The 72089-nt window shown below is 41.8% G+C and overlaps 2 protein-coding genes and 2 pseudogenes across 2 annotated transcripts; 3 read left to right on the plus strand and 1 right to left on the minus strand.

The window, feature by feature from the left end:
* On the plus strand, positions 10640-11449 carry Gm18058 (predicted gene, 18058; annotated as a pseudogene).
* On the minus strand, positions 12988-14011 carry Gm6176 (predicted gene 6176). Its single transcript, XM_017312483.1, has one exon. It carries the CDS (start codon positions 14009-14011, stop codon positions 13106-13108), a length of 906 nt encoding a protein of 301 aa, XP_017167972.1. The 3' UTR covers positions 12988-13105.
* Positions 22949-23462, plus strand: Gm18465 (predicted gene, 18465; annotated as a pseudogene).
* On the plus strand, positions 59374-60267 carry Vmn1r139 (vomeronasal 1 receptor 139). Its single transcript, NM_001166748.1, has one exon. It carries the CDS (start codon positions 59374-59376, stop codon positions 60265-60267), a length of 894 nt encoding a protein of 297 aa, NP_001160220.1.
* The last annotated feature ends 11822 nt before the right edge of the window (positions 60268-72089 follow it).

The following is a 72089-nucleotide window of genomic DNA, read 5'->3' on the forward strand; positions in this document are numbered from 1 at the left end:
ATCATGAGTTATGATTTTAGATCCTAATCTTGCTTTTTGGGTGTGTTGGGGTATCTAGGACTTGCCGTGGTGGGCGTACTGAGTTCTGATGATACCCAGTGTTCTTGGTTTCTGTTAGTAAGATTCTTTTGTTTGCCTTTCACCATGTGGTAATCTCTGGTGTTAGATGTTCTAGCTGTCTCTGGCTTGATATTCCTGTGATTCTTTAGCCTCTGTCAGCACTCCTGGGAAACTCTCTCCTGCATCCCAGTGGTCAGATCACTCTCTGTAGGTAAGCTCTCCTCTTGCAGGGAAGGTTCACAAAAGTCTGGAGCTCAGATCCACCTCCTGAGTCCCGGGGTCAGAGCCCTCCCTAGAGGCAGACTCTCCTCTGGCAGGAAAGGTGTCCAGGGTTCTGGTTCTCAGCTCTGTCTCCTGGCTGAGGATGAAGGCAGAAGGGACCCTGTCCAGGAAGCTCTATTACTTCTGCTGCCCACATGCTCTCCTGCATAGACTGGTCTCAGTGATCCCAAGGTTCTGGGTGTGCTAGGGCCTGCCTTTATCCTTTGACCCCATCAAAATTCCAACTCAATTCTTCAACAAATTAGAAAGAGTAATCTGCAAATTCATCTGGAATAACAAAAAACCTAGGATAGCAAAAACTCTTCTCAAGGATAAAAGAACCTCTGGTGGAATCACCATGCCTGACCTAAAGCTGTACTACAGAGCAATTGTGATAAAAACTGCATGGTACTGGTATAGCGACACACAAGGAGACCAGTGGAATAGAATTGAAGACCCAGAAATGAATCCACACACCTATGGTCAACTTGATCTTTCACAAGGGTGCTAAAACCATCCAGTGGAAAAAAAGACAGCATTTTCAACAAAATGTGCTGGCACAATTGGCGGTTAACATATAGAAGAATGTGAATTGATCCATTCCTATATCCTTGTACTAAGGTCAAATCTAAGTGGATCAAGGAACTCCACATAAAACCAGAGAGAGTGAAACTTATAGATGAGAAAGTGGGGAAAAGCTTCGAAGATATGGGCACAGGGGAAAAATTCCTGAATAGAACAGCAATGGCTTGTGCTGTAAGATCGAGAATTCACAATGGGAACTCATAAAATTACAAAGCTTCTGTAAGGCAAAGGACACTGTCAAGAAGACAAAAAGGCCACCAACAGACTGGGAAAGGATCTTTACCTAACCTAAATCAGATAGGGGACTAATATCTAATATATATAAAGAACTGAAGAAGGTGGACTCCAGAAAATCAAATAACCCGATTTAAAAAGGGGGCTCAGAGCTATAAAAAAATTCTCACCTGAGGAATACTAAATGGCTGAGTAGCACCTGAAAAAATGTTCAGCATCCTTAATCATCAGGGAAATGCAAATCAAAACAGCCCTGAGATTCCATCTCACACCAATCAGAATGGCTAAGATCAAAAATTCAGGTGACAGCAGATGCTGGCGAGAATGTGGAGAAAGAGGAACACCCCACCATTGCTGGTGGGATTGCAAGCTTGTACAACCACTCTGGAAATCAGTCTGGCGGTTCCTCAGAAAATTGGACATTGTACCACAGGAGGATCCCGCAATACCTCTCCTGGGCATTTAGTTCTTAATTTGTGTTCTTTTTACTGTGTCTCTGTTTAGTTTCTACTTCCATGATCTGTCCATTGATGAGAGTGGGGTGATGAAGTCTCCCACTAGTATTGTGTGAGGTGCAATGTGTGCTTTTTAGCTTTAATAATGCTTCTTTTATGAATATGTGTCTCCTTGCATTTGGAGCATAGATGTTCGGAATTGAGAATTCTTTTTGGTAGATTTTTCCTTTGATCAGTATGAAGTGTCCTTTTATACCTTTTATGATAACTGTTGGTTTAAAGTTGATTTTATTCGATATTAGAATGGCTACTCCAGCTTTTTTCTTGGGGTCATTTGGTTGGACACAACAATCAAAGAAAATGCAAAACCAAAGATATCTTAACACAAAATATCCAGAAAATCCAGGACACAATTAGAAGACCAAAGCTAAGGATAATAGATATAGATGAGAATGAAGATTTTCAACTTAAAGGGCCAGCAAATATCTTCAACAAAATTTATTGAAGAAAACTTCCCATACCTAAAGAAGGAAATGCCAATGAACATATAAGAAGACTACAGAACTCCAAATAGACTGGATCAGAAAAGAAATTTCTCCTGACACATAATAATCAGAATAACAAATGCACTAAATAATGACAGAATTAAAAGCACTAAGGGAACAAGGTCAAGAAACTTATAAAGGCAGGTCGTATTAGAATTACTTAAGAATTCTCACCAGAGACTATGAAAGCCAGAAGATACAGGGCAGATGTTATACAGACCCTAAGAGCACACAAATGCCAGCCCAGGCTCCTATACCCAGCAAAACTCTCAATTACCATAGATGGCAAAACAAAAGTATACCATGACAAAACCAAATTCACACAATATCTTTTCACGAATCCAGCCCTTGAAAGGGTAATAATGGGAAAACACCAATACAAGGACAGAAACTACACCCTATAAAAAGCAAGAAAGTAATCCTTCAACAAACCTAAAATAAGACAGCACAGGAACAGAAAGAATCTCAACTCTAACAACAAAAATAACAGAAAGCAACAATTACTTTTCCTTAATATCTCTTAATATCAATGGACTAAATTCCCCAATAAAAAGACATAGACTAACAGACTGGCTACACAAACAGGACCCAACATTCTGCTGTTTACAGGAAACCCATCTCAGGGGAAAAGACAGACACTACCTCAGAGTGAAAGGCTGGAATACAATTTTCCAAGCAAATGGTCTGAAGAAACAAGCTGGAGTAGCCATTCTAATATCGAATAAAATCGACTTCCAACCCAAAGTTATCAAAAAGACAAGGAGGGACACTTCATACTCATCAAAGGTAAAATCTTCCAAGAGGAACTCTCAATTCTGAATATCTATGCTCCAAATACAAGGTCAGCCACATTCATTAAAGAAACATTAGTAAAGCTCAAAGAACACAATGTACCTCACACAATAATAGCAGGAGACTTCAATGCCCCACTCTCATCAATGGACAGATCTTGGAAACAAAAACTAAACAGAGACACAGTGAAAGTAACAGAAATTATGAAACAAATGGATTTAAAAGATATCTACAGAACATTTTATCCTAAAACAAAAGGATATACCTTCTTCTCAGCACCTCATGGTAACTTCTCCGAATTGATCACATAATTGGTCACAAAACAGGCCTCAACAGATACAAAAATACTGAAATTATTCCATGCTTCCTATCAGATCACCAAGGACTAAGACTGATCTTCAATAACAACATAAATATTAAAAATACAATGTTGACCTGGAAGCTGAATAACACTCTACTCAATGATAAGTTGGTCAAGGAAGAAATGAAGAGATATATTAAAGACTTTTTAATGAAAATGAAGCCACAACATACCCAAACTTATGAGACACGATGAAGGTAGTCCTAAGAGGAAAACTCATAGCCCTGAGTGCCCCCCAAAAGAAACTAGAGAGAGCATACACTAGCAGTCTGACAGCACACATAAAAGCTCTAGAACGAAAGGAAGCAAAGAGGAGTAGACGTCAGGAAATAATCAAACTTAGGGCTGAAATCAACCAAGTGGAAACAAAAAGAACTATACAAAGAATCAACCAAATCAGGAGCTGGTTCTTTGAGAAAATCAACAAGATAGATAAACCCTTAGCCAGACTCACTAGAGGGCACAGGGACAGCATCCTAATTACCAAAATCAGAAATGAAAAGGGGGACATAACAACAGATACTGAGGAAATCCAAAACACCATCAGATCCTTCTACAAAAGGCTATACTCAACAAAACTGCAAAACCTGATTGAAATGAACAAATTTCTAGACAGACACCAGGTACCAAAGTTAAATCAGGATCAGATTATTGACCTAAAGTGTTCTATATCCCCTAAAGAAATAGAAGCAGTCACTAATAGTCTCCCAACCAAAAAAAGCCCAGAACCAGGTGGGTTTAGTGCAGAGTTCTGTCGGAGATTCAAAGAAGACCTAATTCCAGTTTCCTCAAAATATTCCACAAAATAGAAACAGAAGGTACTCTACACAATTCATTCTATGAAACCACAATTACTCTAATAGCTAAGCCACACAACAATCCAACAAAGAAAGAGAGCTTCATCACAATTTTCCTTATGAATATTGATGCAAAAATACTTAATAAAATCCTTGCAACCCGAATCCAAGAACACATCAAAATGATCATCCATCATGACCAAGGAGGCTTCATCCCAGTGATGCAGGGATGGTTTAATATACGGAAATCCATCAATGTAATCCACTATATAAACAAACTTAAAGACAAAATCCCATGATCATCTCATTAAGTGCTGAGAAAGCATTTGACAAAATCCAACCCCCATTCATGATAAAAGTCTTGGAAAGACCAGGAATTCATGGCCCATACCTAAACACAATAAAAGCAATATAAAGCAAACCACTAGCCAATATCAAAGTAAATGGAGAGAAGCTAGGAGCAATCCCAGTAAAATCAGGGACTAGACAAGGCTGTCCACTTTCTACCTACCTGTTCAATATAGTACTTGAAGTCCTAGCCAGAGTAATTAGACAACAAAAAGAGATCAAGGGAATACAAATTGGAAAGGAAGACTTCAAAATTCCATTATTTGCAGATGATATGATAGTTTATAGAAATGATCATAGAAATTCCCCAGAGTACTTCTAAATCTGATAAAAAGCTTCAGTGAAGTAGCTGGATATAAAATTAACTCAAACAAATCAGTGGCCTTTCTTTACCCAAAGGATAAATAGGATGAGAAAGAAATTAGGGAAACAACATGCTTCTCAATAATCACAAAAAATATAAAATACCTTGTGACCGTAACTAAGGAAGTGACCGTAACTAAGGAAGTGAAAGATCTGTATGACAAAAACTTCAAGTCTCTGAAGAAAGACATTGAAGAAGATCTCATAAGATGGAAAGATCTCCCATGGTCATGGATTGGCAGGATTAATATAGTAAAAATGGCCATCCTGCCTAAAGCAGTCTACAGATCGAATGCAAACCCCATCAAAATTCCAACTCAATTCTTAACTGAGTTAGAAAGGTCAATTTGGAAATTCATCTGGAATAACAAAAAACCTAGGATAGCAAAATATATTCTCAACAATAAAAGAATCTCTGAGGGAATCACCATGCCTGACCTCAAGCTGTACTACCAAGCAATTGTGTTAAAAACTGCATGGTACTGGTACAGAGACAGACAGGTAGATCAATGGAATAGAATTGAAGACCCAGAAATGAATCCACACTCCTATGGTCACTTGATCTTTGACAAGGGAGCCAAAACCATCCAGTGGAAAAAAGACAGCATTTTCAACAAATGGTGCTGGCACAACTGGCGGTTATCATATAGAAGAATGCAAATTGATCCATTCTTATCTCCCTGTACAAAGCTCAAGTCTAAGTGGATCAAAGACCACACAAAGCAGAGACACTGAAACTTATAGAGGAGAAAGTGGAGTAAAGCCTTGAAGATATGGGTACAGGGGAAAAATTCCTGAGCTGAACAGCAGTTGCTTGTGCTGTAAGATCAACAATCGACAGATGGGACCTCATAAAATTGTAAAGCTTCTGAAAGGTAAAATATACTGTCAATAAGACAAAGTGGCCACCAACAGATTGGGAAAGGATCTTTACCAATCCTAAATCTGATAGGGGACTAATATCCCCTATACAAAGAACACAAGAAGCTTGACTCCAGAAATTCAGATAACCCCCACCAGTCAGAATGGGTAGGGTAAAAAATTCAGGTGACGGCAGATGCTGGCGAGGATGTGGAGAAAGAGGAACACTCCTTCCATTGTTGGTTGGATTGCAAGCTTGTACAACCACTTTGGAAATCAGTCTGGCAGTTCCTCAGAAAATCGGACATAGTATTACAGTAATATCCAGCAATACCTCTCCTGGGCATATACCCAGATGATGTCCCAACTGGTAATAAGGACACATGCTCCACTATGTTCAGGGCAGCCTTATTTATAATAGCCAGAAGCTGGAAAGAACCCAGATGTCCCTCAACAGAGGAATGGATACAGAAAATGTTGTACATTTGCACAATGGAGTACTACTCAGCAATTAAAAAGAAGGAATTTATGAAATTCTTGGGCAAGTAGATATACCTGGAACATATCATCATGAGGGAGGTAACCCAATCACAAAAGAAGTCACTTGATATGCACTCACTGATAAGTGGATATTATCCCAGAAACTTAAAATTACCAAGATTCAATAAGCAAAACACAAAAAATCAAGAAGAAGGAAGGCCAATGTTTAGATACTTCATTCCTCCTTATAGGGAATAAAATACCCATGGAAATAGTTAAAGAGACAAAGTTTTGAGCTATGCCAAAATGATGGACCATTTAGAGACTACCCCACCCGGGGATTTATTCCATAGTCAGCCACCAAACGCAGACATTATTTCCTATGCCAGCAAGGTTTTGCTGAAAGGACCCTGATATAGCTGTTGTGAGGCTATGCCGGTGCCTGGCAAATACAGAAGAGGATGCTCACAGTCATCTAAAGGATGGAACACAGGGCCCCCAATGGAGAAGCTAGAGAAAGTACCTTAGGAGCTGAAGGGGTCTACAACCCTATAGGTGGAACAACAATATGAACTAACCAGTACCCCCAGAGCTTGTGTCTCTAGCTGCATATGTAGCAGAAGACGGCCTAGTCGGCCATCATTGGGAAGTGAGGCACCTTGGTATTGCAAACTTTATATGCCCCAGTACAGGGAAACACCAAGGCCAAGAAGTGGGAGTGGGTGGGGAGAGGAGCAGGGCAGGGGGGGAGCAGGGACGGTATAGGGGACTTTTGGGATAGCAATTGAAATGCAAATGAAGAAAATACCTAATAAAATTGAAAAAAAAAAGAAAAAAATTTATTGGCCGATCTTGTATAGGACCCAAGTTCAATTATCAGCATCCACATGACAACTCATGACTATCTGCAACTTCAGTTCTAGGGAATAAGAGCTGTTTACTTACCTCCGTAGAAACCAGTCACATGTGGCAAATATACATCACACACACACACAGACAGAAGAATCACACACATAAAAATAAGTTTATATTTTTAAAATAAAATTTAATTTAATTTCAAATTTTTATTCATTTTATGTGAATGATTGCTCACCTGCATGCATCTTTGTGACTCTAGAGGTCAGAAAGTTTCGTGGGACTGCAGTTACAGCTACTGCTGGGAGCTGGGAACACAATCTGCAGCACAGTCAAGTCTCTTAAAGGCTGAGCCATCTCTGCAGCTCAGAAGAATAAATGTTAAGAAACACTGCTTTCAGCCATATGGTGGTAGTTGTGCATGCCTTTAATCCCAGCACTCCAGGGCCTGAAGTAGGAAACTCTCCAAGGTTGAGACTGGCATGGTCTACAGAGTGAGTTCCAGGCTAGCCAGCCTACACAGAGAAACCCTGACTCAAAACAAAACAAACAAAAAAGAAAAAAGAAAAAGAATAAAAAAACTAAATAGCTCCTACATCCTGTAGGCCTAGATTAACAGCCCTGTATAGGATTGTGAGGGATTTAATTTGAGGAGAGAGTGATATAGCTCAGGCTGTCCTGGAATTTAATATGTAGCTGAGGCTGGCTCCATGATCTCATAGTGAAGCTGATTCTCCTGCCTCAGCTTCCTAACTAATGGAATTTCAAGCAGCAATACTAAGACCTACCATTTTGTTACATTATTCAAACTTTGAATTCAGGGCGCCAGAAAGACATGGGAGCAGTGAAGAACAGCTGGTTGCTTCTTCCAGGGCACTGGGATTCAAGACCTACTACCTACATAGTAGCTCACAACTGTCTATATCTCTAGTCCCCGGAGAAGCTAAGGCCATCTTCTGGTCTCCACTATGAATTGCACACAAGTAGTGCGGAGACATACATGCACGTAAACACCCATACACATATGTAAGTAAGTAAGTAAGTAAGTAAATAAATAAATAAATAAATAAATAAATAAATAAGACATTCAAAGAGCCTTAAAAAGGGAGATATAGAGGCTGGAAAGATAGTTCAGTGGTTAAAAGCACTGGCTGCTCTTCCAGTGGTCCTCAGTTCAATTACCAGCAACCACATGGTGGTTCACAGCCATGTGTAATGGGATCACATTTTCTCTTCTGCTCCTCCTGAAAGAAACCACAGTGTACTCACATATGTGCAATAATTTTTTTAAAAGACTCTAACAAGACTCTCTATGCCTACTTTTGTTTAAGAAACTTTCCTTGTCCTGGCTTTCTTCCTCAGTATGTTAATGTGTGTGTTTATACCTGGGTGACTGGGTGTGTTCAGAGGTTTTAGGGGGTGGAGGCCAGAGGACAATGTTTATTGTTATTCATTTCATGCATGGCCTCCTTTTAAAAAGTGTTTTTTTTTGTTTTGTTTTGTTTTGTTTTGTTTTGTTTTGTTTTGTAAGTAGGTTTCCCTCTGTGTAGCTCTGTGTGTTCTGGAACTCACTCTGTAGACCTGACTGGCCACAAACTCAGAGGGTCACCTGCCTCTACATCCTGAGTGCTAGAATTAAAGGCATCACTGCTGTCTGGCCAAGACAGGGTTTCCCTGTGGAGCCCTGGATGTCATAGAACTAGCTTTGTAAACCAGGCTGGCCTGGAACTCAGAAATCAACCTGCTTCAGCCTTTGGAGTCCTACATTAAAAGCAAGCACCATGCCTAGCCACCTAGCATTATCTCTTCTTTTCCTTTTTATTAATTTATTTATTTCCATTTTAAACAATATTTCCTTTCTTAGATTCCCCTCTGCAAACCACCCTTTCCGTGCCCCACTTTTTGCCTGTTTGAGAATGCTCCACCAACCACTTACACACTCCTGCCTCACCAATCTAGCATCCCCCTACATTGAGGCATCAAGCTTCTGTAGGACCAAGGTCCTCTCCAACAATTGATGCCAGATAAGGCCATCCTCTGCTACATATGTAGCTGGAAGCATGGATTCCTCCATGTGTACTCTTTCGTTGCACACCTAGCATTTTCAATGTGTGTTCTTGTCCTGCATGCTATCATCTCACCAGCAAGAACACATGCGGACAACCGGATCCTTCTGCAGCAATGCTTTATTACGCTAGCTTCAGCATGAAGAGGAAGACCCCGAGCCCCAAAAAGGCGCTGCTTATATATACCTCAGTGCGGCGTGTCCACACCTGATTGGCTGCTCTCTCAGCACACCCCGGGTTTGGGCAGTGACTCGGCGTGAACACACTCTTGCACATGCGCATATTGCTTGTTTACCAGTTAGGCCAAGCAGGCACAGTGGAAACTGCTTCCCACATGTTCTGGGGTTCAAACTCATCAAGGCAAGCCTGTGACTGACTGGGCTATCTCTCCACCTCCACCTTTTTTTCTTTCCTGCATTACATTTTGTCTTGAAACAGGGTCTCATATAGAGTAGCTGACCTTGAGCTTGCTTTATCTGTTGAAGGTCCTTTTGGAAATAAGTTAACAAATTCAAGAGACTAGTGATAACTGAGTAGTTTTAAATATACAATTCTGCAGAAAGGGAACTTTGGCATACAGAAAAGGCATGAATCGCTAAGGGGATGATTTGACAACATTTGAGAGTGTTTTTTTTTTTTTAAACGTAGATAGAGAAAGTCCAGTTCTCTCCTCCTATAGGCCTATAGAGCTTGCATCTTGATCCCTATCTCATTGGCCTAGGATAAAAGCCTCAGCCAGTAAAAAAAAATTGGGACTGGAGAGTGGCCCCCTCCAATTGCTGGCCTCCCTATATGACCCAGATAAGTGACTAGGCCTAACACTTGTAACTTTCTAAAACAAAGAGGGGCTAGCCCGTAACCTGCATGCCTGTAATTTGGATGTACTCTAGCTTACCTCATGCAACAAAGCAATCCATGTCTTACACTCCTTATCCTCCTCCAAGAGCTCCAGAGTTCTGAGAAGTCTTGTTTGAGATTATGAAGTGTTTTTTGAGATGCATGAGACAGGTTACAAGATAAGGCTGCTGTTCACAGTTCCCAGCGCATCAAGGTGTGTTTTTACTCAAGATGGGTCTTGTTCATGAGATTGTTGTGATTTTCAGCCTTTCTTTTGGCCCGTGTGTCATTTATTTGTTCTGTCTGCCCAGCATCTCCTGGGAGAGCTGCTGTGCTCTTCCAGAGAAGGCTTCAGAGTGCAAGGGACCACAAGCTCTACACAGGCAAGGACTTAATCCAAGGCAGTCACTGGTCACTTCCTGGTATGTCCCCTATGGATGAAGACAAACCAACCCTGGAGGAGGAAGCTGATTTGGGAACAGGTTAGAGATTAGGAACATGTGTCCCAGAAAGGACTGATCTTCTTGTGCAAGCAGCCCAAGGGGAACCTGGAAGCTCTGGGGGACTGGGATGTCCTGCTGAGCCAAGCCTCCCTGGCTATTGGTCACCTTTTTTACCCAACCCAAGTGGATGCTGGCCTGAATTTCCTCTCTCCCAGACCAAGGGGAGTGAGAGGTGCTGCCCCATGCCAGTTAAGTAGATGCTTTTGTTGTTAAGTTCCAGGCCTGGAGGAAGTAGGCTGGGCTGCCCTGTGTGTGTGCTGAGGGGTCCCACCTAGGGTTTGGGGAAAGCCCTGGCCCCACAGCTGGCCTGGTTGTTGTCTCCAGGTTCATTGCTCCTAAGTGCAAGCAGTGACTCAGTGCTGCAGTTACTGAAGGCAGAGATGGCCAAGCAACAGCCTGGCCTGTGAGTGGTGTTTACAGCCCCCTATCTGGACTCTAAGGCCATTGGGCAGCAGTTTCTCTGCTCTGGGCATGAGCTCCCTAAGACTGAGCTGATGTAAAGCCTGCTGCTCATCAACCATGCAGGTGAGACTCCTTTCCAGACCAGGACTGTGAGCTCTAACTTCAATGCCCTTTGTGTAGGTAGAGAGTCAGTCCTGAAAATTCCAAAGTCCAATAGGAGAGAGAATGGACCAGTGTTACTATAGGCTTAGCCTTACCTGGTTATCTAAGGGGAGGAACTGTGGAAAGGGGAGGGAAGGAGAAGAGCACCCTTCTGCTGTGCCATTTTTTCCATCATGTTTACTGTTTGTTTTGTTTTTCAGGAACTAATAGGGACGTTTCTAAAGGCTTCCTGAATGTGAAGGACCTAGCTAAGGTGAACAATTTGACTCTGAACCTGACCTCTATGTGCTGCTTGACTTGGGTACCCCGAATGCCTTTCCAGATAGTCCTGGCCTCAGTAAGACTGTGGTTACCAACTCATCTCTGTGTGCACAGCAGCCTTTCAAGGGCTGAAGGCTGTACTGGCATGAATTGCTGCCTGAGACATGGTGTACCAGGTCCTGGCTATTGAGGAACCCAGTGACACGGTGCTGAGCTACTCCCAGTGTAGATGGCTCAGACTGACATTGCTATCCCCAGACCTAGCTGGTACCTCTCTGGAGGCTGAGCAAGGAGGAAAGTCTGATCTGTTTTCATTAAAGAATCCAAAGACTATAGTGCCCCTGCCTCTGGTCAGGATTCCTCACTTTGCAAGAACATTACAGAATCCCAAGAAGTTGGAGTAGTCGGGCAGAGCCACTCAGCCTTGGGAGTTGCCTAATTAGCAGGTGGGATAAAATATTTATACAAATAAAAATGATAGAGAGTTAAAAATTAAAAACAAAACTCCTTCTCTTTGTTAATGGCAGGCAGCAGCACAGATTTCAGAGACAGTTCATGGTTATCTTCCTTATTTCCTTCCAATGGTGTCACCAGATACAAGGGGAAGTGCTGCAGATGAACCTCACTTGGGTCCTAGATCCAAGGGTGAAACTCGGGGTTCCAGTTATCAGTGGGCATGGAGTTGGCCTGGATGACAAACAAATACGAACACAAGGGAGTGTGCTATCTGAATGTAATTTGTCAAATTGAGTACCAGACTTTTAATACAGAAGAAAATAGGGGAATTAGGTGACACATCGGCAAGGTACAATGAGGTTACCGGATGCTTAATGACTTTTACACAGAACAGAGAAATGCAAACATAAAAACTGGCAGGAACTGGGCAATAAAACAATTGAGACAAAGTCCTCTCTATCTAAGATCAGCTATATTCTTAGAAGCCAAGTGTTTGAGGTCTTTACACTCTCGAGGCAAGGGCTTTCATGCCCAAGTCATGGTTCTAATTAGGGAGTTCCGCTCTAGCTAACCTTCTCATCAATAATGCAATACTCTAAAACCACAGCCCGATCTACTTCCTAAACCATTGTAAATTCCTGTATATGGGAACAGCTTGGCTTTTATTCTAAGTGATAGTATTGGGGGGACTTTCTACTAATAAGTAATGTAGTATGCCATACATAACTATAATAAGAATTCTAAACTTACATTGTTAAGCTTGCCCTGAGATTTCTAGCTCTATGTAGTAGATAGTAATGCCTGATTTCTTTCACTATCTCTCTTACAATACTAGAGGCAATTCTGAATGTCACTGAATGGGCAACATTTTTACTGAATTCCAAGCCCAGGGCCAGCTCAAGACTAGGGCATTGTTGAAGGCCAGGGAGCAAAGTTCGATTTGGCTTAGATATTGAGCAAGTCATTGCTTGGAGGCACCTATAATAAAACAATACTGAAAGAAAACACACAGATCCATTCGCAAGGACAAGTTTGGAGCATTTATTATACGGGATGCTATGGTTCCAGGAGACTAAGTTTCCGTGAAACTCTTTGCCTCAGGACTGCTTCCAGGTTTCTAAGCCTGTCAAGTGAGTCACTACTAGAGTAGATGTAGCAGGGTGGCTCCACCTCCATCCTGAGGCTGGCCACCAATAATGGGTTCTTCTCAAATGACAGCAACTTTCTGATGGACAACCTCTTCTTGTTTGATGTCCTCTTCCTGGGTGAGGTTCTTTTTTCCATGAGGGTCTCTTTCTCTAAGATATCCCCAGAGGAGGATCCTGGAACACCTACACTCTTAGGTGGCTGCAGGTATCCACAGAGCTCCTCTTGGGGACTGCAGGAGGACATATTCCTGTCAGGCTTCTATGTGATGACTCTCATGGTCCTGACAATGCTGTGGCTTGGGGTGCCTGGGAAATCTGTGTGGAAGTAGGTGGTAAACATGCCTCACTGCCCCTGATCATGGGGTGCCTCATGATTTGGTGGATGGTTGGCCTCCTGCTGGGATTGATCATCAGCAGTTCAATGATGACATTGAGAATATCAATGGAAACATGGGAAGGGATGCTGAAGTTTGCAGAGATGATCTCCTGCTTTAAGTCCACAAAATACCTGCCTTGGAAAGGCAAGTTCCCAGATACCATGAGGAACAGGAGGACCCCTAAACTCCAGATATCTACAGGGGGGCCCTCATATTTCTCTGCTTGCAAGAGTTCCGGGGCACAGTAGGGCAGCGTGCCACAGAAACCTGCCAGCTTTTGTCCAGGAATCACTTCAGCAGCCAAGCCAAAATCACACAGCTTGGCATTTCCCCTGTAGTTGATCAAGATGTTGCTGGCCTTTATGTCTCTATGGACAATGTGATGGTCATGGCAGTACTGCACCGCATGTACTATCTGGGCAAACAACCTTCGAGTCTCGCTCTCCTCTAAAGACCCCACTTTGATGATGCGATCTTGTAGCTCTCCCTCTGAGGCATACTCCATCACCAGGTAGGTAGTCTCTCTTCTCTGGACCACATGAAACAGCTTGATAATGTTAGGATGGCTAAGTGATTTCATAATCCTGGCTTCCCTGCAGATGGGTGAGGTGTACTCCTTGGTGTTTTGGAGAATTTTTACAGCCACAGAGGTACTTGTGGGGACATGGAAGGCTCGTTTCACCACTGAAAATTTTCCTTCACCCAGTGTGTTCAGCATCTTATAGTTAGTGTCGAAGTTCTCTTCAATTGAGTAGCAGGCCTTCAGATCCTGCTCCATCATCTTCAGATCCTGCTCCGTCATCAGGCCCTCTATGACTTGCCTAGAACCAAACTTGCAACGAGAAAGTAAAAAAAAAAAAAAGAGGAACAAAACAAAAACAAACCATTTAAAATCAGGCTGAAGAGAATTTTTACATTTAAATCTTCTTACCTCCAAAAGACAAGAAAAATGCCAGAAACATGTCAGACAACCTAATCAGGTATTTGGAATGCTTGGGAAGAGAAGAGCAAAGCACCTTCTAAAGCAGTAGACACAAACTATGACATAGATCAGTTTGACAGCAACCAAGTGCAAACTGATAGAACAAAACAAGGGATCACGAACAGTAAGAGCTGCTCATTGGAAAGAACCATCCTCTCCCCTGGTCTCAGCACACACTGAGAGCCAGTGCACCAAGAAAATCAGGTTCTAGAGGAGTGCATAAGACAACAAACAGACACTCCAACACCCACAGTGTCCAGGCTGGAGAGCTGGCTCTGGAGTCCAAAATGTCAGCTACTCCTGTAGAGGACCTGCACTTGGTTCTCAAGACCCAGGTCAGATGGCCCACAACTGCCCTAAGTCCAGCTCTCAATCTTACACCTCTGGCCTCTAAGGCCACTTATACAGCAGACTCACCATCACTACATGCCACTTAAAATACTGATACAAATCTTTCTATATAATGTTATTTATGAACCTTGTTGGTCAGAAGAGGGCATCAGATTCTCTGGAGTAGAACTACAGGCAGTTGTAGTGAGAGCTTCGTTTGGTTTAAAACCTAGGTATGGTATATGAACATGTTATTGCTTTAATTCCGGGTGTTTGACAAGAGGCTCACAACCATCTATAAATCCAGTTCCAGAAAACTCTGACTCCCTCTTCTGACCTCCATAGCAGAGACCAGGAAGGTGGTGCTCAGACACACATGGAGGCAAAATACTCAAGCACATTATTGAAGACATAAAATATTCTAATTTATCAAATGTAACTTTAAAAAGTAAAATAGAAGATAATAAAGAACATTGAAAAGTAAACACATAAATCAAGCCATCAAACACACAAACCATAACCACAAAAGCCTATCATAGTCACCAAAGTGTAGAGAAACTCACTATTTTGGGATCTGAAGCTCCTGAAGTCCAAGTCTAATCGCTCAGCATCATTGAACGCCAGTTGCTTTCCAATCAACTTACAGCTTCTGTCCTGTAATGACAGGAAGCAGCCTCATTCAGAGCTGTAAGTGGACAGGTGTCTATCATTCCTTACAATGGCTCCTGGTGTTGTCAAACCATGAAATTGATCAATGGTGTCCAGGCACAACCCACTGGCTTTCCCCACATTCTTTCTTGAAAGACAGGATGTCTGATCTTGGTCATTGGGGCAGTAGAGGGCTGGTTACACTCAAATATCTGTCCCCAGTGTTGCCCAGTGACCCTTCGTCCTGCTAGGTCCACTGCCGAAGTTTCATAATTTTCCCTAAGCTATGCAAACAGGTAGGAACAATGTTCAAACAACTTGACACTTTGTGGAACTTTTGACACCCCAACTTTAACAAGGAATCTCCCCTTGTTAACAAGGAGTCCTAAGACTGATGATGGGCTCCAGAGCTTTGGTCCTCCCTCAGTTATGGATTCTGGCATTCATTGGCTACAGATGGACAGTGTTCAGCTTTTCACTTAGACCCTAGCCTTCATGACAACTTTGTAATAACTCATGTGTACACTAAAAGGATTCAATTATTAATTTTTTTTAAACACACATTCATAGGTGCTAAAGGATGGTAGCTATTTACTACATTGGTAGTTAGAACAAAATACTGTTTTCTATGGTAACCCAGGGTTTGAGACTAACACCTGTGAGGTTTAGAGGAAGATGATAACATTCATCCCATGTTCTCCATTAGGCCTGAGACTTCTCACCATAGCCCAGGATCCAGAGACAGTAACAATTCCCCTCTGTTTTTCCAAAGGGACAGGAGTTTGTAACGGAGTTCTGTGAAATGAGAGGTACACCATCCAAGCAGTAGGCAGCTTTTGTTCCTCAACATGTTTTTGAGTTCTTTGGCCAGTGGGACTCAAGGGCACAGACTTGATTCTTTGCTTCAAAATTACTATTGCCCCCATCTCCTATGCCTGAGAAGACACTAGCTTTCATAGCACATTTGCTCTACTTAAGACAGAAGATACATCATGGGATGACAGCTGCAGACAGAGGGACCCAAGTAGGTTCAGGGACAAGCAATTTTATCTTCCACAAAGGAAAGTTCTTCAAGGAAGTATAGTTGTGGCTCCTTTTAGACTTACATTTGTTCTGGCCTTGAACCTTTTCAGCTGCCCACTTCCTTAAATAGAATCAACAGAATAGGATCTGAGCATTGCCTTTGCTCCTTGCATGGAGTAATGATGTTTGAACTTCCAGGAAGATCAGAAGATAACCAGCCAGGAGGAATCTTTCTGCTAAAGCAGAGACACATTGGTGCCCTTGCTTAAGAGACCATCCAATCCTGTCAGTCCTCTGAACAGGAGGACTTGATGTGATGTGGCCTCTACTTGGAAAGTAAGGGTGTGAACAAAACAGGGAAACAGTGAAAGACTTGGATGGGGCAGGCATAAGAAAGTGTGATGGGGAGGAGAATGTGATCAATGTTCTTCATGTACATGTATGGAAATATCACTGAGAATGAACATGTTGTGTAGTTAACATAAACTAATGTTCCAAAATAGTGAAAGGAATATAGCCATGTAAAATAGAACATTTTAAAACAAAGTCAAAAAACTAAAGAACAAAGAAGATATAAATTCTTCCAATCATACGAACCAACAAAGGACTGGAAGAGAGAGTTAGTATAAAAGCAGAAAACAGAAACTTCGGGATGACAAGATGACTTAGTGGGTAAGAGGACTCTTCTGAAGGCCCTGAGTTCAAATCCCAGCAATCACATGGTGACTCACAACCCCCTGTAATGAGATCTGATGCCCTCTTCTGGTGCATCTGAAGACAGCTACACTGTACTTATGTATAATAATAAATAAATCCTTGGACCAGTATGAGCAGGGATGAGTGTGTGGGGCTGACCAGAGTGAGCAGAGGTCCTAAAAATTCAATTTACAGCAACCACATGAAGGCTCACAACTATTTTTATAGCTACAGTGCACTCACAAATATAAAATAAATACACCTTTAAAAAACAAACAAACAAGCAAACAAACAACCCAGTAACCTCTAAACTGAAACCTAAGGATTTAAAAGAAAACTCACTATGTTCAGATTCAACAATACACGAAGATCCAAGCGCAGTGGCTCAACAGCCTAGAACTCCAAATGCTCTCTACCAACCAACAGCTACTTCAGTCACTGTAAGGACAGGAGGCAGCCTTAGCCAGAGCTTAAGTGAGCAGGTCAATGACCTCCCAATGGCTCCTTTTGAGGTCAGAAGTAAAATGGACCAATGATGGTAGGGCACAGTTCACTGGTTTCTTTCACATTCTGTCCTCAGGACAGGAAAGGCTGGTTAGTGGGGCAGTAGAAACACCTGAAGAAGGTTACACCTAGTTAGTAGTCCCTAGATCCCTTATTGTGAGGAATTTGACCATGAAAGTTAGCCTGGCCTTCAGTTGGGCTAAGGCTAGAAGCCCAGAGACATTGAAGGGATGGTAGGAACTTTGCCTGCAGCAGGCACCTGGCCCTTGTCACTAGATGCAGGCCCTTATAGAATTGTGTTTATCAGTAAAGTAAGGGCAATGCCCAAAGCCCTTCCACATGTAGCCTGAACATCTCAGACCAAGTTAATAGGAAAAGAGATGTGACCTGTGGTCACTTAGACTCAAGACAGATCTCCATTCTAATGAGGTACCTAGAGGCCTTGAGTTCTTAGCCAATAAGCTTTCCTTCTCAGACATTCCTCCCAGCAAATGGTATTTAATCTCAGGCCCATCCTGAGAAGTGGGGTATGGTTTTACTCATTCAATTTCTGCCATGACAATAAATACCTTAACACCATGGACTGCCTCTTTTCATTGGGATCCACTGTGGGGAGCCACAGAGATGGCCCTTGCCTATAGAGCCACTGTCTAATTTCCTGTAGAAAGTCTATTTGCATTCTCAACCACAACTGCCACCAAGTCAAGTTGGCCTCTCTCAAGCCAAGGACTCTCCACAATGGACCAGCCAGAGCTCTCCCCTTTCCCACGCACAGCCCAGGGCTAGCTCCATCCCACAGGCCCAGATTCTGTTCTCAGATCTTCCTCTATTTGCAGAGGTGCTGGAGTGTCCAAGAATTTGGGAACTCCATGGCTCTAGCCTCTTCTCAGGCCCAGGGACCTTCAAGCCAGCTGTGACTGCCACGCACCTCAGACTGTAGTTTCCCACAGCCCAATACCCACTCAGCAATGGCATGGGACTAGCACAAACTCCCTTTGTCCTACCTTCTCAAGCAGCCGATCCCTGTGTTAGAGTGGACACAGGACTCACAACCCTACCCCCTATGACCAACTCTATCTGCCAGGCTATATTTTCAAGATTTTTGGCAACTGGACCAACAGGGCCACATGCTAGGGACCAATGTTCAAACTCAGGACCCTTTCTTGGATAGTTGATATCTCTATTGCTTGGGGAATCTCTAGAGTTACAGAACATATGGAATGTCTTTCTATATTGAAGTAATTCATTATGGCAACTTACAGTCTGTAGTCTAACTTCCCAACAATGGTCAGCTGTGAATGGGAAGTCCAAGAATCTAGTAGTTGATCAGTCCCATGAGGCTAGTTGTTTCAGCTGGTCTTCTGTTGAAGTAGATTCCAACAGGTATGCTGGCAAGTAAATGCAAGTGGTTAAAAAGAGTGAATCTTCCTTCTTCCACCGTCCTTATGTAGGTCTCCCTCAGAAGGTGTGGCCAAGATTAAAGGTGTGTACTACAATCCCTGGAACAGGGATTTATCTCAGGCTGACCTTGAACTCAGAGATCTCTTGGCTTTAGTCTCCTGGGATTAAAGGTGTGTACTATCTTGTCTTAGCCTAATCTTTTCATAGTCACTTTGCATCAAGATCTCCATGCCAAGATCCAGGTCAGAAACTTGTGTCTTCCAGCCTCAAGATCTGGATCACAGGTGAGCCCTCCAATTCTGGATTTTGGTTTATTCCAGATATAGTCAACGTGACCACCAGGAATAGCCATTACCATATCCAAACCCCAATAAAGACCCTTCCCACTTTCATAATACTAAGTGAAGTCATCTGAATCCCACCAGGCTGCAGAGTGCTATCCTTCACTGGGCGTGCACACTCTATTAGTGTGCTTTATCTTGCTGGGATTCAAAACACCACAAAGAAATGCAACTTGGGGAAGAAAGGGTTTATTTGGCTTTCACTTCCCAATCATAGCCTACATGAGTGGAAGTCGGGCAGGAACTCAAGACAGGACTCTTGAGGCCAGAACTGAGGTAGAGGTCATGGAGTAAAGCTGCTTACTTTGACTGAGCCTGCATATATATACATATATACAGCCATGGCCTCGTATCCAGAGACATAAATCAATCATGTGCTCCCCCATAGAATTACCTACAAACGAATTAGGTTCCTTCTTCTTCCCCATATTTATCTAGCTGGTGTCAAGTTTCCAAAAACTAATTGGCACACACTAACATTCATATATTAGTGCGTGGATAACATGGTTCTCCTTTTACTTGGACACAAGCATTCTGTAATAAGTGTTGGTTTATAGAACCTGTCTAACTCATTTCAAAAACATCAGTTCTTTTATTTTTAGATTCAGAGTAATAAGAATAAAATGGTAGCTTGTGAGGGACACTGGGATGCTGTGACACAATGCTCTGTTTCCCAGGACACTCCAGGGTGACTACCATCTATGGGGCTCAGAGGAAGAGACTTTGTCACATCTTCACCAAAAAATCATTTACCCCGTTTCTCACCACAGAGAAAGTTGGAGTCCAGAAGTGTTAAGCTAGGCCCTTCATGCTATGGAAACAAACAAAGATATGTTCCTAAGGAATCCCCTATTCTAAAGTCCAGATTGGTGGAATAACTTGGTATAGATATTTGTGGATTTTTTTAAAAGAATTATTTATTTATTATATATAAGTACACTGTAGCTGTCTTCAGACACTCCAGAAGAGGGCGTCAGATCTTGTTACAGATGGTTGTGGGCCACCATGTGGTTGCTGGGATTTGAACACTGGACCTTTGGAAGAGCAGTCGGGTGCTCTTACCCACTGAGCCATCTCACCAGCCTTGTTTGTGGATTTTAGCCATTAAAAACACTGTAGGGCTGGGCATGGTGGCACACACCTTTATCCTAGCACTCAGGAGGCAGAGACAGGCAGATTTCTGAGTTCCAGGCCAGCCTGGTCTACAAAGTGAGTTCCAGGACAGCCAGAGCTATACAGAGAAACCCTGTCTCGAAAAAACATTAAAAAAAAGTGTCATTGTGACACAGGTAATACAAAACAAAAACAAAAACAAAAAACCCTCCTGCATGGGATAAACCACTCAGATAAATCTTACATGTTCCAGTATATGTGGATATTACCTGTTGAATCAATGTTAAACTAGCTACAATCAATAGAACCACAGAAATTGGATACAGAGTAAGAGACAATGGGGGTACATGTAGATCTTGTTAGGAAAGAGAAATAGAATAGCTATCATTGAAGGGGGACTGGAATGGAAGATCAAGTGGGGAAGTGGAGGGGAGAGACAGCTAACATAAGGGCCATTTGAGGGGTAGTATGGAAACCTGTACAACAGAAGCTTCCTAAAATATATACATATATAAGTGTGCTCTAAATGAAATTATTAAATAATGGGAGAGATAGAGCCTCACTTGCCATCTCTTCTCACTAAATGAAGTTTCCTGTCCTGGGATAAGGTTATATCTAATTGTCTTGTTCAGAGCTATCCTGTGAGAATCCCTAAAAAAACCCAGGCTATTTCCAGGACTATAGCTTGCTGACAGCTAAGACCATTTCTGAAACAAACTAAGCAACTCAATGAACATGGAGGAGCCAAGCTGATATGCCTACATAGAGCCTTTAACCCTATGTTCTATTGCCTTTGGTACAGGAAGATCCTGTGCATGCTACCAAAAGAAAAACAAACACCAAGTCAGCCACAAACTCTCCAATCTACAATGATGCCCCGCTTGCAAAATACACGAGTGAAATAGTGTCACAAAGTTTGTAGGAGTAACCAATCAGTATCTGATTTGACCTAAGGCTCACTCTAGAAGAAGGAACTCACACCCAACTCTGGTTGGGTGGCTAGATACCTGAGACTGGATAACCAAGGAACCTAGCATAAAACAAAATAATACTAGTCCAAAAGAAAAAAGTAGCAAAAAAAATTAATCTTAGTGACATTTTGCTATACTCACAGATCAGCACTTTGCTCAGCCAATGCCAAAGAAAATTGCTCCTGCAGCAGATGGGGGAAAATACAGAGATTATAAACCAGACATAATGAAGAGTGAGAGAGCTTGAAACACTCAGCCTAAATCTATTGTCTTTGTTAAACACCTCCCTGAGGGCTCCGGGAAGCCTGTGGAAGTGGAGGTATAAAGAGTGTAATAGCCAGCAGGTATTGAAGGACAAGAAGAAAACAAGGCCCTCTTAATCACCAGGAGCAAAGACCATATGAGCTCACAGATACTGAAGCAGCAAGCACAGGGCCCACACGGGTTTGCACCAGGTCCTCTGCATATACATTATGACTTCCAATTTAGGATTTTTATGGGAATCCTGAGTCTGTGAATGAGTGTGTCTCTTATTTTTATGCCTTCTTTTGGGTACTTTTCCTTATTATTATTATTATTATTATTATTATTATTATTATTGTTTTTATTTTGGTGTGTGCCACCACGCCTGGCTCAGGAATGGGATGGGTTTTTTTTTTCTTTTGTTTTTTTTTTTTTTTGGTTTTTCAAGACAGGGTTTCTCTGTGTAGCCCTGGCTGTCCTGGAACTCACTTTGTAGACCAGGCTGGTCTCGAACTCAGAAATCCATCTGCCTCTGCCTCCCAAGTGCTGGGATTAAAGGCGTTGGCCACCACGCCCGGCTTCCTTATCTTTGTTTATCTTGTCCAACTCCAATATGATAGGTTTTTATTTTAATCATATTACATTTCATGTTGTCATATCTTACTATTTACCTCTTAGAAGTCTGTGGATTCAGGTGGAGGAGGAGGGAGGGAGAGAATGGGAGGAGTAGAGGGAAGGAAGACCTTGATCAGCATGTTATGTGAAGAAAAAAAAAACCAAAAATCTCTTCAATAAAAAAGAGGAAAGGAAATAGAAGGCATTATTTAAATTAAGGGAAGTGATAGAAAAAAAGCAGCATGTTGCATGGAGAAGAGTGGCAGGAGGAAGGTGTGGAGGGAGGGGGTGGTGGGAGGAAAATGTGGCAGAGAGGCGGGTGATGGGGGAGAACAGGTGGAGGGAGGTGGGACGAATAGAAGGAGGGAGGAAGGTGGTGGGAGGAATATGTGGAGGGAGGAGGATGGTGGAAGGAAGATGAGGAGGGAGGAGGGTGGTGGGAGGAAGATGAAGAGGGAGGGGGTGGTAGGAGGAATATGTGGAGGGAGGAGGGTGGTGGAAGAAAGACGAGGAGGGAGGAGGGTGGCAGGAGGAAGACGGACAAAGCAAAGTGTTATGACAGGTGTTTAAAATGTAATCATGAATCCTATTATTTGAATGCTAAGTAAAATTTTTACTTTAAAGGGCTGGAGGGAAGGCTCAGAAGTTAAGAGTACTTGCTGTTTTTGCAGAGGACTAGGGTTCAGCTCTCAAAATCTATCTCAGGTCCCTCACAATCATCTGTAACAGCAGATCCAGAGAAGGCAATGCTGTCTTCTAGCCTCTTCAGGCACCCACATGAGAGTGTTCAAACACACCCCATACACACACACACACACACACACACACACACACACACTATTTAAAACTCTGGGAGACTTCAGTGAAGCGACACATGAGTTGGTCCTCAAGAGTATTCTACAGTGAGCTATGAGTTGGGAATTGATGGATGTGGATCCCAGCCATGTCTACATGATGCCCCATGTGTCAGGATGCTCTTGGGGCTCACTTCTGTGATTGTTCACCTAGACTTCTTGGAGACCACTGTGAACTCAACTTTGATGAACAAGCAGTCAGCCACATCTCCAAGGGATCTGTGTGTGGATGGAAGAAACAGCTACTACTGTGACTGCATGGGGAGTAGATTCACAGGGCCACATTGTGAGGCTTTGATACCTCATTGTTAGTCAAAGCCTTGTCACAATGATAGAACATGTGAAGACACTGTTGACAGCTATATTTGTCATTGCAGGCCTGGATAAATGAATGCAGAAGCAACCCCTGCAGTTTAGGGTGGGGCGGTGTGCTGAGCAGTCCTCAGAGTATCAATGGGACACATTGTAGGCCTGCCTTCTTATCTTGGAGCCTTAGGTTGTTTGTATCTGTCAGCATGGATTCACAGTCACAACCCTAGAATAATTGTCCTCTCAGGGGCTCCACCCAGCAGCTGACAGAAACAGACGTAGAGACCCGTAGCCAAACATGAGACCAAGCCCAGGAAGTCTTCTGGAAGAGTTGGGGGAAGGATTGGGGAACCTGGAGGGGGCAGGGACTCCACAGAAGACCATCAGAGTCAACTATCCTTGTACCCTTGGGAGTTCCAAGAAACGAGCCATCAACCAAAGAGCATACAAGGGCTGGACCTAGACCCCTACACATATGTAGCAGATGTGCAGCTTTGTCTTGTGGGGGCTTAGTCTGACTCTGCTGCCTGCCTGTGAATCCTGTTACTCTAACTGGTCTGCTTTGTCTGGCCTCAGTGGGAGAGGATGTGCCTAGTGCTACAGTAACTTAAGGTGCCTGGGTGGGTTGGTACCCAGGAGGGGCTTCCATTTTTTCAGAGGTGAAAGAGAGGAGTATAGGGGACTGGAAGGAGAGGGGGGCAGTTGGAGGGGGCATCAATTGGGATATAAAGTGAATAAATAAGTAAATAAATAGACAAAATTAAAAATCCAGGAGACATGTCTCCATAGTTAAGAGCGCTTGCTGTTCTAGGAGAGAAACAAGATTCGATTCCTAGCACTCATATGGCAGCTCACAACTATATGTATCCCTAATCTGAGGGGATCAACCACTCTTTACTGATCTCTGCAGACTCTGAATTCATGTAGTACATAGGCATATAGGCAGGCAAAAAATCCACTCACATAAAATTTTAAAAACTGAAAAATCTTTAAGAGACACTAAAAAAAAAAAATCAGGAGAGAAGCAATGAAGGGAAGGTAAGGCAGTATGGGAGAAAATATGTTTAATGTAGTCTATACTTGCATACTGTACTAGTCAGGGTTATCTAGAGTCAGAGAATGTAAGGAATGTTTCTCTATATTGAGGGAATTTATTGTAATGACTTACAATCTGTAGTCCAATTTCCCAATGATGGTCAGCTGTTAATTGGAAGTCCAAGAATCTAGTAGTTGCTCAGTCCCACGAGGCTAGTTGTTTTAGCTTGTTTTCAGTAGAAGTAGATTCCAACAGATGTGTTGGCTAGTAAATGCAAGTGGTAACAAAGAGTGAATCTCCCTTCTTCCAATGAACTTATATAGGTCTCCCTCAGGAGGTGTGGCCCAGATTAAAGGTGTGTACTACCATGTCTGGATTTGGGACTTGTACCAGGCTGACCTTGAACTCAGAGATCTCCTGGCTTTAGTCTCCTGGGATTAAAGGTGTGTACTATCTTGCCTTGGCCTAATCTTTTCATAGTCATTTTGCCTCAAGATCTCCATGCCAAGACTTAGGTCAGAAACTTGTGTCTTCTAGCCTCAAGATCTGGATCACAGGTGAGCCCTCCAATTCTGGATTTTGGTTCATTCCAGATATAGTCAACTTGACAACCAGGAATAGCCTTTACACATACAAATGTCCCTTAGTAACACAGCCATGTACAATGGATGTACACAATGAGAATTATTTTAATAATAAAAAATATAAGTCAGTGTGATGGTTTGTATATCCTTGGATCAGGGAGTGGCACCATCTTAAGTTGGGGCCTTGTTGGAATAGGTGTGACATGGTTGGAATGGGTGTGTCACTGTGGGTGTGGGTATAAGATCCTCACCCTAGTTGCCTGGAAGTCAGTCCTCCACTGGCAGCCTTTGGATGAAGACATAGAACTTTCAGCTCCTCCTATGCCATGCCTCCCTGGATACTGCCATGCTCCCACCTTGATGATAATGGACTGAACCTCTGAACCTGTAAACCAGCCACAATTAAATGTTGTTTTTTATAAGACTTGCCTTGGTCATGGTGTCTGTTCACAGCAGTAAAACCCTAACTAAGACAGAAGTTGGTACTGGGAGTGGGGTATTGCTGTGATAGGCCTGACCATGCTTTTATTTGAAAGAATGTGGATTTTGGGATTTTGGATTTGGAAAGCAGTGGAATGCTTTAAATGGGGCTTAATGGGTCATCCTAGTAGGAATATGGAAGACTTTGTTGCTGGGAGTGATTTGAACTGTGTTGACCTGACCCAAGAGATTTCAAAGGAGAAGAATTTCAGAATGTGGCATAAAGACTGGTTTTGTGGTATTTTGGTGAAGAATGTGGCTACTTTTGCCCTTGTCTGAAAAGTTTGCCTGAGGCTAAGGTGAAGAGACTTAGTATTAATTGCATTGACAAAAGAAGTTTCAAAAAAGCCCAGCAGAGACTTTGTTCTCTGTTTAAGTCTTATGAAGAGAAGTTTGAACAAGCATAGCAAGCTTAGAAAGGAAAAATATAAAATATATGGTTTGAGTATTAAAGGGGTACCAGGAAGTGAAATGATGCAAAATCTTGTGTTTTAGGAGATAAAAGATTAAGGGAGTGGGACCTTGGGGCAAGATTCTACCCAGCTCAATTAGATCCAGGTATGGTGGTACACACCTTTAATCCCATGAGACAAGCATGCTGATCTCTGCATTCAAGGTCAATCTACAGAGCAAGAACCAGGATAGCCAAGCTTAGGCATTGAAGGATTTAGAAAACATAAAGCTAGTGATAATGTAATAGTACAAGGGGATCATGTTCTAGTTCCTGTAAGCAGCAGAACTCGGCAGCTTCAGCCATGTGGCTCTGACTCTAGAGTAAAGAATGGAAGGAACTACTGGGAAAATTGATGCTGGTTAGCTGGAGCTAAAGAATTCGCGGTGATTAAGAAGAGACCAGCATTGTTGAGGTGAAATCTTCAGGAAATTGTTTTCTGGTAGCACAAAGAAGCTGTGTTCCAGAGATACCCAAGGTTGTACCTCATTCTGTGGCTGGACTTGGTAATGTGTAAGAGTCACTCAGGTGGTACTGCTTGTGCAGGAATGAAGGGATCATGGAGAGAAGCTGAGGCTTAGCACTGTGAGAGGCCAGGGAAGGCCATTGGAGAATGTGAAGCCTCAGCTGTAGTTGATGGCCCAAGACTGAAGGGGTCATGCAAAGGATTTGAGGCTTGACACCCTGAAGAGAGCCTATGAGAGGCTATTGGTGAAGCCTAGTTGGAGTGGAACACCCCAGTGTATTGGAGATGTCAGTACCATGGGATGATCACCAAGAACAGCAGCCTTAGTAGAGTGGATCAACCTGAGCTTAGAGTGCTACCGAGGGCAGAGCTGGAAAAGTGATGCAAGCCCTTAGGAGGATTCCAAAAGATCAAGTGGAATCCCAGGCACTGAAATAAGAAGCTGTAACATTGAAATTGCCTTGGAGACTCAAAGATGTTAAAGATGCCAGAGCCATGGGATACATGCTGAGGAAAGCAGCTAACAGGGAGTGGAACCAGCCCAGGAGAAAGCAGTTTGTTGCAGTCAACAAAGATGACAAAGGAGTGGAGATCTGAAGACCGCTTTGACATCAGCCATGGAGATGGAGAGTTTGGAATTTGCTCAGCTGGTTTCCTTCCTTGCTTTGGGGATTACAGTTAATTAAGTTGAATGAATCTCAGAAGAGACCTTGAATTTTGGACTTTTAACAGTGTTGCAACTGCTATAGACTATGAGGACTTTGAAAGTTGGACTAAATGCATTTTGCATTATGCTATGTTTAAGTATGGCCCCCATAGACTCATGTTTTTGAACAAGACTATGGGGACCAGGGAGTGGGATGTGATGGTTTGTATATCCTTGGATCAGGGAGTGGCATCATCTGAAGTTGTGGCCTTGTTGGAATAGGTGTGACCTGGTTGGAATGGGTGTGTCACTGTGGGTGTGGGTATAAGATCCTCACCCTAGTTGCCTGGAAGTCAGTCTTCCATTAGCAGCCTTTGGATGAAGACATAGAACTCTCAGCTCCTCCTGTGCCATGCCTGCCTGGATACTGCCATGCTCCCACCTCGATGATAATGGACTGATCCTCTGAACCTGTAAGCCAGCCACAATTAAATGGTGTTTTTTATAAGACTTGCCTTGGTCATGGTGTCTGTTCACAGCAGTAAAACCCTAACTAAGACAGAAGTCTAAGACAGCGAGTAAAAAAAACAAAGAGAAAGAAATATTAATAGTGAGTAAGTAAAATAAAAACGGAGGAGTTGGAGTGCAACTTGGTAGAGTGCTTGCTCAGTATGCAAGAGGTCCTGAGTTCAAGTTCCAAGTGTTGCATAAACCAAGAACAGTGGTGTACGTCCTCTGCAATCCCAGGGATGGTGCTGTACAACTGCGAGCCCAGCCCTTAATGAGAGGAAGGGGAATCAGGAGTTCAAAGTCATCTTCAGCTCTTCAGAAACATCAAGACCAACCTGAGCCACATGAGAGACTTTCTTGGATCAATTTTTAAGTAAATAAAATTGGAAGTGAACAAACATAAACCCATAATATTTTAAAAGCTCAACATAATACATCTAGCTAAACTGAAATGAAGGGAAAATATGGAAATGGAAATATGGAAAGTAAAGAAAGGAAGACAGAGATGACATGGACTCTGGGGCATTAGTAAAGGAGCATTGCTAGAAATTGTATATACATCAAAAAATTAGGAGAAATGGGTTAGGAGTGAAGAGCACTGATACTCTTCCAGAAAACCTGGGTTCAATTCCCAGCACCCCCAGGGCAGCTCACACCTGTCTGGAACTCCAGTTCTGGGTAACCGGATGCCCTCTCACAGACATACATATAAGCAAAATACCAATGCATGTAAAATAAAACCAAGAAATCATCTTTAAACATCAAAGAATTAGAGAGTTAAAGAGTGGAGTTAAGTTTCTATTGAAGACCCAGGGTCATCCTTCTACAGCCATGATCCCTTTAGCCAGTGTCATTTGATTTTAAGAATTCTGATTCCGGGGTTCAGAGAGGGGCTCCTACTTCTCAGATGAGAAGGAGAGGGGAAAATGGGGAAAGAATCTGTGTGCGGGGGGCTGGGAGGAGGGGGGCTGATATCGGGATGTAAGTGAATACATTTTAGGAAAAGTATTCTGGTCTTTTGTAAACATTATGTTTACAAGCTGATATTCTAGATTTTTCCCTTTCCCTTTGGACTCTATTAGCCTGTATATGAAGGTACTATCTTCATTTTTTTTTCTACTCAGGGTTCCTAGTTTGATAATCATTTGAATGAAATTCTCATAGTATCAGAAAGTGTCCAGACTGTATTGCTTTATTTAATTTTTCTATTTTCCTCTGCATTCATTTTTTTAATTTTAATTTTGTGTTTGTGCATGTATTTGTGTGTGTGTGTAGTGTGTTAAGTTCACAATTTTGTAATGGGTCACATTCACAGCTATCCCTAAATGCAAGCGGTCTTTAGGCCACAGGCTAGACACGCCTCCATGGCCACAGTTACTCCTTACAGAGAACAGAATAAAAAAGAACACTGTCACACCTGTGCCTTTCTGAACTAGATTGGGCACCTCAGAAGTCTTTCTCATTGTAGGTTTTCACAACATCTCCTGATTGAAAAATGGTTTACACCGGCTGTAATATCAGAACTCCTGGAGCATCAGGCAAGAACCTCGCAGCAAGTGATCTGAAGGGCACAGGAACGTCCACAACCAATCTCAATTTCACATAGCTAGAGATGCCATAAACTACATTAGTGAATAAGCTATGTCATCAACCGATGAGGTTCTATGTAAATCTGAGATGTCACAAATCCTTGTGGAGGGCCACCAAGATGGCTCCCTCCTTTGGTAAAGGTGCTGGCCATCAAGCCTGATGACCTGAATTCAATTCCTGAGACCAACACACGGAAGGAGAGCACTCACTCCTGGAAATTACTATCTCTTACACACTGAATAGAGAAATAAAAGTTTCCTTAAAGTAAATAAATATTTGTGGAATGCGTGAAATCAGAGCAGCGGAGAAGGTGTAGTCATACTTCCTAGACCTGTGTTAACTTGTGGGTCTTGACCCCTTGGGGAGATTGAATGACCTATCCACAGGGGTCAGATATCAAATATCCAGCCCACCAGATACTTACATGATCATGAATAACAGTAGTAAAGTTGCAGCTATGAAGTAGGAATGAAAATCTTGTTATGGTTGGGGGTCACCATGAGAAGACAGCAGCATCACTAAGGTTGAGAACATTGATCTGATCCTTAACCCAGGATTCAGCGTTCTAGAATCACCTGGCATCTGTAAGCATCACTGAGGACCCGTTCCCACCTGCAGCTGTCCGCTGACATCAGCCAAGGGTTTGGAATACCCTTGGTGACTGCGACTCCTCTCATCATGCACCACACAGGAAAAATGATGGTCTGCTCAGTAGACTCAAAGGAGAAAAACAGAAAAGATGTAACATCTCTCTGTACTCCCAGGTTTTTGTACTCCTAAGTCTTTGTAAACTAGAAAATGACTCAATAAAAAGAGGTCCAAAAGCAAAGCACCAAAAACCTCATGCTGAAGAAGAGATCATTTAAAATGATACATTTTCTGTTTTGTGTACTCGTGTGCATGCATGCATGTGAGTGCGTGCATCCCCATGTCTAGGTGTGGCAGTCAGAGGACAGCTTAGGAGAATCAGTGAGTCCCCAGAGTCAGACTCAGGCTCTCAGGCTTTACAGCAATGTTTTCTTTGGGGGACAACAATGACAACACTGGACCAGACTGGACAGGGCACAGGGTGGAGTTCTAGCTTCATGATGGAGCAGTTGGGTGAGATGCTCACGGAACATGCTAGTAGTGTTCCACACCCAGCCAGCCATGCTTTAAAACAAATTATAAAGTTGATATAAAAACTTGACCATCTTCCCATAATATGTATAAATATTAAATATCTATATTTACATTGATCTTCCATGAACATTTTGAAGCTGCCCAATGGATGGGTAAGACTCAGATAAGATGGAACCCTGTATAGTTTTCCCATATATCTACAGTAGTTTAATCTGTACATTAGGTATAACAGATTATTAATAATAATAACTTATAATAAATTAGAGCAACATTAACTACACAAGTAAAGGTCAATTAATACTATTGAGTTCTTTTTTTAAAGATTTATTTATTTATTTATTTATTTATTTATTTATTATATATGGGTGCACTGTAGCTGTACAGATGGTTGTGAGCCTTCATGTGGTTGTTAGGAATTGAATTTTTAAGACCTCTGCCTACTCCAATCATCCCAACTTGCTCTGGTCAACTCTGCTCGCTCAGGCACACTGTAGCTGTTTTCAGACACGCCAGAAGAGGGCGTCAGTTTTCACTTTGGATGGTTGTGAGCCACCATGTGGTTGCTGGGATTTGAACTCAGGATCTTTGGAAGAGCAGTCAGTGCTCTTACCCACTGAGCCATCTCGCCAGCCCCACTATTGGGTTCTTTATTTCTGGGATTTACCACTAGTTTTTAAATTTTATTACATTTATTTATTCATCTATAAATTGTGTGTGAGCAGACAACTTGCAGGAGTAAGTGTTCTCCTTCCACCATGTGGATCTTAGGGATTGAACTCGGGTCTTCAAGGCTTGATGTCAAGTACAACCAGCTGAGCCTTCTCACTGATGGCCCCTCCCCCACTTAATATTTTCAAATTTTGACAGTGGGCAGCCTAAGCCAGGAAAAAGAAAGCCTTGGTAATCATAGTTAGAGCTTGAAATTTTGCCACAAGTGAACACACCTGTAGTCCTAACACTCAGAAGGCTGAGGCAGGAAGAGCCCGAGTTAAAGGCCAGCCTGAACTTTATAGTGGGAAGAAGCAGAGATAAAGAAATTGCCTACCCTCATTTATATGCTCCTCTTAAATGCTAGATAGAGATGGAAAAAATAAAATAACATTAAAGAGGATGAAGGGATCTGAGCTTCCCATCCGTCTCTTCAGGAAGATGGGGGAGGGATTCCTACAGTCAGAAACCTCGGAGTCCCCTATCCGGAGTGCATTGTGAATCCTACACCAAGATTCACTGCAATATCCACTATCTGTAGAATACCAGGAATCGAGGGCTCAAAGCCACACCCATCCTCCGACATCAATCACATCCTTCTTCTTCTAGCCAACCCTCCCTCCCCCGCCCCCCAGACCAATGAAAGGAAGTGACGCATTGGTCAATCACATGGCACCATAGACCTTTCTGCCCAGTTCCAGCTGCCATGTATTAAGGACTAATTGGAAGCCCCTGGGTGGTGAGTCAGCAAATCTTCGGCTTTTTCCCTCTTGTATGCATTTATTTTCTTTATTATTTGAGGAGGTTGTATGTGCACTTCATTTTGCTTCCCTTTTTCCTTCCTCATGCCTTGACACACCAGAACTAGTTTGCATCCTGTGTTATGGCTATTTGGATGACTTTCGTTTTAGCAGGGTAGCCTAGACACTTTGCGGTACTTATATTTAACTATTTAACATTTAACTTTTTTTTTTTAAAGGAAAACAAAAATTACTACTAGACTGAATCCTCTAACGCTTGCTCTGGCTGGATCCACAGACAATCCTGCTGACTTTATCTGTCTTCTTCCTACTTCGAATTAAGTAGAGGGACCACAAGAGGTTGTTAGCTGGAGACCTCGGAGGAGCGGGTGCTCGTGAGGCCTCGCAGATACAAAGAGAAAATAAATAACGTGTAGGCATCGTGAGGGTTGGATACCTGGGAATGTAGAGGGTAGAGATATATTTATGTATTTATATTCATGTTTGTGAGGCCGAGAATCAGGAGAACCCACAGAGAAGCAGGCAGATGTGAACACACTGGGTATTTGTGTCCAAGCCCAAGTCTTTCGTGTGAGTTCACCACTGAGGCCAGAAAGATCTTGATATTCCATTTCTAGGGTATAATCCATTGAAGACTCGCCTTTTTTCTTTTTTCTTTTTATTGGCTGTTAGGTAAATGCATGGGCAAAGACTGCCCTTGCATATCAATAAAAGGGGTCTTTACTGTTGGCTGGAGTGTGGAGTTGTGTTGCCTGGGGTTAAACAAATATATGAAAGTCCTGACCTCTAATACCTCAAAAGGTGGCAAGAAGAGATTGATGTAGATTTAATTTAGTCATTCTAAGGGTAACACTGTGGAGACGAAAACAAGGGAAGAATTATATGATAATCAAGGAGTTAAATAGCTACATGAAAAAGGAGTTAAATAGCTACAAGAAAAAGACAAGATTTTCAAAAAATCTAGGGCTTCGAAGGGGCAGGTCAGGGGTTCCCTGATGGAGAGTGTGAAGCCACTGATCCCCTACCTCAGAAAGTGTGAGGCAATTCAATTGCTAGAGGTTTTGGTGTTTTTGGAGTTGGTTGGATTTTTCACAGTGTCTCAAGGACTGTAAGCTAGCTGAAAAATCACTGTGTAGCCAAGGGTGACCTTGAACTTCTAATCCTCTTGCTTTCACTTCCCAGGTTCTGGTATTACAGGTGTGCACCACCACATCTGATTTTCTGTGTTGCTAGGATGGAAGCCAGGGTTCTGTACATGCTAAGCTGGCATGCTGCCAGTCAACCCACATCCCTAATAGAAGTTCTGTAGTTTTAAACCACTTAGTTTATGTCATTTTGTATCAGAGACCCCTGAAAATTTACCTGTAATATTTTACCAAAAATAACTCAGGGTTTATGTTCTGGAAATATAAATGTTTTTCAGAACCACAGTATATCAAAGCCAGGAAATTAGCAGTAGCAGGATACTGTTGGCCAACATAAAAACTTTAATATTTACCCTGGTGTGATGTCACATGCCCTTGATCCCAGCACCAAAACCAGGTAAAATAATAATGAATGATAAAAAGAGAGTCAAAGTCAGTAGATTGTTTTGAGAGGTCCCAAAAGGTCTAATTTTAAAAATATATATAAATAATATATATAAACAAACAAATAAATAAGAAGGTAGTCATGGTATCACAGGATGAATACCATTTCAGAATTCAGGAGGCAGAGGCAGGCTCTATCAGTTCAAGGACAGCCTGGTCAACATAGCAAGTTCTAGGACAGCCAGGGCTACACAGAGGAAACCCTGTCTCAAAACAAAACAAACAATCAAAAAGCTAAAGAAGCCTGGGAGTGGTGGGACATGCTTTTAACCCCAGTACTCAGGAGGAAAAGACAGTGGGATCTCTGAGTTCCAGGCCAGCCTGCTCCATAGAGTGAGTTACAGAACATCAGGGTTACACAGAGAAACCCTGTCTCATAAACCAAAAACAGCAGCAGCAGCAGTAACAACAACAAAAACTACTTAATGTTTCTAGTGTATTGTTTTTTAAGTGGTTGGGTGTGAACATTTGTTAACACTTCCAGCATGCAGCCTGTGCCTCAAACAACTGGGGTTCTGGGACAAGTTTGTGTGCTTGCTCATCCTCCCAACCTCCGACCCCTGTGAGGTGTGTGTGTGTGTGTGTGTGTGTGTGTGTGTGTGTGTGTGTGTAAGTGTGTAAATAATTTCTGGAGCAACAATCTTTTGACCCAAGTTACTGGTGAAGATGTTGGAATCTAAAGTCTTAGGGAGGAATTTGTTTCACCCGTAAAGTTAGTCTTCAGCCTTCTCTTTAGGGCTGAAGGTAAGGTTGGTGGTAAGCACGCTTGCCTAACCTGTCAAAGCTGGAACCAAAAGCCCTTCAATAAGCAGAAAGAGAGGGATGTCATTTTAAAGAACCAGTATATGTGAACTAAACCATCAGTTTGACTGGGTTGAGAGTCCTGACTGTCCCTGCTTTTGGTGCCTGCAGGGTATGTGGTGAGGTTTCTGGATGCTAACTAATGCTTCTTATTCATTTTTTTTTTCCATCCTTTGTTTGTTTGTTTGTTTGATTGTTTTTCTTTTGTCGTTGTTTTTTTTTTTTTTTTTTTTTTTTTTTTTTTTTTTTTTTTGGTTTGGTTTGTTTTTGTTTTGAGACAAGGTCTCACTTTGTAGCCATGGCCTGCTTCAAATTCACAAAGATACTCCTCCCTCTGCCACCTGGGTGCTAGTATTAAAGGCCTGCACCACCTGGTGACTTTTTTGTTATTGTTTTTCAAGACTGGGATTCTCCCTGTAGCTCTGGCTGTTCTGTAAGTAAGAGTAAGCTCTGTAGAATAGGCTGGCCTTGAACTCAGAGATTCCCTTGTCTCTGCCTCCTGAGTGCTGGGATCAATGGTGTGTGTCACCATCACCTGGCTTATTTTTTAATTAAACCTGTTAGGGGTTCTCAAAGAATCTACTGAACTGACTTTGAGTCAGTGTCTCTCTCTCTCTCTCTCTCTCTCTCTCTCTCTCTCTCTCTCTCTCTCTCTCTCATTGATTACTATTTCCTTCTGATTTGGGTTGATGTCTTTGTTGTTTCTCATGTAAAGTACATGATTTGCTCATGAAATTTCAAGCTAAATATAGTCCCATTAGTGCTCCCCATACATGCACAAATGTGGGATCACTCACATGAACACTGGCAACTACCAGGGGTGTGTCCTCCTCATGGAAGACTGGTTCTCCTTCTCAGTAGCTGTCAAATACCATTAGCTCCTCAGATAGGAGTGGGACCTTACACCCCCTCTTCCATCCATGCAAGAATGTTGACTGGCTTGGTCTTGCTCAGGCAACCCCAGCCACGGTGAGTCTGTGTATGCAACAACTGTATCATGCCTCACAGTTCTTCTTCCTGTAGTCTGGCATTTAAATGCTTTCCTAAATTCCCCCATCAGATTATTTTAGGAAGCAACGCCTCATCTAAGGAATATTCATGGTTGAGGCAGACCCCTTTTCTGTTTGCAGCTTCAGACACAAGGAAGACTGCCTGTAACTTTGCAGTTCTGCAAATTGCTGGCCACCAATTAGAGGAGATTGGGGTGGGGGTTTGGCCTCCTGGTTTCAATATGTGCTTCTTTGATCTCTGAGTTCAGAGCACACTGAAAATGGACCACAACAGTTTATTTCTTACAGTGACTATGAGAGATGAGGGGCTGCTGCAGGTATGTTGGCCAGAGCAGAAGTCTGGTCTGGGTTCTTCTACGTTTCCTCTTCCTGCAGTGTCTGATCTAGTTGGGTTGTCACTAATGATGGGAAAACAGACCCACACCACAGTGGCAGCTGCCTGGGGAATTATTTTCAGACCCCCCTGCCCACACACACACACTCAGACAAAACCAGGGTTTCTGGATTCAACAAAGAAATTGATTTCAGAGCAAGCCAGATGTGAGGGCAAGTTGAATTCTTTAAAGAAAGTAAAAAAGAAAGAGAAAAGAAAAAAAAAAGAAAAGAACTTCAGGAAAGAGAGAGAGAGAGAGAGAGAGAGAGAGAGAGAGAGAGAGAGAGAGAGAGAGAGAGAGAAAGAGAATGAGAGAGAGAGAATGAAAATAGTAAATGGGCTTTTCAAGGGAGACACAGTTTCTTGGCAGTAGATAGACATAGGATCTTTTTTTTTTCTTTTTTTTTTTTGGCAATTGATTTTTTACTACACAACAAGGTTGTAAAATGAGAATTGGTCAAACCAAGGCACAGAGATGAGAAATTTCTTGGCGGGAATCTTCAAGAAGTGTAGGGACAAACGACATAAATTTATAGAATGAACAGTTGTAAAATCATCAGACAACACCAAATCGTTAACCATTTAGAGTTCAAAGTTTTGTTTTTTTGCTTTTTTTAATTAGGTATTTTCCTCATTTACATTTTCAATGCTATCCCAAAGGTCCCCCATACCCACCCCCCCCCAATCCCCTACCAACCCACTCCCCCTTTTTGGCCCTGGCGTTCCCCTGTACTGAGGCATATAAAGTTTGCAAGTCCAATGGGCCTCTCTTTGCAGTGATGGCCGACTAGGCCATCTTTTGATACATATGCAGCTAGAGTCAAGAGCTCCCGGGTACTGGTTAGCTCATATTGTTGTTCCACCTGTAGGGTTGCAGTTCCCTATAGCTCCTTGGGTAATTTCTCTAGCTCCTCCATTAGGGGCCGTGTGACCCATCCAATAGCTGACTGTGATCATCCACTTCTGTGTTTGCTAGGCCCCGGCATAGTCTCACAAGAGAGAGCTATAACTGGGTCCTTTCAGCGAAATCTTGCTAGTGTATGCAATGGTGTCAGCATTTGGAAGCTGATTATGGGATGGATCCCTGCATATGGCAGTCACTTGATGGTCCATCCTTTCGTCACAGCTCCAAATTTTGTCTCTGTAACTCCTTCTATGGGTGTTTTGTTCCCATTTCTAAGAAAGGGTAAAGTGTCCACACTTTGGTCTTCGTTCTTCTTGAATTTTATGCGTTTGGCAAGTTGTATCTTATATCTTGGGTATCCTAAGTTTCTGGGCTAATATCCACTTATCAGTGAGTACATATTGTGTGAGTTCCTTTGTGAATGTGTTACCTCACTCAGGATGATACCCTCCAGGTCCATCCATTTGCCTAGGAATTTCATAAATTCATTTTTTTAAATAGCTGAGTAGTATTCCATTGTGTAAATGTACCACATTTTCTGTATCCATTCCTCTGTTGAGGGGCATAGACATAGGATCTTAATGGCTCTCAAGTTACACTTCTAAGGTTGCTAAGAAATATCACACACACACACACACACACACACACACACACACTTACACACACTTCGTGGTGTAATTTGTGGTGCTGGAGAGACAGCTCAGTGATTAAAAATGTTTGCTGCTCTTCTAGAGGACCCAGGATTGGTTCTGACATGAGTTACTCTCCGCTGCTTGTAAACTCCAGTTTCAGTCTACTGATAATCATCTTCTGGCCTCTGTGCACATCACACACACACACACACACACACACACACACACACACACACACACACACACACACGGGGGATTTCAAAATACTTTTAAAAGAATGTTATTTTGTAATGTTAAAAATTAAAGGCGTTGAGGCTTGGGCGAGCACTGCAGATGGACTGCAGAGCTGAAGTGGACCAAGCATACTGTAGCCTTGGGCTTCTGTCACCTATGGCTTTTCTTTTCCGCACCACTTGCTTGGTCCCTGTTTCCAGGGTGCACAGTGGAGAAGGACCAGTCACTGCCATGGAGCTGGTGTCCTCTGCTGGTATGCTGCAGAGCTGCAGTCCCTGCTCTGAGCCAGTGTCTCCAAGGCCTTTCCCAGCTCCTTCCCCAGTGGTCTGCGGGTCTCCAACATGCATCTTCCTTTGCCCTGGCCTTTGCCATCACTGCGCACTACTTGGCTGTGCACACCTTGGGACTATTGGGCAGCGTGCTTGTTTAGCATCATCCTGCTGAAGCCACCGTGTTGAGTTTGCATCCTAAGGTTCCACAAGGTCGATTGGACTGTTGCTGCTGCTGTTGATTTTTAGGTCTTATGTCCCTGTTTTGGAGAAAAACATAATTACCACCTCTGTTTAGTTGAAATCAAATTAGCTCTTGGATAATTGAGTGAAGATTTCGCTCCACCTGCAAGGCTGGCTGACTTTAGGCTCGGGGCAAAGAGGAGCAGGTCCAGGCATCCTTCCAGGGACCTGGATGGGGGGAAGATGAGGGAGGAGGAAAGAGCGATAAAGAAAGAAGAGATGCCCTGATTTGAGCCTTTGTGCCTGTGGCTCCTTACTTCTGAAGATTAGAGTATTTTAATACCTTCAACTGTTACCCATCAGTAAATACCGTGTGTCCCCTTTTTTAAAAAAAAATATGTAAAGGTTTTTTCTCAACACACAAAGTTTAAGGTGCCTTTATGAGGGGTATTGTCTAAGACAGGAAAAAAGTGAGTTAGAGAATCAAGGTCATGTGTTATTCTAGTCCAGTGTTTCCTACCTTCCTAATGCCTTGTCCATTTAATAGAGTTCCTCATGTTGTGGTAACCACCAACCATAAGATTTTTTTTCGTTGCTACTTAATAGCTGTAATTTTACTACTGTTCAAGTTCAAGAAAAAGACCTAATGGCAGTCCCACTGTAAAAGAGCTTAATGATCACTGATATAATTTTAGGAATTCTTATAGGGTCATCATTAAGAAATCATCTATTTGTCTATATAGCATCACTACTAGACAGTGCATCTTCATGGATCTGCAGAGATCTGCTTTGAAGGGGTGTGCTATTACTTAGTGATTGTTATATATGTTTAATAATAATAGGAAAGCATATTAATAGCAAGAATCTTTGTTAAAATGAATCCCTTACAGCCTTGCTTAATAAGGGTGAACCTGTCACAGATTATATAATAATCTGAAGCAGGAGGCCATCTCAGGAAGATCTAGTTATTAGCTTGCTAATAACTATATAACATGCTATTATATAATTATCTGCCAGTTATTAGCTTGTCCCATTATGGCTCCTGACACATAAGGAAAACAGATGTATTCTGTATCACTTTCCTCCATGTGGGGTTTTGTAATCCATTTCTGCTGAAATATATATAGTCCACCACCAAACACCTTCCAATTCTACATTTTGGGTCATATGTGAACTACCAATGCTCAGCACCCTTCTCTCTCCACATCAGCAGCATGCTCTTCCATTTTACAGGTATTTTATGTTTTCTTAAGGTTATGTAAGTACAATGTGTACATATCTGTGGTTTTAACTTTCATCACTCGGCATAAAGCCACTGGAATCCATCCCAGTTGCAGCATGTGTAAATAGGTTCTATCACTCTTGTATCTGTCAATTGCTATTGTAATCCCACAAAACCCCTCTGAACTGGAAAGTTTTGTTATGGTGACCATGTCTCTAGTTTCTTACAGACTTAGATAATGTCACTGAGACCTGAATCATCTAAGTATATAATCAGGACTTATCCATTGTACAAGCAGAGCCAGCAGGGCACAGGTATCTCTCATTCCTTCTCAGCTTAACCATGGTTCTATAAGGCATCTCAGTAATGAATTTATCTGCTATGACTCTTCCTGAAAGTATTTGTTGGAGTGTGATGCTAACTTCCAAGCACATTGGTTTCCATGTCTCATGCTTTATGCAAATATTGAAAAACTTCCCATTTCTACAGTACAAATTTGACACTGTATCTCCTTTCACCTTTTCTCAGCAATGGTATATTGGAGACGGAGTTATCTCCTGGACTTCTCATTGTTATACTGTTGGACATTCTATTCTCTTTCAGGACTGGAAAGGAACAGTTTTGGAAAGCACAATCAAGTTGTTCTGGACTCGAATGCTTGTGAAGAAATCGACACACCTTTTGCATGCTGCCTCTGAGGTCTTGGGTGGTTGGAAAAGAAGTTATCAGCAGAGAATTGATACAAGCATTGGCAAGTCACAGGTGATTGAATTCTGACTGAGCTGAATACTCCCTTAGTGTGTGACCTAATATTTGTTTACATCATTTTGTTACATATATATAAATGCTTATATATGCAGCATGTGCATATATATGTATACATATGTGTCTCCATATGTATATATACATTCATGTGTACATATACATTACAAGTGTTTATGTGTGTCTGTGTGTATATGTGTATACGCATCATGTTCATGCAATGCTCACTGAGGCCTAAAAAGGGCAATGGATCTCTTCATTTGTGTTAGAGTTGGCTTGGAGATACCATGTGGGTGCTGAGAATTGAACCCATGTCCTTTTAAATTTCAACCACTGATCCATTACTCCAGCACCACGGTAACCAAGTTTCAGACTCTGTGTTACTTTATAAAGGGATCAATGGGTCGAGGAAAAGAAAAACCCCATTCCTTTGTAAAGTCTACATACCAATAGCCAACTCTCTTTTAAAGGGTGTGTTGTAGGTATGTTTGTGTCTATTTGTGTAGTGTGTGTGCATGGTGAATGTATATGTGAGTGTGTATGTGTATTGTGTGTGGTGAATGTGTATGTGGAGTATATGAGGTATGTGGGTGTATGTGGTGTGTGTATGTGGTATGTATGGTTTGTGTATGGTATCTATGTATGTGTGCATGTAGATGTGTCTGGTGGTTGGGTGTGAGGTGTTGTGTGGTAGGTGGGCTTGTGTTTGTGGTATGTGTGTGTGTTGTATATGTATGTTTTAATGTGCATGTATGTGTTTGGTGACTTTATGTGTGTGATATGTGTGCTGTGTTTGTATATATGTGGTGTTCGTGTGTACTTAGGTGTCCCTGGAGAACAGAAGAGGCTATGAGATTCCCTTGCAACTATTGGTACAGGCAATTAGATAACTGACATGGGTATTGGGTACCAAACTCAGATCTCTGCAAAAGTAGCAAGTGCTATGAACTGCTAAGCCAACTTCATGACTCTGAATTTTCCTTTTTAACAAATAGATGAATTTTAATTTTAAGTGTACAAAATATAGGATGATGTTATGTCACTTTTATCCATGAGTGTCTTTGTCCTGGGTTCATGTTCACCTGATCAACCATCATCCTTTGCTGTCTTTCTTGCTCCTTCCTACTAGTCTTCCCTTTCACCTGCACAGTCCACTTCATCCCCATGTGTAGCATACACAGCTAAATCTAGATTTCATATTAGAAGTCATGTTATATTTTCTGCTCTTCCACATTGCACTCATTGTTTCCTTTGGTGTCCAACTTTTCTATTTGTGTGTAATATATGTAATATTTTATTACATGTAGTAGCCATGTAATATGTAATAGCCATGACATCAAGTTGCAGTAAGACTAGGCACCTCCTCTTCTATTAAAGCTATCCTGCCTCTGGCCTTCCTCTCAGGCGGAAGAGGCTGAAGCGGCTCAATCTGTTGTAGGCCAGAAAACCTAAGCCAGGGCAGCAGAGCATCCCAAGTCTTAAGGGGCGGGGGTGGAAATACGGCTACCCCCTGCGGGGAAAGGCGGATGCTCATGGGGGCAATGGCAAGTGCGGCCCTCCCCTGAGTTCACTACAAAGGTGCCCACTTTCTGGTGGCCTCCCTCACCACCACCACTCAGGGAAAGCTGCATGCCATGCTTATCATGGCTGCATATCATGGTCCTTTCAGCAAAATCTTGCTGGCATATGCAATAGTGTCTGTGTTTGGTGACTGATTATGGGATGGATCCCCTGGTGAGGCAGTCTCTGGATGGTCCATTCTTTTGTCTCAGCTCCAAACTTTGTCTTTGTAACTCCTCCCATGGGTATTTTGTTCCCCATTCTAAGAAGGGGTGAAGTATCCATACTTTGGTCTTCCTTCTTGAGTTTCATGTGTTTTGCAAATTGTATCTTGGGTATTCTAAGTTTCTGGGCTAATAATCCACTTATCAGTGAGTGCATATCAATGTGCGTTCTTTTGTGATTGGGTTACCTCACTCAGGATGATACCCTCCAGATCCATCCATTTGCCTAGGAATTTCATAAATTCATTGTCTTTAATAGCTGAGTAGTACTCCATTGTGTAAATTTACCACATTTTCTGTATCCTCTGCTGAGGGACATCTGGTTCCTTTCTAGCTTAGGGGACAGCAGATGCTGGTGAGGATGCTGGAGAAAGAGGAATACTCCTCCACTGTTGGTGGGATTGCAAGCTTGTACAACCACTCTGGAAATCAGTCTGGCAGTTCCTCAGAAAATTGGACATAGTACTACTAGAGGATTCAGCAATACCTCTCCTGGGCTCTTGCCCGAGCTAGTATCTTGCCGGCAAGAATTCACTTGGACAACCGGATCCTTCTACGGCAAAGCTTTTATTGCTTCAACATAAGGAAGACCCCGAACCCGGAAAATGGTGCTGCTTATATAGCCCGCAGCGTGACGTTTCAGTACCTGATGTGGCGTGACAGCACCTGATTAGTTGCTTGCCCATCACCCCATTACTACACCCTGAGATGGGCAGTGACTGGGCATGAATTTACTCTTGCACTTGCGCATAAGGCTTGTTTACTAGTTAGGCGCAGTGGAAGCCAGCACCATCTTATAATGGCGATTGCTCACGGCTTGGCTCTCCACATCTCCCCCTTTTTATTTTATTAAAAATTGAGGCTGGTCTAGGCCTCTGCAGTCATGTCCATCTGCTGTGGCTCCTGTCTTAGGTCATTCCTCCAATGTCACAGCCTTTCCTGTCATAGGGTAACCCTATCGCCACCGGGTCCTGTGTCTTAGGTTGGTCTGTATATGAGGAAAGTTGCCCGTCTCTGGATACTGCAGTACTGTGTGACAGTAACTGCCAAATGGCCTAGGGTGAACTCTATAAAAGAGGCCAGCTAAAAAACGAATTAGTAAAACTCAGCGAAGTGCAAGTGCTGATCAATGAGCATTGAGTCTCTCCATCCCAGTGCAATGGATCCACAAATCCGTGGGACGCAATAGCAGAGAACTCAGATGCCATTTAAGTCTTAAGCATGGATAGCCAAATTTCAGGGAAGGCCCCTTGTTCAATGGCTGCAAGTGCCTGAGTAATAACGACCTTGTCAAGGTTTTGTTGGGTTCTGAGCTTACAAACCAACCAGAGCATGAACACAAGTCCACAGCAGATGGCAGCAGCAAATAAAACTACCCCCACTCATTCCTTAAAATAAGAAAATGCAGATGAAATTCAGGAGGAGAGGCCCTCTGTCAATGACAGGTCCACTCCTGTCGATTTGATCCTTAAAACTGCCTCCCTCAGGGCCTCAAGAGTCTCATTGAACCCCTCGGACCAATTTCCTGCAAGATACAAGGAGAGCTGTCTAGACAGATTAGCTGCACGAGTAAAATTTTCATATTGGACACTGGTAATGCACAGAGCACCCAATTTTCTTTCACAGCCCAACTGGGCCAACTGGTATAGAACACTTATTTGTTCCTCAACCAGATCGAGGCACTGATTCAAAATCATCAGCCCTCCCTTCAACTGAGCACTAGCAGAAGTTTGAACATTGATGGCATCAGCCAGATCGACTGAAAGCTGATTTAATTTTGTGCCTGCTTGAACTGTATTAGCCATAGTGTACCCTGAAGCTGTAGCAGCAGCAGCACTGGCTGAAATAGCTATGATCATGGTGGCAGTAATGCCAAAATCTCTTTTTTGTCTAAACAGGGATAAGGTGGAGGGTGTTTCCACCGAAACAGGGATCCAATGTGGGATCTGGACCACCATGGCGCGGGTGTCCTTTGTTACATCCCAACATTGAGAAATCCAACAAGAATCATTAGAACAGCCTTCAAATGAATCATTTGAAAGGATAAACAAGAAAGGGGGGTAAACACAGACTGGGGTAGGTAGATAATTAATCTGGTTTACCAAAGTTTTATTGAACCCAGTGATCTCTATACTGGTATTAGTATATCCATAAGAGTCCAGGGAGGCAGCATGTATTCCCCAATACTGAGCAGTTCTTGAGATGCCAGTAAAAGAAGCCTTTCCAACTGCTTCTCCCTGGATAAAGATCAAAGGATTGAGTTCTGTACAACTGCCATTGACTTCACAAAGCATCCACTTGTGAAAGGGATGCATTCTAATGTCCTGTATGAAAAGTCCCTTTTTCATAGCAAATTCCTTCTCTAGGTCAACCATCATGTTGGGAGAAAAGGAAAAGGTTTTACTCTAATCTGCCCAACGAGTGATGGAGGATTGACAATCAGACCAGGGCAGGATCAGCCCTTCATCTTCCAAACTACAATGGGGGGGCTATTCTTGGTTGGTGGGGACATTCTTTGTTTGAAAAGTTAGGTGGTAGAAATGTACCATTAGCCCAAATTGCATCCTGCCAGAAGGTCCGATTTGTAATGTTTATATCTGCGTTGGAAGTATCTTGGGTTGTGCTCCCCAAGCCTCCTCGGTGCTTATTAAACATTCCCAAGGCTCAGGCTGTGAGGTTGATACATTTTCCTGGTCCATTAATTTGAAAACATAAAGAACCCTGTTCTAGTAAAGAGCGATTTTATCCTAATGGTGCTCGGGTGGGATCATAGAGTAGATATGGCAAATCCACTGTTTTATTAGTAGTAAAGAATTTTGGAAAAACTATAGCATCATGGCGAATTGGTATTGGTTTAGGGAAAGTCGAAAGAATGGCCCATCTCTTTTTGCCCATTATACTAGGAACCTGAGACAAGTTCAGCATTGTCAGGATCAGGAACAGTCCTCGGGAGGTCAGCATCTTCCACACCATCCTTGATGAATATCTTGTGGGTGAGTCGTTCTGGCAGCCAAAATGGTTTGTCTTCACTCTGTGGAAAAACACAGACAGCTCCCCTGGATCTTATTAATATAGGATCTGGGCCTTTCCACAAACCAGTTAAAACATCCTTCCATTTGACCATTTCTTTTGGTCTATCAGGGTCTGTGCTATGTTGTTCAGCTGCAGAACGTTCTTGCTCGTCGAGATTCAAAAAATTAAGTGTGAAGAGTGCCATGGAGACAACTACTCTTGGCACTGAGGGCAGAGTCTCATCAACTCCCCCTTTTTGTTTTATAAAATAAGACTTGAGTGTGCGGTGGGCACGTTCCACAATGCCTTGTCCTTGAGGATGATAAGGAAGGCCAGTCAGGTGAGTGACATCCATTTGATGACAAAATTGTTGAAATTTAGCTTAAGTATACGCTGGTCCATTGTCTGTTTTTAGGATTGTGGGCTTGCCCCAAGCACTCCAGGCTTCTAGGCAGTGCTGTATAACATGAGAGGCCTTTTCACCTGTTAAAGGTGTGGCAAACATTACACCAGAGCAGGTGTCAATAGAAACATGTAAATACTGATTTCTCCCAAAAGAGGAAATATGTGTGACATCCATTTGCCAGACTTGTAATAGCCTGACACCTCGGGGGTTTACCCCTACATGAGGAGTAGGTAAAAATTGACAATAGTTTTGACACTGGGTGACAATATCACAAGCTTCTTTTCTGGTTAAAGTAAAACAGCGGTGTAAAGTTTCAGCCATCACGTGAAAGCGTTTATGAAATTCCCTTGCAGCTTCTGTCTGTGAGGACAGAGCAGCAGCCACGATTCTAGTGGCTTTATCTGCTAAGTCATTTCCATGAGACATAGGGCCAGGAAGGCCAGAATGAGCTCTGACATGAGTAATATAGACACGATGTCTTCTGTGTATCAAGGCTGACTGAATTTGTTGAAAAATGTGAGCAAGCTTACTAGATAATTTAATTAAGCCAGCAGCTTCAAGTGTATTCACTGCATTGACTACATATAAGGAATCAGATATAATATTAAGTGGTCCTGGGAAAGTGTTAAGGACCTCTAGTACCACTAAACACTCTATAACCTGGGGTGATGTCTCATTATATTGTTTGGATGTTACTTGGTCATTTATTACATATGCACCTATGCCAGATTTGGATCCGTCTGTATATACTACCACCCCGTCTGCAAGTGGGTGTTTGGCTGTAATTACTGGAAACACTATGGCTTGAGTTAAGGTAAACTGCAAAATTAGATGTTTAGGAAAATGATTATCAATTTTTCCTGAATAGGAGGTAACTAAGACTGCCCAATCATCAGTCGTTGCTGCCAGGGTTCTAACTTGAGCAGAGGTATAAGGCACAATTAGTATATGAGGTTCTTCTCCAAAGCAGCTTTTAATCCCCTAAGTGCAAGTTGAGCGACTGCATTAGGGTACCATTCAATGATTTTTGCAGGGGAAGCATTAGGGTGGACCCACAATAAGGGTCCATTTTGCCACAAGACTGCTGTTGGCAACTGTGTGGTTTTTAATACACACAATTCAAATGACTTCAACTTATCAATGTGTAATAATTGGGCATCTCGTAAGGCCTTTTCTATAGTTTGTAAAGCTTGACAGGCAGCTGGGGTAAGTGCTCTATGGGAGGAGATGTGAGTATCTCCTTCTAAGATATCAAATAAAGGCTTTAACTTTGCTGATGGAATTTTCAAAAATGGTCTCAGCCAATTAATATCTCCCAGCAATTTTTGAAAATCATTTAAGGTATGTAATTGATCTTTGTGGATTTCTAATTTTTGAGGAACAATTTTGTCAGGATAAATGTGTGACCCAAGGAAGGTTCCCATTTGAGCAACTTGCACCTTCTCGGTGGCTACCTGCAATCCCCATTGCCCTAATGTCTGTATTAATATAGGGTATGCATCTTGCAATAATTGTGGATTTTTATGGCAAATGAGAATGTCATCCATATAAAGAGCTAGAAGCAAGGATGGAAAATAATTTCTAACTGATTTAAGTGCCAATTGCATGTACAATTGGCACATGGTAGGACTATTTGCCATCCCCTGAGGTACAACCTTCCATTGGTACCACTGATCAGGTTCCAAATGGTTAATGGCTGGGATGATAAATGCGAATCTTTGCCTATCTTGAGGGCACAGAGGTATAGAGAAAAAAAACAGTCTTTAATATCAATGATTATAATCTCCCAATTTTTTGGTAAGGCAGAAAGCAATGGTAGCTCTCACTAAACTGGCCCAAACAGGCGCATTTGTGCATTAATTGCTCTGAAGTCATGTAATAAGCGCCATCTGCCTGATTTTTTCTTAATTACGAAAATATGTGTATTCCAGGGTGAGGTAGAGGGCTCTAAATGACCTAAGCGTAACTGTTCAGAAATCAAATTTGTGGCTGCTTCTAATTTTTAGGAGGAAAGAGGCCATTGAGGAACCCATACAGCTTCCTCTGTAAGCCATGGTATGGGCATGGAACACTCAACAGCCGCTTCTAGAAAAAACCCAAACCTTGTCTCCCAGTATTACCTTCTTGAGGGATAGGTTCAAGCCTACCCTGCTCTCCTTTCCCTAATCCTTTTCCTTCTGTATAGCCCATTTTTCTCATCATTTGAACAGCTTGTGGTGAGTATTCATTAGTCAAGGTCATTCCCATTGCCTGTAAAATATCTCTCCCCCAGAGATTAACTGGGAGTGGTAAGAAATAAGGAGTGAATTGTCCCATTTGACCTTCAGGCGCTTGCCATCTCAAAGAATGGGAGCTAATAGTGGGGCAGGACTGGTAGCCTAACCCTTGTAAAGAGTGTGATGACTGAGTGACGGGCCAGGTTTTTGGCAACCAGTGGGAAGAAACAATACTTTTGTCTGTTCCTGTATCTAAAATTCCCTTAAATTGTTTCCCTTCTATAACTAACTCCAAGGATGGCCTGGAATCTAAAGACATTATTAAGTAAGCAGAATCATTTCCAGTAGAACCAATCCCTCTGGGAGCTCGAGGAATACCAGAGGAGGGAAAACAGCCATGTAGGCTTGGCAAAATTATTAGTTGAGCTATTCTATCCCCTTGTGATATAGAAAAGACACCTTGAGGGCAGGAACAGAGAACCTGAAGTTCCCCTTTATAATCCTGATCTACAACTCCAGGGTGGACAATAATGCCTTGTAAGGTGAGGGAAGCCCGGCCCAAAATTAGGCCGACACTTTCAGATGGCAGAGGCCCCTTATAATCAGTAGGAATTGGCTGCAATCCCAGCTGAGGCATCAGCATGAATCAGGTGGAGGCACAGAGGTCCAATCCAGCCGAGCCTTCTGTTGCCCTGCAGACCATGGTGTCCACTTGTTGCCCATCGGAGTCCCATATATTTTGGGGCCCTGGGACTTGGGGGCCCAAACTCGTTTTTTGAAATGCCTTCATTCTCATTTTCTACCACTTGAGGGGGCCCTGGCTGCAAGAGCCTGCCTCATATATCTCTAATTGAGTGACAATCTTTGGCCCAATGGTATCCTTTTCCACACTTAGTACACAACCCTGGCACTGTCCTTTTTATGGGGGCTCTGCAGTCCTTTTTTAAATGCCCTGGTTTGCCACAATTAAAGCAAAGTTTGAGCTCCACTGAGTCTGAGCGCCTCCACCCCTGCAGAATATTGGCTGCCAATCCAACATTAGTAAGCGGCTCTCCAAGCTCACGGCAAACTTTAACCAGTCCTGTAAGCCCTTACTCTTTCTAGGTGTGATTGCTGATCTGCATTCCTGTGTAGCTTGTTCATAAACAAGCTGTTCAATTAAAGGCATAGCTGCCTCTGGGTCTCCAAATATCCTCCCTGCTGCCTCTGTCACTCTGGCCACAAAATCTGAGAATGACTCCTGTGCGCCCTGGGTAATTCTTGTCAAATGTCCACTCGCCTCCCCCTTCCTAGAGAGTGCTTTCCACGCCTTAACAGTGGCAGCTGAGATCTGAGCGTATGCTCCCCAATGATAATTTGTCTGGTTAGCAGCATGCTGTCCCTGACCTGTAAGTAATTCAAAAGTCCACGTTCTTTGGTCCCCTTCCATGGTGGCATTAGCCCTTGCCTGTGTCTGGCAGAAATCCTGCCATAATGCTTTCCACTCAAGATACATCCCCATATTTTGAACCACAGCTTTCACCACCGTTGTCCAATCTCCAGGAGTCATTGCCGAAGCCGCAAGCCTTTCGACTTGTGCTATAGTGAAATTGGCGCTGACTCCATAGTTACGGACAGACTTGGCAAGCTCCTTAATCTGTATATACTCCACCGGAGTGTGAACTCGCCCTCTCCTGGCTCCTTCAAAAACTGGAAATGCCTGTTGCATTTTCCTCTGTTCCTCTTTTGGAATGAATGAGTCTGAATGATACCTCTGCACATAAGGCGGAGGTGCACTAGGACCCTGAAGCCGACAGTCCAGAGGCCAAGCAGCAAGCTGGCTTTTGCCAGCCACTTTTGGCCTTTTTCTGGACTGATTAGCTTGCATTTTATCTTGCTGGTACCTTTCTCCCTCATAAAGAGCTGCTTCCTCCTCCAAGTCCGTTTCCTCAGAGGGGCTAAGTCCCTCATCTGATTCTGAGCTACTAAGAGCTAGCTCCTTAAACTCATATAGTGGTGGGTATAGGTTCCTTCTCCTAGGGACCTCCGCTGATTGATCTTTCTTCTTCTCTTTTTCCTTCTCCTTCCTTCCAAACTCACCCCGGGTATTCTTTCCCGACATTATCTTTTCCTTGGGCTCAAGGTCCGTGGAAAGGCCTGTATGCTTAATTGGTGCATCATGTGTCCGTTTTGCTCCTAATCTCTCTCCCCGCTCTACCTCTGATAGACTGTCTTGAATTTTGTCCAGAATTCTCTGCCCTGCCTTAACCACTTGTTGACATTCCTCGTCCTTTAAGCACGATCTTAACAGCTTCCACAACGGCATGTTTCCTGCTTTAAGTTTGCCATTCTCCAGTTCCCTAACTAAATCTCCCTTGAGTTTCTCCCAAGAGGGGATAGTTAAGGTCCCTGAGCACGCAAACCACGGTGCTATGCGATCTACCTCTTTTACAAAGCCTTCTAGTGTCTTGGTGGCGACTTTCAAGCCACACTGCTTCAGGACCGACCGTAAGGTGGTCACCACAGAGTGGGAGGCCCCCATACTGGTCGCTGTCCAGGCCTGACCGCGACTGAGAACCAGTCAGCAATACCACCGGTGGAAATAGTATGTAGTCAAAAGAAAAAGAACGAGCCCTGTGAAAAGGAACAGAAAGGCTTCTAATGCTAGAGAAAGTTCAAGACAGAACGTACCTTGTAGAGCTGTAAAGTGTCCCGTAGTTCTGAACCCGCCCCGTGAAACGGGGGGGGGTTCCTCCTATCAGGGCCTGGTGATGATAAATTCCCGGGTTTCTCGGCGCCACTTCTTGCCCGAGTTAGTATCTCGCCGGCAAGAATTCACTTGGACAACCGGATCCTTCTACGGCAAAGCTTTTCTTGCTTCAACATAAGGAAGACCCCGAACTGGAAAATGGTGCTGCTTATATAGCCCGCAGCGTGACGTTTCAGCACCTGATGTGGCGTGACAGCACCTGATTAGTTGCTCGCCCATCACCCCATTACTACGCCCCGAGATGGGCAGTGACTGGGCGTGAATTTACTCTTGCACTTGCACATAAGGCTTGTTTACTAGCTAGGCGCAGTGGAAGCCAGCACCATCTTATAATGGCGATTGCTCACAGCACGGCTCTCCACACTGGGCATATATCCAGAAGATGTTCCAACTGTTAATAAGAACACATGCTCCACTATGTTCATAGCAGCCTTTGGTTTTTGTTCTGCATCAAAAGGCTCTGATTCCTTTGAGCAAGTAAGAGCTTTCTGTAGTTGCTCCTTTATCAATAGAACATTTTATATCATGTTGTATTTCCTAGGTTTTGAAGATCAGCTTTTCTTATACACTGGGGAGATTTTACAGTCATTACTCAATTCAGAACTTATTTTTAACTGGGACACAGAAGACCATTCTCATTTTTCTTTGTTTGTTTGTATGTGGTATATGCATAAAACACTTACATAACTTGTTTGTTTTGTATTGTTTTTAATACTCAAAAGAACTGAAGATGAAAACACAAGTTGATGAGATTCCATCATTGTGAACATTCCCCTGAAACCATAACCTTTCAGATTAAGCAGATTCTACAATTTATTGGATAGCTTAAAAGAAATCACATAAGAATTGTTGTATTATCATGTAAATACAGTGCTTTATTTACAGAATGTTATCCACTTCCCCTTCAGGAAATGGAATTAAACAAAGTAGTAGTGTGATTTAATAACAAGACGTGGGCTAAGTGTGGTGGTACATGCCTTTGATCCCAGTGCTCCAGAGGCAGATGGAGCTCTGATTTAAGAGTCCAGTTGGTCTACAGAGACAGGTCCAGGTCAGCCAGTCTGTGAAAAGGTTCCTCTGGTGAACAATTCCATTGTAGAGAGTTAAAATCTGTACTAAAACGTTTGTGGAATCATTTTGATGTGGAAATAGATTCATGGTTGGAGCTGACATTAGCAATTAACATCTGCTGACTAAGTGAGTGAACAAAATTTGCTAATGTCAATTAATGTCCTGCATGCATTTTCTTTACCTTGACTCATTCCTTACTGGTAGGAGCGATCTTTTCAGTATTTGGGTTCTGGCTCAATGAGCCAGAAAATTAACTTTCTAGTATCAGAATGTCATTCAACTGTATATTAACTTTATTATAAATAATGGTGAACAGTTGTCAATAAATAGTTTTACGTGAAAAAAAAAAAAAAAAGAATAGCTACTCCAGCCTGTTTCTCAGAATCTTTTGCTTTGAAGTTTTTTCCAGTCTTTTATTCTGAGGTGGTGTCTGTCTTTTTCACTGAGGTACATTTTCTTTATGCAGCAAAATGCTGGGTCCTGTTTACTTATCCAGCCTGTTAGTCTATGTCTTTTTGTTGCAGAATTGAGTCCATTGGTATTAAGGACCATTGATTATTTCTTCTTGTTATTTTTGTTGTTAGAGGTGGGATTATGTTTGTATAACTATCTTCTTTTGGGTTTGTTGAAATATTACTTTCTTGTTTTTTTTCCTAGGGGCTAGTTTCCCTCCTTGTGTTGGTGTTTTTCATATATTATCCTTCATAGGGCTGGATTTGTGGAATGATATTGTGTAAATTTGGTTTTGTCATGGATCATCTTGGTTTCTCCATCTATGGAAATTGAGAGTTTTGCTGGGTATAGTAGCCTCGGCTGGCCTTTTTGTTCTCTTAGGGTCTGTATGACATCTGTCCAGGATCTTCTGGCTTTTATAGTCTCTGGTGAAAAGTCTGGTGTAATTCTGATAGGTCTGCCTTTATATGTTACCTGACCTTTTCCCCTTACTGATTTTAATATGCTTTCTTTTTGTGTGTGTGTGTATTTGATGTTTTGATTATTATGTGATGGGAACAATTTCTTTTCTGGTCCAATCTATTTGGGGTTCTGTAGACTTCTTTTATGTTTTTGGGCTTCTCTTTGTTTAGGTTAGGGTATCCAGGGCTTGCTCTGTTGGAGAACTGGGTTCTGATGATGCCAAATAGCCTTGGATTCTCTTGCTTAGGTTCTTTTGTTTTTCTCTCACTATTTGGTTATCTCTGGTGTTAGCTGGTCTTGCTGTCTCTGACTGGAGCTTGTCCTTCTTCTACAACACTGTGAGTCTGTGATCTTAGGTGTATCTCATCACTCCTGGGAGAACAGTTCTCTCCTGGCAGGATTTGGGTATGGAGAGCTGTGACACAGGGTTAGTTACAGGTTGTAGATAGAAACTGTAAGGGTCCTGTCCACCTTTGATGTGTTAGTTTTTGTTTTATCTTTTTAGAAATAGTTTTAAATTTTTATTGATTTTTTTATGAACATTCATCATTTCATTATTTTCCCATCGAAGCCTGTTAGTTTCATAATGATCTGGATCAGAGGGAAAATGTTTAGAAACTTAGAGGAAAAGAGAGAGAAGAAACTGTTATCAAGATCTACTGTGTTAGAAAAATGCTATTTTTAATAAAAATAAAATAGAGACTGAACATGAAGCATGACTTGAGATATATTGGAGAGAGAAGAGAAATGACAGAAAATTAGTGGTGTATGTATAGTTTAGATTCATTGTTTATGTAAGCTTTTCTATGAATAGAAAACAAAACTTGTATATTACTTCTCAACTTTATGATGTAAAACTTTGCTTTGCAGCAGTGCCTGGAATCATAACACTTACTAAGAAGGGGTAGGCTTCAAACATGAGAAAGCCTTTCACCATACCTTTCACATGGTAGGATCACAGGCATGTGGTGTTGCTCCATTTTCTATATTTCTTGATATTGTTAACGTGGTAAATTTCTTTCAATTTTTGGGTCATACTCAGCTCACTCATCAAACTCCTTGCACATCGACTGTCTCAGCCTTACACACCCAACTATAGATTATCTTCTGTTTCCATAAAATGCATCCCTCTTCAGAGTATGGCCTTCCCCACAATGTGACTAACTTACGAGGTACCAAATCATTTAAAAACTGAATATATTTACTATTAAATATCACTTATAATAGGCCACCCCCCCCAAAAAAAAACAGTGGAATTTGTTCCCGCCTTCATCCTACTATGCTGGGACATTTTTAGTATCTTAGTTCATTTCACTTGCTTCAAAAGCACCATGAATAAACTGACCAAGGAAAAAGAGTTCACTTGGTTTGCAGGTTATATCAATCACCAGGGGTCACCAAGGGATGAAGCCAGAACAGGAATGTGAACTCAGCCACTGAAGAAGGATGAGAAGCTTGACTTACTGGCTTGTTCCCCACGACTTGCTCAGCATATTTCTTATACTATCCAGACCACATTCCTGGGTGAGCACTTCCCCATTGACAAGGAACTACCATATCGACTATTATCAAGAAAATGCTCTACAGACTTGACTACAGGTACTTTGATGAAAACATTTTCCCAATTGAGGTTAGTCTTCCAGAAAAGTGTATCTTCTATTCTTTTGACACAGAACTAGCAAAAATGGTTGGGCTTAATCTTGCAAAGGTTATGTGAATTCGGCTGCAATCCCTGTGGGTTCATATCTTTGTTCCCTGCCCTGTTGTGTCCAGGAAACATTGTTTCATAAAATTCTGCTCACCACAAATTCTATGAAGAATTAAGCTGTGGTGGGAGAGGTATGCTATCCACATTGTAGTACTGAGTGAGCATACCAAACTCATTTCATGCAGAGTGACCAGCTGAGCGTTCCTGTGTTAATGAACATCGAAGCTTCTCTGATGAGGGCTGAGAGATGCACTGATCTGCAGGTGTAGAAATTACTCGTCAAGAAATGTTTCAATTCTCGGTCCATTAAGGGAAACATTAGTACTGGGTTCGCTCCTAGTACCCATCTGCCCACAGAAAATATAAACAGTGACATTTATGAGTTTTAGCTTGTGGACAGGGTCTGTGGCCTAATAAGAAAGTAGTTGGTCTCTCCAAAAACATTTTTTCTATGTTTTTCTTCTTCAATCTTTTAAAATAATTCTGTCTTTATCTCCCTCCTGGTCTGCCCTCTGACTATTCTTCATCTCATGCCTTGCCCCCCTTCTCTAAAAGGATGTCTCCACCTCTACCCTCCCCACTCTCTGGGGCCTCAAGTCTCTCCAGGGTTAGGGGCATCTTCTTTCACTTAGTCCAGATTACACAGTACTCTGCTGTATATACATGTTGGGTGCCTCACATAAGCTGGTATATACTGCCGGGTTGGTGGCTCAGTGTCTGAGTCATCTCTGTGGTCCAGGTTAGTTGAGACTGCTGGTCTTCCTATAGGGTTGCCCTCCTCCTCAGCTTCTTCCAGCTTTAATCAATGGATAGATCTCATCAAGCCCATAATTGCTGAACATGTCAGGGTTCACAGAAGGATGGTATTGCTGAGTCCTTTTCTCCTGCAGTACTGTATGTGGCACCTTTTAAGAATGATTTCCACTTGACTTTTCAACCTGTTTCTATACCACCTATGGACAGATGGGCGGCATACAAATCTTCAAAGTAAGTGCCAGTTTGATTTCCTCATGTTCTGTGTGTTTAGTATGTGCTGTCTTCAGCCACCAAGTTTTGGAGAATTACCAGCACCAGGGGTAATAGCCTGTGAGTTTTGGTTGTGGCTTAGATAGTGCTTTGGGAGTTAATTGGCAAGCAACTAGAAAAAGAAATCACCTAAACCTGAAAGAGAAGTTTACACACTTCTGTAAGGCAAAGGACACTGTCAGTAGGACAAAAAGGCCACCAACAGAATGGGAAAAGATCTTTAACAATCCTACATCTAATAGAGGGCTAATATCCAATATATACAAAGAACTGAAGAAGTTAGACTACAGAAAATCAAATAACCCTATTAAAAATTGGATACAAGGTTAAACAAAGAATTTTCAACTGAGGAATATCAAATGGATGAGAAGCACCTAAAGAAATGTTCAACATCCTTAGTCATCAGGGAAATGCAAATCAAAACAGCCCTGAGATTCCACTTCACACCATTCAGAAAGTCTAAAATAAAAAACTCAGGTGATAGCAGATGCTGGCGAGGATGCTGAGAAAGGGGAACACTCCCTCATTGCTGGTGGGATTGCAAGCTGATACGACCACTCTGGAAATCAGTTTGGCAGTTCCTCAGAAAATTGCACATAGTACTACCTGAGGACCCAGCAATACCACTCCTGGGCATATACCCAGAGGATGCTCAAACTTGTAATAAGGACACATTCACCACTATTTTTATAGCAGCCTTTTTTTTTCCTTTTCTTTTTTTTTTAATTAGGTATTTTCCTCGTTTACATTTTCAATGCTATCCCAAAGGTCCCCCATACCCACCCCACCCCCCAATCCCCTACCTACACACTCCCCCTTTTTGGCCCTGGCGTTCCCCTGTACTGGGGCATATAAAGTTTGCAAGTCCAATGGGCCTCTCTTTGCAGTGATGGCCGACTAGGCCATCTTTTGATACATATGCAGCTAAAGACAAGAGCTCCCGGGTACTGGTTAGTTCATATTGTTGTTCCACCTATAGGGTTGTAGTTCCCTTTAGCTCCTTGGGTAATTTCTCTAGCTCCTCCATTGGGGGCCGTGTGACCCATCCAATAGCTGACTGTGATCATCAACTTCTGTGTTTATAGCAGCCTTTTATAAAAGCCTGGAGCTGGAAAGAACCCAGATGTCCCTCAACAGAGATATGGATACAGTAAATGTGGTACATTTACACAATGGAGTACTACTCAGGTAGTTAAAAAGGATGAATTAATGAAATTCTTAGGCAAATGGATAGAACTAGAAAATATCCTCAGTGAGATTACTCCATTTCAAAAGAACACAAGTGTTATGTACTCACTGATAAGTGGATACTAGCCTAAATGCTCCAAATAACCAAGATACAATTCACATACCACAGGAATCTCAAGAAGAAGGAAGACCAAAGTGTGGGTGCTTCAGTCTTTCTTAGAAGGAGAATAAAATACTCACAGGAGTAAATATGAAGATAGAGTAGAGCAGAGGCTGAAGGAAAGGCCATCCAGAGTCTGACCCATATGAGGATTCATCCCATATACAGTTAGTTACCAAACCCAGACCCTATTGTGGATGCCAAGAAGTGCATGCTGAAAGGAGCCTGATATGGCTGTCTCCTGAGAGACCCTGCCAGAGCCTTACAAATACAGAGATGGATGCTTACAACCATCCACTGGACTAAACACAGGGTCCTCAATAGGGAAGTTAGAGAAAGGACCAAAGGAGTTGAAGGGGATTGCAACCCCACAGTGAGAATAACATCAACCAACTGGTCTCCCAAGGGCTCCCAGGGACTAACCCATCAACAAAGGAGTACACAAAGCTCCAGGTACATAAGTTGCAGAGGATGTCCTTGTCATGCATCAGTGAGAGGAGTAGTTCTCAGTCCTATGAAAGCTCGATAGATGCTCCAGTGTAGGGAAACTGAGGTCTGAGGGGTTGGAGTGGGTGGGTAGGTGGAGGAACATCCTCAGAAAAGCAGGGGGAGGGAGGATGGGATAGAGGGTTTCCGGGAGGGGGGGGAACCATGAAAGGGTATAAAATGTACAATATAGATAAAGAAAATATCCAAAATAATTACTCATACCCACATAAAAAAATTACAAAAAATAAAAATCAAAGAAGCTTACATTAGTTATCATGAGATGTCTACGTGGGGGACTGTCCAACTAGTATAGTGCTGATTTATTAAAACTCCTTTGAAATATGCAAGTGAATGTATTACAGGAAGCCCCAATAGCAGCAAGTGTCTGTATAGTTTTTCAAAAGACACTTAGTCGGAGTTATTCTTCTCCATATATCTTGGTCTACTTTCTCTCTTACACACACCCAAATCTGACTCTTCATGTTCCATTATAGCCTTTCATCCTTTATAAGACTGTATTCTACCTCCTCATTTTTCATCATGCCGTGACTCTTACAAATTCCTGAATTTGAAGGTTATTTCAATATAATTATTTATTAGGCTAATAAATGATATGTAATTGTCAATTAGCCAATATAAATTTCACAGTAGAAATTATGGATATGTGCTTGTCCTAGACAACCCTAAGGTATCTAAGCAATTAATGACCAGTTATTCTTTCTTTTTGTCCTATTTCCACATATATCCCTTTTGCGTACTGGTAATTTCATTTGTAAAAATATTGTGCAATGATATTTCTCACACATTTAAGTATATGTCCTTTGTGCCTGAGACAATATTGTTGCAGGCTTGAATATCAATAAATGTTTAGAACATACAATTCTTAGATTTATAATCAGAATTTTTACTTTTCATCATTGAAAATCAAAACTAAATCCCTAGTTTTTTTTATTATACCTAGAGCAGACATGAGTTGGAGCTATCTATTTCTTAATGATTGCTCAATCCTTATCTTTGCTTGTATATCTAGGATTACTTAATTACAAATGAGATTCTCTAAACTATCAACGTATATTAGACCTGTGATAAGGATTCATGAGTATATCAGAAAACAAGTCATGATCTTCCTGAAAACAAGTGGATATGGGAATAAACCCAGGATTCAGGTGGGAAAAACCAGCTTCAGTTAATAAATTCGTCATTTATAAATGTCCTGGGTCAAACATGGGAAAAGTTGGAATGAAGCAACTTCCTGGGAAATTACAGAATCTGACTGACACATTGCTAGTTTTCTTGGAGGACTTGGTGTCAGAATAATTTTGCAAGAGTGAAATAGTAGGGAGGAAAGTACTCTGTAGAAACTCACATAATGAGTCCCTTGTTCTACCCTGGAGTGCCCCAATTCACATCTGACCACGAGATAAATTCAGAACTTAGATTCTCCCAAAGGAAACATGAAAACCCTTCCCTAACTTCTGCCCAGGTACTCATTAACATCTAACAAACTCCTAGACATCATCAGTAAGCATCAGAAAGGAATGGAGATTTGCTCTGGGGATAAATGATTTTTCCTTCATTGGAGGTATCCCAAAGGCACCATGAAGACAAATGTGCGGACGCCACAGATGACACAATAATAAACTCTCTGAAGGATGTCATGCCCCGGTGCCCTATTATTTTATGAGACTGGAAACTAGGACTTTGTTGGGTTACCTTTACAGCATTGCGTGGAGAATAAGAAACCATTCTGAATTTCATTGCATTCTTTTTCAGGCAAAGAGTGACACAGAGACGTTCCTCAATTTAGGCACTAGGAAATATGCTTCCATAGAAGCTGTGCTCTGCAGCTGGTTTTCAGATGAGCATCTTCATCCTGACTGAGGCTCAGAAGGTGGGATTCATCTACCATAGACTTCTGCTTAAAATTCTTTTCTCTTCAGTGAAAATTGTCTTCTGAAGCCAACATGAAACATTATTTCTTTCTGAAGTCTGCAGGTTAACTTAAATAGGTTAATATTTTGCTTTCATGTCAAAGAAATGTCTGTGTCCTAGATTAGTACTCAAGAGAAAACAGCATTCAGTGTAACATGTATGTGAGATAATGAATTATACCTGGTGGATGGAGGCCCTTGTGTTCCTATAGAAAACATATAAACAAGTAAAGTGCAGACTAAGCATCAGCTTGCAAAGGGTATTGGGATTATATTATACTATATTATATTATATTATATTACTGCAAAGGGATTGTGTTAATAATTTTGGAGGGAATCAGCAGATGATGCAGGTAAGACTCTGGCACCTCACATTTTAGAACAAAAATTATGATCAGTAAAATTATTAATAAATGAAACTTGTTAGCAAGTGTTTTTTTTTTTTTTCGTATGGAGGACACACATGTAAGCCTATGTTCATCTGTGTGATTACAACACAGGTGGCTTTATCAGAAATATTTGGTGTTTTTAAAAATTTTTTAGGATGAGTAGTATAAAATTTTCTCAAAAGCCAACAACTCAATTTCGTACCACTGAATTCGGTTACACAACTTCATTATTGTGTGCAATATTATATTGTTCCCATACATACTATTTTTAATATGTTACTATAACATAATGAAATTCAGTTAATTATTTTTATGTTGCATTTATATATTCTTTTATTTTTTATTGATTTAGTTACATCCCAATTGAAGCCTCTCCTCCCTCCTAATTGTATTGAATTCTGATGATGGAATCACAGACTCATAGTAGACTCTTTACTGTCTGTATTCATATGCAAAGACCTTGGTGTGTTAAAATGTGTGTTATTGTGCTCTTGACCTACTGGACCAATAAAGATGTAGTTGCAATACAAAATTTACATTGAGGCAGGAGTAATAAAATCAGTATAAAATTTTATTTGAGTTTTTATACATTCATTGTTTTTCAGGCAATTTGCCTGTAATGTGATAGAATAGTGTCTCACTTATCAAGTGAAGAAATTGTCTCAAATCAATTGGTAAGTGTGGACAATAAAACAGAGACCCGAGGAGAGTAGTGTCCTACCTAATCATTACTCCAGGGTTGAATAAAGGCCTCTCCATGTCTGCTCATGGTAAATCCGTGAAAACCACTGAGGAAGTGGCTCTTCAGATCCTCTTGCTTTGCCAGTTTGGGGTTGGGACCGTGGCCAATGTCTTTCTATTTGTCCATAATTTCTCTCCAGTCTTGACTGGTTCTAAACAGAGGCCCAGACAGGTGATTTTAAGCCACATGGCTGTGGCCAATGCCTTGACTCTATTCCTCACTATATTTCCAAACAACATGATGGCTTTTGCTCCCAAAACTCCTCCAACTGAACTCAAATGTAAATTAGAATTCTTCAGTCACATGGTGGCAAGAAGCACAAATTTGTGTTCCACCTGTGTCCTGAGTGTCCATCAGTTTGTCACTCTTGTTCCTGTTAATAGAGGTAAAGGTAAACTTATACTCAGAGCAAGTGTCCCAAATTTGTGGAATTATTCTTGCTACAGTTGTTGGTTTTTCAGTGTCTTAAGTAACATCCACATTCCAATTAAGGTCACTGGTCCACAGATAATAGACAATAACACTTACGATAAAAGCAACTTGTTCTGTTCCACTTCTGGATTCATTGTAGGCATTGTCTTCTTGCAGATTTCCCATGATGCCACATTCATGAGCATCATGGTCTGGACCAGTGTCTCCATGGTACTTCTCCTCCTCACTCCCAATCAGGATGCCAGAGGCCAAGCTGAGACCAGAGCAACCCATACTATCCTGATGCTGGTGGTCACATTTGTTAGCTTTTATCTTCTAAATTGTATTTGTATCATCTTTCATGCCTTTTCTATACATTCTCGTCTCTTCATAAGACTTGTCAGTGAGGTTCTGGCTGCAGTCTTCCCCAGTATCTGCCCCTTACTGTTGATCTTCAGAGATCCTAATGATCCTTGTTCTGTGCTCTTCAAATGTTGAAAACAAGAGCCCCTAAATACTGCCAAATACTGAAGACATCTTCACTAATACCATTAAATACTTTATTCCATATATATGTTTTCAACATTTTGTATGAATAAGGTGTGGTGCTCACTGCTGTAATTTTAAAAGAAAAAGCTATACTCATTTGTTGATGTGAAATGATTTCTGGTTGGAATCTGACTGACATGGTAAGTGAGTTATTCACCATCCTCTGTTCTCCTGTATATAACTGCATTGTGCTGCAGGCTGGACTGAAACTGATGCAACCAATTTTCACTAAACAGTTTAATGTGTTAAATGGTACTGAACAACCTGATACTCTTGCTCTTTCTTAGTTAATACTTCAAACTTTGGATAAGAACAGAATCCCTCTCTATATTTCTCTATCTGAACAAATGAGGATGCATTGCTCTAATTAAATGTTTTCAAGGATGAACATTTTATATACGGTAAATATATTGCATGTCATTCCACTTTAGTTAGGAGATATATGCTTAGCTACCTTGGGCCCTACTGAGGTGAGAGTCAAGCACTGAACAACATAACTTTGTGCTTTCTAGAGCAGTACAATCTGCTGAGCATATCGAGAATAAATAGGAAAAGAGGCAGAAACAGGTCACACTCAGAATCCTTAAGCGATTTAAAGTTTCAGGACCAGGGAGGAACCCAGGATCCACACTGGAGATCTTCTCCTGAAAGACTTCACTCTGGGCCATGGTGAAATTGTTTTCCAGTCATCACAAACACCTACCAATCAGACAGGAGACAATATATATCCGAACAATGAGGAGGCAAAGTTGTCACTCCATCTGTCAGTGGCTTTCTCAATCACAAAATTATTTTCTCAGAAGATTAAAATCAAGCATCTAATATTTTCAGCTATCTGAGAATGACCAAGGCAAGAAAGATCACAAGATAAATACCAGGGGTGGTTATAGCTGTCAGTGTGATGAAACTTATAATCTGACTTGTGGTACTTACTTCTGTGAACAAAGAATATTTTAGCATTCATTTTTTTGTTCATGCGTATTGGGTATGTATGTATTTGTGGGGATTCCCTCCTCTTAAGGAGAATAGGTGTCATACCCCTAGAGCTGGAGTTACAAACTGTTATAAGCCTACAAAGATAGGTTCTCAGAATCAAGCTCTGATCCAATGTAAATGTGGCCAGGCTTCCAACCTGCTGAGCCATCTCTCCAGGCCCACACTGAAAAATTTATCCAACACACTTAACTCTTCACTTCCAGTTTGGGATGTCGGAAATCATCAATATCAGCTTTATTGAAAGAGCTTGAAATAATAGAATAGGAACCAACAGTTTGTATGTACGATATTAAGGATAGATTCGCACTGAGTTATGAAATTAATACTGAGACTCTTCATGTACATTTTCACAGACCTCTACCAACAATAAAACTGACAATCCCACAGCACCAAGTCTTGATAATAACACTGGCAATAATAAGAATCAGCAAGACAGCTCAGCAGCTAAAGCACTCACAACTTAGAAATGATTATCCCAGGTCCTACATAGTGGAGAGAACAAACTCCTACAATTGTACTCTGCCTTCCTCAAATCTGTGCTTGAACATGTCCACACACCGAAAAGAAAAAGTGTATTTTCTAAGTTCAGTTTAATCAGTTCAGTGTATCCTATAACACTGATCTCTGCCTGTTAATCTCTGTATACCCTTATATCTAAGCATTAGTTTGTTGTACTTCATTGGATTGTACTATCTACTACCCTTCCAACACCTTTTTCACCACAATATTTCCAACCAACACTCAGTAATAAAGAAAAGTTAGAGAGGAAAAGGTGTGTTGACCTCTGATGTTGGTTTTGGTAAGTCCAAAATCTATCATCATGATATCTCTAACCAGAAGTCAAACAAGACAGCCAAACAACAATTCATCAATAGCAAAATCAGGAGCAGGTACAGCAGCAAAGGGAACTGACAGCAGCAGGCAAAGCAGGAGCCACCACAGGACATCTTGGGGATCTCACACAAATACCTTCTCAAGATTCTCAAGAATTCCAAACAAAAACTGTCTGCAGCTGGAAAAAAATCATGCCCCTCCTATAGCATGAGACACTCATAATTATTCATTGTGGACTTTTGGAAACAGCACCATATCCCATATCAGGGAGTAAAAGAAAAACATATTCATGTAACATAACTGGTTTTTTGACAAAATGAAAATTATCACATCAGTCAAAGCACAAATACTGAAATGTTAATAATATTCAAAGGAGGCATGAATTATAATGAGAAAACTTTGGAAAGGGCAGAAGTTAGCAGGTAAAATTTCAAGAAATCATAAATAAATAAATAAATAAATAAATAAATAAATAAATGGCCTTTCTTTGTTCCATCTAATGTTCCACACCCCAGTCTGCAATCTCTGATCTATACTCCTCTCCCTAGCCCATAGTTCTGCCTGCCTTCCAGGATGCTGAGTCCTGCATGGTCATGAGGGTGATGGTGTGACATGATCACAACTCTGGGATGGAGCCAGCAGGACATAGGACTCCACAGTGTTGACAGTTATCAGGAAATATGATACTTGACAAGTTTATTGTGGAATGTCCTTTCTGGGAAAGTTAGTACCTCTTAGGATAGGAGGGTATGTTTAGATCTTAGCAAAAACTATAAATGCTGTGGCCTTCATGGCAGCCCTTAATGATATAGGAAAGAACACTGAATACATGAATTTAAAAATATATAAACAGGAGTTCTCAACTATTCAAAATATAAGGATGTAATATGAGTTACAAGAGGGGCTTCATGCACCAAAAAGTACAGAAGCAGGTGCACTATGAGCAAGCTTGTCAGAAAGATGCAAAGATAGGCAGACACAAAAGCAAGCAGGTTTCTGAGTTCAAGGACATCCTGGAACAGAGGAAATTTAGATCCAGCATTTGGGGGCAGTGATCTCAGTGCTGGGTCCTACCTTGATAGCTTATTGTATGTTCTTACAAAGGAAGCAGATTTCTGAGTTTGTTTGCCATGTTAAGAAAAATGTGCTTGCTGTCTTTTCTTAGAGGTTAAGGGGATAAGTTCAAAATTTGTGATGTAATCAAAAGAGTATGTGGGGTGCATGACTGCATTGACATGAAAATAAAAGAATGGGCTATTGTCTGTTAGAGGTTATCTCTCTGGTCATCTTCAGAAAGCTGTCTTAGCAGAGCACAAGGCTATCTGCTTGTACCCCAGAACTGACTTCAAGCCATTCTTTTTGTTGCTCCCAAACACTACTTTCTCAGAACCCCTCTCTAAGCCAAGGCTGGTCCTTAGCACCAGGAGGCCTACTGACATCCTGAACAACCAAGAACAACTCACTCTCCAATTTCCTGCCTGCTGAACTCCAGTACTCCCAGAAGCTGTGAGGTCTGCCCAATTCTCTCCATTCTTTCTATGCCCCATCTTCCTGTCCACACTTCTACATACAATTGAGAACCTGCACTCCACACCCTAGTTCACAGCTCTGCATGCCTCCTGGTAGACCTGTTACCAAGTGGTACAATCAGTCCCAGAGGCCTACTGCGACCTTGTATGGCCAGGACAATTAATACCAGAGACAACAAGATTTCTAAAGACATGAGCTAAAATATGATAAGGAAAAGGCAGTGCAATATGGCACCACTGGTAACCAGCTATCTTACTCTAGCAAGCATTAGGTACCCTGACACACCTGAAGAGCAAGAAAATGATCTTACATCTCATTGTATGAAGAAGATATAGGCCTTTAATGAGGAAATAAGTAAATATCTTTTTTTCTTTTTTTTATTACGTATTTTCTTCAATTACATTTCCAATGCTATCCCAAAAGTCCCCCCCCCCACTACCCTACCCACCCATTCCCATTTTTTGGCCCTGGCGTTCCCCTGTACTGGGGCATATAACATTTGCCTGACCAATGGGCCTCTCTTTCCAGTGGCCAACTAGGTCATCTTTTGATACATATGCAGCTAGAGTCAAGAGCTCTGGGGTACTGGTTAGTTCATAATGTTGTTCCACCAATAGGGTTGCAGATCTCTTTAGCTCCTTGGATACTTTCTCCATTGGGGGCCCTGTGATCCATCCAATAGTTGACTGTGAGCATCCACTTCTGTGTTTGCTAGGCCCCGGCCTAGTCTCACAAGGGACAGCTATATCACCATCCTTGCAACAAAGGCTTGCTAGTGTATGCAATGTTGTCATCGCTTGGAGGCTAATTATGGGATGGATCCCTGGATATGGCAGTCTCTAGATGGACCATCCTTTTGTCTCAGCTCCAAACTTTGTCTCTGTAACTCCTTCCATGGGTGATTTTTTCCAATTCTAAGAATGAGCAAAGTGTCCATACTTTGGTCTTCATTCTTCTTCAGTTTCATATGTTTTACATATTGTACCTTATATCTCACTATACTAAGTTTCTGGGTTAATATCCACTTATCAGTGAGTACATTTCATTTGAGTTTTTTTGTGATTGGGTTACCTCACTCAGGATGATGCCCTCCAGGTCCAACCATTTGCCTAGGAATTTCGTAATTCATTCTTTTTAATAGCTGAGTAGTACTCCATTGTGTAGATGTACCACATCTTTTGTATCCATTCCTCTGTTGAGGGACATCTGGGTTCTTTCCAGCTTCTGGCTATTATAAATAAGGCTGCTATGAACATAGTGGAGCATGTGTCCTTCTTACCGGTTGGGACATCTTCTGGATATATGCCCAGGAGAGGTATTGGGGGATCCTCCAGTAGTACTATGTCCAATTTTCGGAGGAACCACAAGACTGATTTCCAGAGTGGTTGTACAAGCTTGCAATCCCACCAACAATGGAGGAGTGTTCCTCTTTCTCCACATCCATGCCAGCATCTGCTGTCACCTGAATTTTTGATCTTAGCCATTCTGACTGGTGTGAGATGGAATCTCAGGGTTGTTTTGATTTGCATTTCCATGATGATTAAGGATGTTGAACATTTTTTCAGGTATTTCTCAGCCTTTCGGTATTACTCAGGTGAGAATTCTTTGTTTAGCTCTGAGCCCCATCTTTTAAGGGGGCTATTTGATTTTCTGGAGTCCACCCTCTTGAGTTCTTTATATATATTGGATATTAGTCCCCTATCTGATTTAAGATAGGTAAAGATCCTTTCCCAATCTGTTGGTGGTCTTTTTGTCTTATTGACAGTGTCTTTTGCCTTGCAGAAGCTTTGCAGTTTCATGAGGTCACATTTGTCAATCCTCGATCTTAAAGCACAAGCCATTGCTGTTATATTCAGGAATTTTTCCCTGTGCCCATATCTTCAAGGCTTTGCCCCACTTTCTCCTCTATAAGTTTCAGTGTCTCTGGTTTTATGTGAAGTTCCTTGATCCACTTAGATTTGACCTTAGTACAAGTAGAGAGGAATGGGTTGATTCGCATTCTTCTACATGATAACAACCAGTTGTGCCAGCACCATTTGTTGAAAATGCTGTCTTTTTTCCACTGGATGGTTTTAGCTCCCTTGTCGAAGATCAAGTGACCATAGGTGTGTGGGTTCATTTCTGGGTCTTCAATTCTATTCCATTGGTCTACTTTTATGTCGCTATACCAGTACCATGCAGTTTTTATCACAATTGCTCTGTAGTAAATCTTTAGGTCAGGCATGCTGATTCCAGCAGAGGTACTTTTATCCTTGAGAAGAGCTTCTGCTATCCTAGGATTTTTGTTATTCCAGATGAATTTGCAGATTGCTCTTTCTAATTCGTTGAAGAATTGAGTTGGAATTTTGATGGGGATTGCATTGAATCTGTAGATTGCTTTTGGCAAGATAGCCATTTTTACAATGTTGATCCTGCCAATCCATGAGCATGGGAGATCTTTCCATCTTCTGAGATCTTCTTTAATTTCTTTCTTCAGGGACTTGAAGTTTTTATCATACAGATCTTTCACTTCCTTAGTTAGAGTCACGCCAAGATATTTTATATTATTTGTGACTATTGAGAAGGGTGTTGTTTCCCTAATTTCTTTCTCAGCCTGTTTATTCTTGGTGTAGAGAAAGACCATTGACTTGTTTGAGTTAATTTTATATCCAGCTACTTCACCGAAGCTGTTTATCAGGTTTAGTAGTTCTCTGGTAGAATTTTTAGGGTCACTTATATATACTATCATATCATCTGCAAAACGTGATATTTTGACTTCCTCTTTTCCAATTTGTATCCCCTTGATCTCCTTTTGTTGTCGAATTGCTCTGGCTAGGACTTCAAGTACTATGTTGAAGAGGTAGGGAGAAAGTGGGCAGCCTTGTCTAGTCCCTGATTTTAGTGGGATTGCTTCCAGTTTCTCACTATTTAATTTGATGTTGGCTACTGGTTTGCTGTAGATTGCTTTTATCATGTTTAGGTATGGACCTTGAATTCCTGATCTTTCCAAGACTTTTATCATGAATGGGTTTTGGATCTTGTTGAATGCTTTTTCCGCATCTAATGAGATGATCATGTGGTTTTTGTCTTTGAGTTTGTTTATATAATGGGTTACATTGATGGATTTTCATATATTAAACCATCCCTGCATCCCTGGAATGAAACCTACTTGGTCAGGATGGATGATTGCTTTAATGTGTTCTTGGATTCGGTTAGCAAGAATTTTATTGAGGATTTTTGCATCGATATTCATAAGAGAAATTTTTCTGAAGTTCTCTATCTTTGTTGGATCTTTCTGTGGTTTAGGTATCAGAGTAATTGTGGCTTCATAGAATGAGTTAGGTAGAGTTCCCTCTACTTCTATTTTGTGGAATAGTTTGTGCAGAACTGGGATTAGATCTTCTTTGAAGGTCTGGTAGAACTCTGCACTAAACCCATCTGGTCCTGGGCTTTTTTTGGCTGGGAGACTATTAATGACTGCTTCTATTTCCTTAAGGGATATGGGACTGTTTAGATCGTTAACTTGATCCTGATTTAACTTTGGTACCTGGTATCAGTCTAGAAACTTGTCCATTTCATCCAGGTTTTTCAGTTTTATTGAGTATAAGCTTTTGTAGAAGGATCTGATGGTGTTTTGGATTTCTTCAGGATATGATGTTATGTCTCTCTTTTCATTTCTGATTTTGTTAATTAGGATGCTGTCCCCGTGCCCTCTAGTGACTCTAGCTAAGGGTTTATCTATCTTGTTGATTTTCTCAAAGAACCAACTCCTCGTTTGGTTAATTCTTTGAATAGTTCTTCTTGTTTCCACTTGGTTGATTTCACCCCTGAGTTTGATTATTTCCTGCCGTCTACTCCTCTTGGGTGAATTTGCTTCCTTTTTTTCTAGAGCTTTTAGATGTGTTGTCAAGCTGCTAGTATGTGCTGTCTCCCGTTTCTTCTTGGAGGCACTCAGAGCTATGAGTTTCCCTCTTAGAAATGCTTTTATTGTGTCCCATAGGTTTGGGTATGTTGTGTCTTCATTTTCATTAAATCTAAAAAGTCTTTAATTTCTTTCTTTATTCCTTCCTTGACCAAGGTATCATTGAGAAGAGTGTTGTTCAGTTTCCACGTGAATGTTGGCTTTCCATTATTTATGTTGTTATTGAAGATCAGCCTTAGGCCGTGGTGGTCTGATAGTATACATGGGACAATTTCAATATTTTTGTATCTGTTGAGGCCTGTTTTGTGACCAATTATATGGTCAATTTTGGAGAAGGTCCCATGAGGTGCTGAGAAGAAGGTATATCCTTTTGTTTTAGGAAAAAATGTTCTGTAGATATCTGTCAGATCTATTTGTTTCATAACTTCTGTTACTTTCACTGTGTCCCTTTTTAGTTTCTGTTTCCAAGATCTGTCCATTGATGAAAGTGGTGTGTTGAAGTCTCCCACTATTATTGTGTGAGGTGCAATGTGTGTTTTGAGCTTTACTAAAGTGTCTTTAATGAATGTGGCTGCCCTTGCATTTGGAGCGTAGACATTCAGAATTGAGAGTTTCTCTTGGAGGATTTTACCTTTGATGAGTATGAAATGTCTCTCCTTGTCTTTTTTGATAACTTTGGGTTGGAAGTCGATTTTATCCGATATTAAAATGGCTACTCCAGCTTGTTTCTTCAGACCATTTGCTTGGAAAATTGTTTTCCAGCCTTTCACTCTGAGGTAGTGTCTGTCTTTTTCCCTGAGATGGGTTTCCTGTAAGCAGCAGAATGTTGGGTCCTGTTTATGTAGCCAGTCTGTTAGTCTATGTCTTTTTATTGGCGAATTGAGTTCATTGATATTAAGAGATATTAAGGAAAAGTACTTGTTGCTTCCTTTTATTTTTGTTGTTAGAGTTGGCATTCTGTTCTTGTGGCTGCCTTCTTTTTGGTTTGTTGAGGGATTACTTTCTTGCTTGTTCTAGGGCGTGATTTCCGTCCTTGTATTGCTTCTTTTCTGTTATTATCCTTTGAAGGGCTGGATTCGTGGAAAGATAATGTGTGAATTTGGTTTTGTCGTGGAATACTTTGGTTTCTCCATCTATGGTAATTGAGAGTTTGGCCGGGTATAGTAGCCTGGGCTGGCATTTGTGTTCTCTTAGTGTCTGTATAACATCTGTCCAGGCTCTTCTGGCTTTCATAGTCTCTGGTGAAAAGTCTGGTGTAATTCTGATAGGTCTGCCTTTATATGTTACTTGACCTTTCTCCCTTACTGCTTTTAATATTCTATCTTTATTTAGTGCATTTGTTGTTCTAATTATTATGTGTCGGGAGGAATTTCTTTTCTGGTCCAGTCTATTTGGAGTTTTGTAGGCTTCTTGTATGTTCATGGGCATGTCATTCTTTAGGTTTGGGAAGTTTTCTTCTATAATTTTGTTGAATATATTTGCTGGCCCTTTAAGTTGAAAATCTTCATTCTCATCAACTTCTATTATCCGTAGGTTTGGTCTTCTCATTGTGTCCTGGATTTCCTGGATGTTTTGAGTTAGGATCTTTTTGCGTTTTGTATTATCTTTGAATGTTGTGCCGATGTTCTCTATGGAATCTTCTGCACCTGAGATTCTCTCTTCCATCTCTTGTAATCTGTTGCTGATGCTCGCATCTATGGTTCCAGATTTTTTCCCTCGGTTTTCTATCTCCAGCGTTGCCTTGCTTTGGGTTTTCTTTATTGTGTCTACTTCCCTTTTTAGGTCTAGTATGGTCTTGTACATTTCCATCACCTGTTTGGATGTGTTTTCCTGTTTTTCTATAAGGACTTCTACCTGTTTGGTTGTGTTTTCCTGTTTTTCTTTAAGGACTTGTAAATCTTTAGCAGTGTTCTCCTGTATTTCCTTAAGTGAGTTATTAAAGTTCTTCTTGATGTCCTCTACCATCAACATGAGATATGCTTTTAAATCTGAGTCTAGCTTTTCGGTTGTGTTGTGGTGCCCAGGACTAGGTGGCGCGGGAGTGCTGCGTTCTGATGATGGTGAGTGGTCTTGATTTCTGTTAGTAGGATTCTTATGTTTTCCTTTCGCCCTCTGGTATTCTCTGGAGCTGTGCAGGATACACTGGCGGGGTCCTGAAGCCAAGATGCCTGTGCAGGATACACTCAGCAGGGTCCCTGCACTAAGATGTCTGCTGCCAGTGCTCAGGCAAAGCGCTCCAGCGCCGGGCAGGTCCCTATCCTCTGGCCAGGAAAATGGTCACCTGCCTGTGCAGGATACACTCGGCAGGATCCCGGATCCAAGATGTCTGCTGCCGATTCTCAGGCAAAGCGCTCCCACGCCGGGCAGATCCCAATCCTCAGAATTCTTAAGATTGCATGGCTGGTGTTGTGGGTATCTGGCGGTAGTCAGCCGACTGTGCGCCCTAGCTACCCCGGAGCTCGGACCGGAAGGGGCTTGTGCCCTTACTAAGACCGGGTTTTCTGCTTTCCTAACTAATGCAGTCTCAGGTCCTGCGCGATTGGATTGGAGCAGATGCTGTGTTCCACTCACCAGAAGTCTTAAGATCGCTTGGCGGGTGTTGTGGGTAGCTGGCGGTAGTCAGACGACTGTGCGCCCCAGCTACCCCGGTGCTGCTCTGACCGGTAAGGGGTAAATATCTTTTTAAAATACAGGAAGACAGGATCAAATAGGCCTTTAAAAAGGAAACAAATAAATATGAAAGAATACAGGAAAATGCAATCAAACAGGTGAAGGAAATGAATAAAACTGTTCAGGACCTGAAAATGGAAATAAACGTAATAAGAAAACAAAAAAGGAGCCAACCCTGGAGAAATAAAACCTAGAAAATAGAATTACAAGCCACAAGCATCATCAACAGAATACAAGAGAAAGAAGAGAGAAGCTCAGCCATCAGAGATACAACAGAAGAAATTGCTGTATCGGTCAAAGAAAATGTCAAATAAATTGATTCTAATACAATACACTCAGAAAATTTGGGACACTAGGAAAAGACAAAAACTAAGAATAATAGAAATAAAGGAAGAAGAACCCCAGCTCAAAGGCACAGAAAATATACCCAACAAAATTATAGAACAAAACACCCCTAACCTAAATAAAGAGATGACTATAAAACTACAAGAACCAAAATAGATTGGATAGGAAATAAAATCCTGCCACCATATAATAAAACACTAAATGTAGATAACAAAGAAAGAAATTTAAAAGATGAAGGGGAGAAAAGGACAAGTAACATATAGGGTAGACCTTTTAGAATTATACATAACTTCACATTAGAGGCTCTTGTGAGGAGCCGCCCTTGCAATCGCCATTACAAGATGGCGCTGATATCCAGTGTTCTAACTGGTAAACATATATTCTGCAATGTGCTAGGGTATTTTTCCATTCCTTGTGCCCTGCCTGTCCCGTGGCGTCATCTGGGCTGATAGTGAGCAGTTAATCAAGACCTGACACATCACACAGAGGGGTATTTAGCAGCTCCATTTTCCGGGTTCGGGTCTTCCTGAGAAGTAAGCAATAAAGCTTTGCCGTAGAAGGATCTGGTTGTCTGAGTGTGTTTTGCTGGCGAAACATTACAAGGACAAGAAGTGATGCTGATAACCCGGGAACTATATCATCACCAGGCACTGAAAGGAGACCCCCGTTTCACACGGGGCAGATTCAGAACTACGGGACAATACAGCTCTGCAAGGTACGTGTGGCCTTGAACTTTCTCCAGCGTTAGAAGCCTTTCTGTTCCCTTTCACAGGGCTCGTTCTTTTATTTAGATTGCGTACAGTTTCTACGGGAGGAATTGCTAACTGGTGTTCAGTCGAGGTCAGGCAAGGTTAGAAAAAAGGCAAGAAGATAGCGTGGGAGCCTTCCACTCTGTGGTGACCACCTTACGGTTGGTCCTGAGGAAGCGTGGCTTGAAAGTCTCCACCAAGACACTAGAAGGCTTTGTAAAAGAGATAGATCACATAGCACCGTGGTTTGCGTGCTCAGGGTCCTTAACTATCCCCTCTTGGGAGAAACTCGGGGGAGATTTAGTTGGGGAGCAGGAGAACGGCAAACTTAAAGCAGAAACCATGCTGTTGTGGAAGCTGATTAGATCATGCTTAAAGGATGAGGAATGTCAACAAGTAGTTAAGGCAGGACAGAAAATTCTGGACGAAATTCAAGAAAGCCTATCAGAGGCAGTGCGGGGAGAGAAATTAGGAGCAAAGGGGAAACATGGTGCACCAAATAAGCATACAGGCCTCTCCACAGGTCTTGAACCTGAGGAGAAGATAATGTCGGGGAAGGATACCCAGGGAGAGATAAGAAGAAAGGAGGAGAAAAAACAAAAGAAAAAAGATCAATCAGCGGAGGTCCCTAGAGGAGGGAGCCTATATCCGTTGCTAGATGAGTTTAAGGAGCTAGCTCTTAGTAGCTCAGAATCAGATGAAGAACTTAGCCCCTCTGAGGAAACAGACTCGGAGGAGGAAAAAGC

Source organism: Mus musculus, chromosome 7 (genome assembly GCF_000001635.26).
Source record: "Mus musculus strain C57BL/6J chromosome 7, GRCm38.p6 C57BL/6J".
Taxonomy (NCBI): Eukaryota; Metazoa; Chordata; class Mammalia; order Rodentia; family Muridae; genus Mus; species Mus musculus.

What these genes read in the sequence shown, in the direction of transcription:
- Vmn1r139 (NM_001166748.1), top strand. Translation starts at nt 59,374, where the DNA reads ATGTCTGCTCATGGTAAATCCGTGAAAACCACTGAGGAAGTGGCTCTT.
- Gm6176 (XM_017312483.1), bottom strand. Translation starts at nt 14,011, where the DNA reads ATGACGGAGCAGGATCTGAAGATGATGGAGCAGGATCTGAAGGCCTGC.